At 40.6% G+C, this 72089-nt stretch overlaps 1 protein-coding gene across 3 annotated transcripts in view; it reads left to right on the forward strand.

The window, feature by feature from the left end:
• LOC147437271 (ribonuclease II, chloroplastic/mitochondrial-like) overlaps nucleotides 1-479 on the forward strand; it is an 88924-nt gene extending 88445 nt beyond the window's left edge. For all 3 annotated transcript variants that reach the window (XR_015184839.1, XR_015184838.1, XM_086486847.1), the window contains one exon: nucleotides 1-479. This exon is cut by the window's left edge. The gene's annotated coding sequence lies outside the window, so the exon portion shown is untranslated.
• The last annotated feature ends 71610 nt before the right edge of the window (nucleotides 480-72089 follow it).

Below are 72089 nucleotides of genomic sequence, written 5' to 3' on the forward strand. Positions count from 1 at the left end.
AGACTCCCTTCGGCATCATCCTGTTATTGCCCTTCACAGGGTTGAGCTTGAGGCATGAGGGGATGCTGCAGTCTCATGTTGGCATACTAAAACATGCCTTAGAGGAGAAAGAATATAGGTGTTATGTTATCATTATTGTTATTTTTTTGGGGTGTGCATTTTGACTTTGTGATAGGGTCACTCTAGGTAATGGCCACTTGAGGCTGCACCTTGTTTTTCTACTTCAAGCACATGATTGCTTCCCTATAGATGTATCTCACAATTTTTTCAGGTATGTGTAATTTATTTTCACAGTTTCCAATGACTGGAAAAACCATTTTTTCATGATACATCATATGGCGCTGTCCAAGAACGCATCCTCCTGATGACTGGTATTGCCTTGAATATGGAAAATTCCGTTGCTTATGTACAAATATTCGTTTCTTGTGGCTTGATGACACATGCCCTACCATACTAATGAAGGTATACTTGCTTTGCTATGGGGTCTTTTGCTAACAAATAATCTTTACTTTGGCACCAATACTAAAGGGTAATCTGGAAGACCACTAGGTTGGATCGTGGTTTTGTAGTCAAATATTCATTTCATTTTCATACATAGCATTTCATCATGGAGGTTTAAAGTCTGAGCCAGAGGTCAATCTCTTTCATTTCTCATAAAAGTGAATAAGTGCCAAATTATAAGGTTTCATGGCAAAATCTGGAAGACCAGAGGGTAATGTTCTTGGAAAGTGCATAAATCAATGTTTGTATTTTAGACAAATCACACCTGGATGGATTGAATGCTGAAGTTTACTGGTATAAAGGTTGGGTCAGGGAAACATAAATAAGGATTAACAATGCCCTTTGTTTGTCTTTTGGCCCAAATAGCAGTGCATGAGTTTCAATTATTAAAAGAATTCAAATCATGACTTCCAAAACAATATGCAATTAGATAAAGAGATATCTTCCCATACCAAGCATGAGGCGCTTTCTCTAAACAATACAATGCATTTTCCAACTTACATGCTTTGGAACCGTTGCTTTTCTACAGTTCCCTATGACTAACATGAAACCGATATAATACATTTAAGTATAAATTGGAGAAGTGATGAAAAATTAGGAGGCCTCAATGTATAGGTCTTTTCTTTGTGTAGCTTGAATGTGGAGATAAGAAAGTAAATCCACCGTGCAACTGTACTTCGGCACTATAAAAAATAATGTTTCCAAGTGTATGGTTTGATATGGCATTTAAAATAAATGCAAGAGGATTTATTTTATATGTGAATCCTTTTGTGTGCAATTTGGATTTTGTGCAGCAGGTATTTTCGAGAGTACGCCGCAAATAGGATTTGAGTTTGTTGGAGAGTAGCAAAAATTATCAAAGTCGTGACTTCGTTAGCATAACATCACCATTCGAAAATCTGGCTCCTACTTGATCTGTGTGGCCCTATTTTTTATCACCTTCAGACGGTCCTCTCTTATTTAAGCCCCTTCACTATTTTTGTAGCAACATAGCTTTTTTTTGACATTGCATCAGCAATGTACATTGCTCTCACGCACAGACCAACACCTTTTAATGCTTGGCCTTTCTGATGTGGTACTCTTCAGGCAAGCATGAAGAGTTCTTGGTGGCCTTGCCGGGAGTGTCATCACTTGGAAAGTTTACATGGCAGGGTATGCGATGAAAGTCGTGGGCTGCTATCAGTGGATACGAAGAAGGGAAGGTCTCTATCCACATGCAATCACCTACGCTTGCACCTTCACATGATTGAGAGACTTCACGATGATCTTGTAAGTAGGGAACTGTTTGAAAAACATGTAGGACTGAGAAACCTTCGGGCTGTTGTAAACAGATGCAATGGGAAGGCTTTTCTCCAAATTCAATCACCTATGTTTGCGCCTTGAGGGCTTGTGCTCTAATGCAAGACCATCACACGGGTGAGGGAATTCACAATCAGATGGTGAGGACATCACATGACCGTCACATGGCGGCGGCATGGAAGTTGTGGGTTGTTTTCAGTGGATGTGAAGGGAAGGTCTCTCCCCACATGCGATTGCCTACGTTTGCATGTGGATTGAAAGTTGGCGTTTTTCAAAGGGAAGGTCTCTCCCCACATGCAATTGCCTACGTTTCCATGTGGATTGAAAGTTGGATTTTTTTTAGTGGATGTGAAGGTAAGGTCTCTCTCCACATGCAATTGCCCATTCTTGCACCTTCGCATGGCTGCGAAACTTCACGATGATCTTGCAAGTCGGGGATTGTTTGAAAAATATGTGTTTATTGCATGCTGGGTTGAGGAACCTTTGGATAGTTCTTATGAGATGCAACATAAAGGTCTTTCTCCAAATTCAATCACTTATGTTTGTACCTTGATGTTTGCATGTGGATTGAAAGTTGGCTTTTTTCAAAGGGAAGGTCTCTCCCCACATTCAATTGCCTACGTTTGCATGTGGATTGAAAGTTGGCTTTTTTTTAGTGGATGTGAAGGAAAGGTCTCTCTCCACATGCAATTGCCCATTCTTGCACCGTCGCATGGCTACGAAACTTCACGATGATCTTGCAAGTCGGGGACTGTTTGAAAAATGTGTTTATTGCATGCTAGGTTGAGGAACCTTTGGATAGTTCTTACGAGATGCAACATAAAGGTCTTTCTCCAAATTCAATCACTTATGTTTGTACCTTGATGACTTGCATTCTTACGCAAGACCATCACATGGGTGAGAGAATTCATAATCATTTGGCTAGTCATGGGATATTGCAAAAATATGTGCTACTTGGCAATGCAGTGGTCAATATCTATGCCAAACGTGGTGCTATCATAGAAGCATGAAAATGTCTTCATGGGCATGCTCTTCACTTGGAATGCTTAGTGTGAAGAATGCGCCCATCATTGCTATGGAAGGAAGCTTTAGGTTATTTTAACTACATGCGAATGGAAGGTCTCTTTCCATTTGCATTCAACTATGCTTGTACCTACAAGGTTTTTGATATTCTTTAATGAGGGATTTTTGGAGAAAGATTTTGTGTTTGACAATGTCTTGATCAATTTGTTGGAATACGGGTTGCAGAGAAATGCATACAGCTTGGAGAAGACGAAGGAAGCTCAAGGCACACAACAGAGAGTGTGTTACTTAGTGTACAATGGAAAGATAGATAGCACTAGAATGAATGGGCGTATATACAATGCACGGGGGGAAAACCTTCTAAAGAGAGAAAAAATGTCCCGACGGTCCGAGTGTGTTCAAACACATCACTACCACATGTATATGGTAACAAATCCCCCTTGGAGTGATGCGGTAAACGAGAGCTGGCACGTGAGCAAAGGGAAGTACGATGCCTTGAGGACATGATCAATCCACAAAGGGGAGTAAGCCCAAAGGTTTGTGGAAAGCTTTGAACTTCTCATGAGACAATGCCTTTGTGAAAAGATCTGCAAGGTTGTCCTGTGTTGGCAAATAAGCCAAGCTAATCTCTCCTGCTGAGAGCCTCTCCCTGACATAGTGGTAACGCACCTCAATGTACTTTGAGCGAGCATGAAAAACTGGGTTTCTCGCAACTGCCAATGCGCTCTGCCTGTCAGTGTCGATAGTGTTGGCAGTGTCTTGTGCAACACCCAAATCAGCCATAAGGCGTCTGAGCCATACACACTCAATCGTAGCCGTGAAGACTGTCCTGTACTCAGCCTCACAACTTGAAGTGGCCACAGTTGGTTGCTTCTTGCTCAACCATGATATACATGAACTGCCAAGCATGAAACAAAAACCACTTGTGGACACTCGCGTGTCAAGACAATCAGCCCAATTTGAGTCCGAAAAAGCATGTAAGTCTGACGGCAATGATTCCCCCTTGGGATAAAACAAGTCAAGCTGTAAAGTGCCACTAAGATAGTAGAAAATCCTCTTGAGAGCCTGCCGATGCTTAGACCCTGGGCTATGCATAAATTTGCTGACCTGTGAGACTGCAAATTGAATATCTGGCCTTGTGTTGCATCCATAAATGAGGCAGCCAACAACAATTTGATAAATAGTGATATCAAGCAGGATCACCAGCATCATGTAGACTTAACTTCAAATCTGTTTCGATGGCATTGGCAATAGGTTTGCCATCCTCAAGTCCAAACTTACATAGCAATGTCTCTATGTAACTTTTCTAACACAAGGCAATATCACCATCACACTGCTTAAACTGTGTGCCCAAGTAATGATGCAACAGTCCCAAATCTTTTATCTTGAAAGTAGCATTCAAATCAGCTTAGATTCAGCAAATCATCCACATAAAGAACAACAATGAGAAGTACATCGCTCTCACGCTTTACATACAATGTGCTTTTTGTTGGACTGTTGTTGCGAAGGCCTCGTTTGACCAATTGAGTGTCAGCTTTCTCATACCAAGCGCGAGGAGATTGCTTCAACCCATACAAAGCCTTCTTACATCTGCACGCTTTGTCCTCTTGTCCTTTCTTGACAAAACCGCGAGGCTGCGTTACATAAACTTCCTCAAATATGTCACCATTCAAGAAAGCAGTAACCTTTGATTGATGTACACCCCAACCAAAATGAGCTGCCAATGCACATAGAAAACGAATAATAGTCATACGGAAGTGGGAGCAAAAGTTTCTTCATAATCTATGCCTTTTTGTTGCGCATAACCCTTTGCAACAAGTCGAGCCTTATGGCGATCGATCTCACCATCCGGCTTGCGTTTCAACTTGTAAACAAACCCACTTCGTACCAATGGCCTTTTTTCCAGGAGGCAAATTACATAAAGTCCATGTGTCATTTTCTATAAGTGCATCATATTCTGATTGCATGGAAGCCATTCAATTTTTTGAATTCTGTGCTTCATCAAAAGAGAGGTTCCTCAATATCATGTAAGCTAGACACAGCCAAAGCATAACAATTTGATGCATAAGATGCATGGCGAGAGCCTGAACGAGTTCGACTAGACAAAGGTGCATCCAATTTACTGTCACGCAATGTATGCACCAACCATTTTGGCATACCTCTAGCCTGCTTATTTTCAGTTTTTTTCTCATCAAGCACACCATGTACATCTACATCAGTAATAGGCTGATCTGTAACATTTTCAGAAACCCCCATAAGTTGTACATTTGCGTCATTGGAATTTACATTCGAACTTCCACCACTGAGAAGAGGCAACAAAGTGTCATAAATGTCCTGTGAGCTTACATTACTGTCTCTATTACATGATAGGAAGGGTTGGACAGAATCTTCCACAAACACTATATCCTAGGGAACTAGAATACGCTTTGTTTGAGGATGATACAACCTGTAACCTTTGCTTTCAGCCCTTTAACCAACAAAGATATATTTGATAGCCTTATCATCCAATTTTTTGCGTTGTGTTTGTGGCACCAAAGCATATGCCAAACAGCCAAAAACACACATATGCTCAATAGAAGGCTTTCTATCATACCATGCTTCATATGGAGTAATAGACTGCAAAGCTTTCGTGATGGCCTCAAGCCAAAAAGAATGCGGCAAAGCTTAACTTTTGACCATACATCGTGCCATTTTCGTAAGTGACTTGTTTTCCTCACAAAAACACCATTTTGTTGAGGTGTATAAGGCACTGTAGATTGGTATTTTATCCCACGACTAGCCAGAAATGCATTAAATTCATGAGACATATACTCCCTCCCTTGATCGGAACGGAGGGTGCCCATAATACATTTCGAGACATTTTTAGCTATAGCCAGAAATTGTTTGACACACATAAAAACTTCGGACTTCGTTTTAAGCGAAAAAACCCATGCATGCCTGGAGTAATCATCAATGAAAGTCATGAAGTACAGGTAATTGCCCAAGGACGGAGTTTGCATGGGTCCACAAACATCACTATGCACAAGTTGCAACCTGTATGTGGCCCTAACTGGACCATCCTTTGGAAATTTTGAATGTTGCATCTTACCCAAAATACAACCTTCACAAACATGTTTGACAGGTGCTTCAAGAGGCGGCAAAGAAGCAACCATATCAGATTTCTGCAAATGCAGCAAACCGGAAAAAATTCAGATGACAAAAACGTGCATGCCAAAGTTTTGCACGTGAAATAGCCTTTGAATCCACAACTGCATTTGCAAAATTTTGTGCACAGTTGTCATACAAAGTGAGCTTATACAGCCCATGGCATAATATGCCAGATGCAACAATTTCATCACCAAAACTGAGATCGTGAACTATAGATCTGTCATCCACAAATTTGACTACAAGTCCAAGTCTAGCAAGCGCAGATACAGACAAAAGAACTTTGCATCTGAAATAGCCTTTAAATTCACAACTGTATTTGAAAAATTCTGCCCACAATTGTCATACAAAGTGAGCTTATACATCCCATGACATAATATGCCAGATGCAACAATTTCATCACCAAAAGTGAGATCATGAACTGTACATCTGTCATCCACAAATTTGACTACAAGTCCAAGTCTAGCAGGTGCAGATACAGATACAGGCAAGTGCAGATGCAGATGCAGATGCAAGTGTGAAAGAATTGTCATTTTGCACCAGTAAGCACAATCTTTCCAACTTCCTGAACCGAATAAGAGGCATTGTTGGCACAAGTGACAGAATTCCCATGAGGCACTCGAGAGAGTTGAACAATTCACGATGTGAGGTAATGTGCTTTGTAGTACTACTGTCGAAATACCACACATGTGAATCTACAATAACTAACATGATGCATCATGGACAACAGGATTGTAAGTGCACTATGCACTAAAAGCCCATTCTGCATCAACATTAGCATCACAATCTCCTTTCACGGAAGACACAACAATGGTTGTATTTGTAGTGGAACGAGCATTTGCAGGGGAACCACCCTCTTTCTTCTTAGCGTTTTTGGCCTTTAACTTAGGACACTGCTTGATCAAGTGATCTTTAGCTCCACAATAATGGCAGCACATCTTCTTTTTGTCCTTATCATTAGAATTTCCAGACAAATTGCTGCCAGCAGAAGAATTAGGAACATAAGTTTCGCCACTCGCAGCAAACCCATAAGAAGTGGCTGCATTGCTGTTACCACCCTTTCTTTGAGAAGCAATAAAAGCCTGTTCAATTGCACACTTTCTAGTCCTGTTTTTTCTAGAAAGTGACTCTTACAACAACAATGTGCATAATGCACACAATGCTATCTATGCATGAGCGTGCGCATCCTTTACATCCCAACGAGCTTGTTCTGCCATAGACAAAACAACTCTAATAGCAACAATCCTTGCAGCAAGACTTGCAACATCCTCAACATCGCCCACATCCTCAGAACTAGGACATATATCAATGTACTGCATAATATTCCAGATGCCCTTGACACAAGAATGTGTTGCATCATATAAGCCCACATAGGGTAATTGTCCCTATCCAATATGTCCTCAACAACAAACATCTTGAACACATTTGTGTTGTTGTCAACCATGGTAAATGCTGCACCTGATGTGAAACTGGCCGAAAAGAGTAGAAACGGAGCGGGAACAATACGTTCTATATAGCACCAAACGTAGAAGACTGTAAGGCACCTGTTATGTAGAAAACGGCATTGATAGAAATTCTACACAATATGACGAAATTGCCTGTGCAGACTTGCCTGTAGTGGGTAAAATGAGCCCGAGCCAGAAATCTGACTCAACATGAGCTCTAAGAGCCTGCCCAAAATATTTGTCGACCTGCGATCGCTCTCCAAACCTCACTGAAATCAGAGAAAGTGAGCAGGCGTGTGTTGGAGCAGCTAGTGACTAAGCTCGGGAGGACGCAACCTGCTATGATACCAATTGTTGGAATTAGGGTTGCAGAGAAATGCACACAACTTGGAGAAGAGGAAGGAAGATCAAGGCACACAACAGAGAGTGTGTTATTTAGTGTGCAATGGAAAGATAGATAGCCCTAGAATGAATGGACGTATATACAATGCACGGGGGAAAAAACCTCCTAAAGAGGAAAAAATGCCCCGGTGGTCCTAGTGTGTTCACACACATCATTACTGTTGGGGTATAAAGCCCAATGTGGTCGCCCAGGTAAGTGGGCGGGCCGCCAGGTATGTACACATATTCTTTGTAAAAACCTAATAAGAACTCACTATGCTCTACACATTACAGTAGAGCGAGTTCACCATATCGTCGTGCTCTTCTTCTCGCACTCTCTCTCGCGTCGCACTTCCGCTCGTACTCCTTCAACTGGTATCATAGCTCAGATCGAGGCTCGGGGCAGCATTGCAGGAGGCTAGAGTCACCAACTCAGATTGGAGTGAAATTCGACAGGCGAAGACACGGCCCCGAACCCTGTGGGATTGCCCGAAGGCCTCGGTGTTCTCAGAATTTCATTCTGAGGTCATCTCGGCCACCGTTCGGCTTCGACAAAGGTCTGCGTAGGCCACCTGCAAATTTTGGGTTTTCGGCCTACGATTGCAGGTGCTGAGGATATCGACACTCCTAGAGTGTTGATTTGTGGCTGTCTACACATCGAAGGACGGCTCACAGTTCTTGGAGGCGTGTCACATACGACACGGGCGCACCTACACAGAGACTGTAGGCGACATCCACCAGTTCATCAGGTAGCTTGTGTTTGCTACTTGATATTCCAGATTTCATCCTGACATTGCAGGTACTTCCATATGGGATGTATTGCCAGAGATGATGTATGTCTGTTGAGGGTTTGCTGGCTGTGAGTCACGCAGCAAACAACCGCCGCAGCGGTTACAACATATAGTGGGAAATTTGTGGATGTATGACTTTGTGGGAAGTCTATGTACTGTCAGATTTACTGCAGCCTTTGTTGAGGGTCGAGTGAGGTTTTATTGAGCTGGGGGATTCTCGAATGTTGAGATCCTTTCGGTGATACAGGTCTTGGAGCGATCCCTCGAGTACCCTTAGATAGGCAGCTAGGATGTATTGACTGTGAGTTAGACAGTTGGGATTGCATCTTTGCTTTAGTGTCGTTGAGGCATTGTCGCAGTCTATGCTTACAGGACAGTGACAGGACAGTGAGAAACAGTACAGGTGTAGGACAGGTTTACCCACAACTTACATTGTCAGAGAGACAGTGTTTTTTGAGCTGTTTTTTGGTCTGTTTTTAGTACACCAGAGCCATTTTACAAAGAAGACTCTGCCAAAATTTTTGCAGAATCTGAAGCTTTATTGGTTCATTTGACAGGTTGATATTGGTTCAGAGGTCACTTTACAGGGGAAACTCTGCCGAATTTTTCCTAGGAAAGTAAACCACTGTGAAGCGTAGCTATGGCTGGATCACAGGACACTGCTCTTTACAATATCAAGAAGCTGGATGGAACCAATTTCCCATTGTGGAAGAAGCAGATTTGGCACGTGTTGGTACAAAAGAAGCAGATAAAACCTATAAAGCTCAAGGGGATAAAACCAGAAGATATGGACGAAGATGAATGGAGCGAAATGGATGAATTGGCACTTTCTACCATTATGCTGACTTTGGCAGAAAGCGTTTACTTCAATGTAGCAGATGAGATGTCGGCTTATCAAGCATGGTTAAAGCTGAGTGATCTTTATGAGAAGCAGAGTGCAGCTTCACAGGTATACTGGCTTAAGAAGCTTGTTGACTTGAAGATGAAAGAAGGGACACCTATGTCCAATCATCTAAATGAATTCAACACAATCTACAGTCAGTTGTCAGCTCAAGGTGTGAAGTTTGATGAACCTGTTAGAGCTATGTTCCTGTTGATCACATTGCCGGAAAGTTGGGACACTTTTCGCATAGCTTTGAGTAATTCTGCACCTCCAGATGGTTTGAAAATAGCAGGTGTAGAAGGAAGTCTGCTTACTGAAGAAACCAATAGAAAGACAATGGACAAAGGCAAAGGAACAGCCTTAGTTGTCAGGGGAAGGACCAAAGAAAAGTACAAAGGTGGAAAGAGGAATCAGTCTCGTAGCAAGTCCCGCAGTGCTAAAGGCAAGAGTGACATAGAATGCTACCATTGTGGCAAGAAGGGTCACATGACAAGAGACTGCAGAGAATGGAAAGCAGAAAAAGGCAAAGAGAAAGCTGAAGACCATGGTGAGAAGAACAAGTCCTCAGTGAAGATTCAAGAAATAAATGTGACAAACACTGTTGCAGAGGATGACAGTCTAGTGTCAGGAGACATCTACTTCTTGAAGAATACAATGGACTCGGCTCTTCTTACAACATCTGATGGAAATGCACTGAGTGACTGGATTATAGACTCAGGGGCATCACTTCATGTGTCTCCAAACAAGGAGTGGTTTACCTCTTATGTGACCACTAAAGATCATGTTCGGCTAGGCAATGGGCAGACATGTGAGATCTTAGGTGTTGGAGATGTTCAATTGAAGTTTCAGAATGGCTCTTCTTTCACGCTGAAGAATGTGAGACATGTTCCCGCAATTACAAAGAGCTTGATCAGCACAGGTTTACTTGATGATGCTGGCTACGTCACCACTTTTGGACAGAACATGTGGAAGATATCCAAGGGTTCTATGACAGTAGCACATGGAGTAAAGCCTGGAGGACTTTACATGATTTATGTATCAAATGTCTCTAAAAATGTAATCAATGTAACCGAGCAGCCGAACGTTTCTTTGTGGCATAGCCGGTTAGGAAATATGTCCAAGAAGGGAATGGAAATCTTGTCTCGTTCTGGTTATTTGCCTGGCTTTTCATTTAATGATTTTGAATTCTGTGAACATTGTCTGTATGGTAAGCAAACACAGCAGCCACATAAGCATAGAAGCAGTAGAAGAGATACACAGTTGGCACTTGTTCATAGTGATTTGTGTGGACCTATGCCTAACCTATCTCTAGGGGGAGCTTCTTACTTTATGACATTTATAGATGATTACTCGAGGAAAGTATGGGTTTACTTTCTCAAGCACAAGGATGAAGCGTTTAGTGTTTTCAAAACGTTTGTGACACTTGTGGAGAATCAGAGTGGCAAGAAGCTTAAATGCTTACGCACTGACAATGGTGGAGAGTATGTTTCAAAGGCCTTTCAGGACTTTTGTGAGTCAAAAGGTATAAAACGTGAACTTACTGCTCCTTACAATCCTCCTCAAAATGGTGTTGCTGAGAGGATGAATAGGACCATACAAGAGAAAGTCAGAAGTATGTTGTCTAATGCACAGCTGCCAAATGGGTTTTGGGCTGAAGCTGTATCAACAGCTGTTTATCTTGTAAATAGATCTCCTAGCAAGGTTTTGCAGAAGGATTCAGTGCCAGAGATGGTATGGTCAGGCAAAATGCCCTCATACAAGCATCTCAGAGTCTTTGGCTGTGAGGCTTATACTCACGTTCCAAAGGAATTTAGGAACAAACTTGAGCCAAAGAGTAGAAAGTGCATCTTTCTAGGCTATGGTAATTCTGGTGAGATGGGGTACAGACTTTGGGATCCCGAATCCAGAAAGGTTGTCCGCAGCAATGATGTTCACTTTAATGAATCCAAATATCATTCTAAACCAGAGAGGGTTGAGGAGATTAGAAGAGTTGTCTTCCAAGAAGATGGACCTGCACGTGCAAGACAAAATGTCAGGGCTCAACAGGAGTAAGGACAGGATAGATTGGAACCACAGGTTGTGGCTGAGCCTGAGCCACTTATTGTGCGTAGATCTGGATGTGTCACGCGACCTCCTGATAGGTTTGTTCCATCTATGAACTATGTCATGTTGATTGATTGCAATGAGCCTTCATGTTACAAGGAAGCAGTGCAAATGAAGGACTCCGGGAATTGGCAATTGGCCATGCAGTCAGAGATGACAGCTCTGCATAAAAACCAAACATGGAAGCTAGTTAAATTATCACGGGGCAAAAAGGCTCTACCCTGTAAATGGGTTTACAGGTATACGATCACCGCTCATGATAGTCAGCCAAAGTACAAAGCAAGGCTTGTTGCCAAGGGCTTTAAGCAAGAAAAAGGCATTGACTTTGATGAAGTCTTCTCTCCGGTGGTCAAGATGACTACATTGAGATGCTTTCTTGCATTGGTTGCCATATTAGATTTGGTGTTGCACCAAATGGATGTCAAGACAGCATTCTTGCATGGTGATTTAGATGTGGAAATTTACATGCAGCAGCCAGAAGGGTTTGTTGAGAAAGGCAAGGAAGATTGGGTATGCCAGTTGTTCAAGAGTCTTTATGGCTTAAAACAATCACCGAGGACATGGTACCATAAATTCCACAAGTTTATGCTTTCTCAAGGCTACAAACGTAGTGAGTTCGATCACTGTCTATATACAAAGAAGGCTAAGGATGGCAGTTGGCTGATCCTTATTTTGTATGTGGATGACATGTTGATTGCTGGCAAGCACTTGGAAGAAATTTCAGCTTTGAAGTCAAAGATGGCAAAATCGTTTGACATGAAAGACATGGGTGAGGCAAGTCATATACTTGGTATGCGCATTGAGAGAGATAGATCAAAGAAGTTGATTTGGTTATCTCAAACAGAGTATATTGACAAGGTTTTGCAACGTTTCAATATGGAGAAGGGAAAGGCACTGAGTGTTCCATTGCCACCATTTGTGAAACTTAGCAAACAAGATTGTCCTGTGTCTGAGGAAGAACAGGCTGAAATGGATAAGATTCCATATGCGTCTGCAGTGGGTAGTTTGATGTATGCAATGATTGCTACTCGCCCAGACATTGCATTTGCAGTGGGAGTAGTAAGTCGATACATGTCAAACCCAGGCAAGAAACATTGGGAGGCAGTGAAAGGAATATTGAGATACCTGAAAGCTACAAAGAGTATGCGTATATGCTATGGGAGTCAGGAGCTAAGTGTAAAGGGTTTTACAGACTCAGATTATGCAGGTGACTTAGACAACCGAAGGTCTACGTCAGGGTATGTCTTTACATTGGCTGGTGGAGCAGTATCATGGCGTTCTAGATTACAAGATTGTGTTACTCAGTCTACTACAGAGGCTGAATATGTTGCAGCATCAGAGGCATGCAAAGAATCAATTTGGCTTAATCGACTAGTAAAAGATTTGGGAATCAAAGAAGAGATGCCTGTGTTAGATTGTGATAGTCAAAGTGCTATACAATTGGCTCGAAATCCAGTTTATCACTCAAAGACAAAGCATGTGGATGTGAAGTATCATTTCATCAGGGAAATGCTCGAGGATAAGCAACTTCAGCTTGTCAAAGTTCACACCACAGAAAATCCTGCTGATCTACTTACAAAAGGACTTCCCTCAGAGAGCTTTGCGCATTTTTGCAAGCAGTTAGGTGTAGGGTAGTACATCACTTCTCTACATCTCTTGTATATTAGCTTGTATAGTAGCTTCTCTCACACTTAAAGTACCACATTGGACTTGAAGTGGGAGGTTGTTGGGATATAAAGCCCAATGTGGTCGCCCAGGTAAGTGGGCGGGCCGCCAGGTATGTACACATATTCTTTGTAAAAACCTAATAAGAACTCACTATGCTCTACACATTACAGTAGAGCGAGTTCACCATATCGTCGTGCTCTTCTTCTCGCACTCTCTCTCGCGTCGCACTTCCGCTCGTACTCCTTCAATTACCACATGTATATGGTAACAAATTTGTATGTAAAATCAGGTTCCCTTACAAAATGTACTTAATAGGCATCCTCTTTGAGATGTCGACTCTTGGATGCATTGTATGCCGGATATGCCCAAAATGCTTGTGGCAAGGAATCTCAGCTGTCTTACCACTCATATGCAAAAAGGAGGCCTTCCTCCAAAGGAAATTATCTATGCTTGCACATTAAACTCATGTGGCCTTATGCATGGTCATGGGTTTTTGTAGAAACAAGTTGATGTTGGCAAGGTTTTGGTCAAAATGTACGCAAAATGTGTTGCCCTCACGAAAGTTCTTGATGAATTTCCTACTCAAGAGCACATTGATGATGAGTGTGTATGTGAATGTGGTGCCGTTACAAAAGCACATAATGTGTTGATTACAAAATTAAGATGGCTTTCCCAAGGAAGCTATGGTCTTCATGCAAAAGAAAAGGCTTTCCGCAAAATGAAATCATCTATGCTTGCATCTTGATTGCAAGATATGGGCTTCATGCGAAATAAAAGGATTTCCGCAAAAATGGAATCATCTATGCTTGCATCTTGATTGCATGATATATCAAACAAGGCTTTGCCAAGAAAATTGTAGGTTCTTTTAATCAAACATGACGGAATTGCCTTTCTCCAAATGCAATCACCTATGCTTGCACCTTGCCTAGATTGTTGGTACTTGCAATTTCTTGATTGCATGATTTGCTAAACTTGACTGTGGCAAGGGTGTTATGCACTACTTTCACTAGATGTTGATGCAAGGATATGGCTTTTGAAAATGGATTCACCTTTGATCGATATGTATGTTTCTTGTGGTGCCTTCGTGAAAGCACATAAGGTTCTTGATAGGCATACTTTCTCGGATGTCTCTTGCAGTGTGTTGGTTATAAGTTATGCCTAACATGGTTGTGATAGTGATGCTTACGGCTATATTTACCAAGATGCAAATTCAAGGTTGATATGTATGCCAAATTTGCAACCGTTACAAAAGCACATAAAGTTCTTGATATGCATCCTCTTTGGGGTATGGTCTCTTGTAGTGCATTGATTCCAAATGTGCCCAGCATTGTTGTGGCAAGATAGCTCAAGGCTGTTTTTAATAAAATGTGAATGGCAGGCCTTTTCCATTGCAATCATCTATGCACCTAAAAGGCTTGTGGCCTTATCTAGGACCTTTACATGGGTCACACAATTAATGATGAGCTTGCTACTCAGGGGCTACTAGAGAATCATGTTGTGCTTGCCAATGCTATGCTTGATATCTCTATCAAATGTATACCAGCATAGAGAGTTCTTGATGAGCACTATGCTATTTTCAGCTTTTGCAAGACCTTCACATCAAAGGAGAATTCACAACCCGATTTCTTAGTTAGGGTGTGGAGAAAGATGTTCTTGGCGGTGCTTTGCTTGATATGTTTGTCAAATGTGGTTTCCTCATAATAGCACAAATACATTGTGATTGACATTTTCTCCAAAATGTCGTCTATCAAAATGCATTGGTCGCAACATTTTGCAAATATTGTTGGGGCAACAAAGCTATGGGTTGTTTTAATATATCCTTGCATTGAACACGACAATACACTACTGGAAAGAGGCTAGGAAGCTTGTCACCAACTTCAATGAGAAATGTTTGACTCACTACATTGCATTGCTTGCAAAAATAGACACGTGAGTGTCAAAATAAAAAGGTACGTAAAAGTCTTCCTGTTATTTACTCAATAGTATGAAAAGTGCTATAAAATGAACACACTGAAATTTGCTTGTTGCCATGGAAATGGCACGTTCCCTCATATTATAAAATTTGGGGAGAAGTGTGCAAACTTGAAAGGAAATTTGATGATTTTCTTTTTTTAAAATAAATAAACAAAAAATTAATATTTATATATAAATATTGGAAATGATCCAGAGTATTAATTAACGTAAACTCTAACCTCTGTTGTGCGAGTAAACAAATCAAGTTTGGGACATCACGATTGCAACTCATGAGACATGGTACCCACTCAAAAATAAGGTAACATACTTTTGATGTGAAAACAAAGCTCTCTCTCTCTCTCTCTCTCTCTCTCTCTCTCTCTCTCTCTCTCTCTCCAATTCTCTTATGTAGGAATGTATACTCATGTTGAATGTTGAAATGACATAACCGTTAACTATTGAATAGGTTCTAAAGCAAAGGACACAACTGCTCGTTTCTATTGCATATGGTTTGACATGAATTTAATCACATTTTTATATAAATGACAACATAAGAGAGTGAGATTGGGTCAAAGAAATAATACTATTGAGAATCATTTTCAAATGTGCTCTTTACTTCAACTAATTTGGCTTTTCTTCGATTCAATACAAAAGGAACTCTAGGAGGTGGATATTAAAGACAAAACATTCTACTTAACAATAATTTAGTCACATCTACTTGGATTTTTAAAGAGTTTGACACTAGGAAACAAATTCATATGCTTTGTTCATTGAAGGTCATTCAAGAGAGAAAAAGGTTATGTCGATTAATATTTGATTGACATATATGAAAATTGCAGTGTTCTTCTGCTTTAACGAGCACAAGATATGCCTTGGGATTGTTCATGGTAATTTTTTTGGATTGCATTGATTTATGGATTCGCTCTTGCTAAGAGCATGATTAAGTAAATATGAGTTCTTCTGTGTAACTCTAAAGAGAGAATTGTCTCCAAATGAAAATACATGCACTAGCTTGAAGCAAGGTGTATGTAGACAAGATATTTCACTAACAAATTATAATGCAACTAACGAAGCACTCTAGAAAACATTTTTTACATCATGAAATTCATATTGTATCATTATGATGTGTTGTACTATTTTCCTCTCTCTTGTTTCTACCTTCTTTGCTCTCACTTTGACCCTCTCCCTCTACCTCCACTCCTGCATTTTATCTCATTTCAAAATGCGGCTAACGAAGCACTCTTTTTCACTCAAAATATTCCAATCATATAAAATGAACATAAGTGTAAAGTTTTGGTTCTACGCCAAGGAGTTTGAGCATAGACTTGTAACTTGTGATCTTGGAGTAATGGTGGAAGTTGACTATTGTGGACTTATGTAGCAAGGAAGATACCAAGAGTTGCACAAATGGGCACCAAATTAAAACTAGTTCCTGACTATAAATAAAGGCAACGAATTATAATTAACATCTTTCATTTGAGTTGTGCTTATCAAACCTTTGTTATTGATTTATTTAATTTGAATTCCGGAGGATAAGACAAGTGCATCTTTGAAGAAGACATGACAATGCAAACTCATAATTAGCATCTCTTATTTGAGTTGTGCTTTTCACACCCTTGTTATTGATTTGTTTAATATGAATTCCCGAGGATAAGGCAAGCACATCTTTGAAGAAGAGATGTCAATGCAAAATTTCAAACCCTAAGGAACTTCTTATGTCTTTGCCGACCATTCCAACGTGAGGTTGTTACATACTTGTTTCCTTGCAGCAATAAAGAAGGTGGTTATGTAGGAGGGAGTTCTTAAATGACAGTCAGTACAAACCTTATACCAATAACAAATGTTAGGAAGAGGATTTATGCACAATATCCCATACTATGTGTGATGAAATGGTAGTAGATTTGTAACGAGACATGGGAGTACAACAAATGAATAACAAAAATTTGCAAGTACACAGAGTAGACGCAGGAAATCAGAGATCTGTATTGATATCAATTCACGGGTACAAGAAGAGCGTAGCTCGTATCAACCTCCCGACCACCCCTGAGCTATCTCACTCTCAATCTTGTGCATAGTTCTCAATCGCACTCTCACTCTCACTCTCAATCTCAATCTCCACTTGCATCACATGTTACCACAAAAGGTTTCCCAAGTTCTGGGATTTTCAAAATACAATTTTCAGCCACCCTTGTTTTCAATGTTCCATAAATTTATAAATAAATGTGGCTCTTCCAATAATCATGTGAGTAGTAAGATCTAGAATTCCGTGGAGCCCTTGAAGTTTAGGCCTTGCAATTTCATCTCAAGGGATGCTTACAACATTGTGAGATGAACATGCGATTACCAATCTATTTTTTTATATTTGTGATAGAAAAGAGAGCACACGATTCATTTTACATGGGCAAAGAATACAACAGATATGGAATGATGATAGCTTGAACAATTTTGAATCGAATATGAGGCGGCCATTGTGAACAATAATACAAGAGTATCATTAGAAAATTCAATGCCTTGTAAGCTATTTAGAAAGCATGTATAAGTGAAAATCTTATGGTTGTTAGCAAGATGCTCCAGTAAAGAAAAGAGAGGGTGTGTATCAATGCCAAATTACTACTCAAAAGCCTAGTCCCCATGTCCAATTGTGTGCATTCATAGCAATATAAGATGCTAATGAAGGAGATATCGAAAAACTGCAGAATACAAGAGCTAGACTTCAGCAAGAGCTTAAGGAAGTTAACAAAATTATCCAATCCGGCCCTAACAAGATGCTAATGAAAGAAATGCTGCAAATAGTAGTCATATAACAAGTGGGAGTAAAAGTCTTATCAAAGTCAATTCATTTTTCCTTGAATCTTCTGGCACAAGTCTAGCTTTATAACAATCATGTTTCTATTTGACTTACATCTCGACTTGAAAACTCACTAGAATAAGTGGCCTTTTTGCAAAGAGGAAAATCACATAGAGACAAAGTAAAATCCTGTAGAAATGCAACATCCTAATTCAATCATATTTCTTAATTTTGTGTATCATTCAAAAAAATCAAGTTCCTTCTTATCACTCATACTTGAAACAGCCAAAGCATAACACTTTGATACACACTACAACCTAATTGAGCTACTTGCCATCCCCCAATGAGACTCACACCTGCAAGTAACTCTCTCATTCTTCGCACATCACCCTCCTCCCTACTTGTTGTGTGCATGTCATATGAGGCACCTCGATCTCCCACTACCTTCATGAATTTGCTACCTTCTATAGCAGAGAGAGAGAGAGCGAGAGAGAGAGAGAGAGAGAGAGAGAGAGAGAGAGAGAGAGAGAGAGAGAGAGAGAGAGAGAGAGAGAGAGAGAGAGAGAGAGAGAGAGAGAGGGGTTGCTTTGGGAGATAGAGATGGAAATATTAAGCCAGCCTGTAGGTAACACTTCAAGGGGCTCTTCGAGACATGGACACAAATTTTGATGCTGTTGAACAAGTTGAATGGAGATTTCTAACCTCCCCTTCCCCAAAAGCGTCAACATTAAATATTTGGTATCCTAGTCGATATAAGTGTCAGTATCACTGGTTGATATAAGCCAAGATTTGAAGTAAACAAATTTTGTATTTCATCACTTTGAAATTGTACAACAAAATCTATTGCTCGATTCAATAGAGTGATGGTATAAAACAAATGGTGAGGCACAAAACCATATTTTTATTCATAAACTAGATGTTTGATTACAAAATGGGTTATATTGTCATCCCCAATAACTAACTAACTAACTAACTATATATATATATATATATATATATATATATATATATATATATATATATGCGTAAGGATAGAAAAATTACATATAAGTATCATAGTGACTCCAACGTCAACAACTCATCCCACAATAGCTTGATCTCCCATAGGTCGGGCGCAAATCACAACAATGATTGCGAAAAAGAAAGCATCAATGTAAACTATGATAAAAGTTGAAATCGCTTACCGATCCACCTCGTGTAGAAATCGCTTATTGATCCACCTCGTGTAGAAACTTCTCAATAAGCCAATGTAAACCTTTCTTTGCGTCATATGATCGCATTGACAATTTGTGAGCATTTGAGTGCTTATGCTTGACAAACTCATGCATCTGAGCGCTTATATTTGACAAACTTGCACTAGAAGTATTAAACACAACCACAAGAAGATTTGGAAATATTCTCATGTAGGAAAACGGAGTCTTTTTCTAGAGTTTTTCATACCATGCATTACATCATGAGCTTCTGCTCGAGAGGCACCACATACCTAGCTAGGTACGATTGGGGGCGGCGGTCCCCTCACAGAAACTCATGATGTTGAGGTAAGTCACAATGTGGGAATTATTGTGAGAATTTGTCTAAAACTTCTTGTGAATTAACGAAAAGATTAGAATGTGCAATTGCAAATGTCAGAATCTTAAACAAGTAAAGTTATTCAGTAATACTTACAAAATCCTCATCAAATGTCACTAAGCTGCCGCTTTTTGGGTGATGTGAAGACCTTGCCTCCATTCACAAGAAGATTTAGAAATTTTCTCACGTAGGAAAAGGGAGCCTTTTTCAACGTTTTTCATACAATGCATAACATCATGAGCTTCTGCTCGAGAGGCAACGCATACCTAGCTAGGTACGATTGGGGGCAGGGGACCGCCGACTCGGTACGATTGGGAATAGGGGACCCCTGGCCCCCCCACCGAGCCGACGGTCCCCTGCTCCCAATCGTACCTAGCTAGGTATGTTGTGCCTTCCTCACAGAAGCTCATGATGTTGAGGTAAGTCATAACATGGGAATTATTGTGAGAATCTGTCCAAAACTTCTTGAGATTGGTGCCCTCCTAGCATCTTTGTACTTGCTCCACCAAGCAAGATGGTGCATGCATTCCTGTTGATAAACTTCCAAGCTTCTTTTCTTAATCCATTTTTGTATGCTTCGTGGGTATGTGAGTGCTTATACTTGACAAACTCACCCATATTTTGCATCATATACTTCTTGGATAAGTGTAAATGTGGAAAGGCATGAAAAACTCCCAATGAAGGAGCAAAACGATGCTCCTTCTTTGAACGTCCATTTGCCTCCATTTCTTCATAAAGTCATGCCACAAGATTTGGGTGCAAAGCTCATGCATATGGTGAATAAGAGCTTTCTCACCCTCATCTACCACTACCACACTTGGGTATGGATTTATGATGTAAGCATAACCCTCAGATTGATTCTCTGAGAAAGCGGCGAGGAGTCTAGATGGGTGTCTTAGTGGGGGTCTCCTATGATGTTTGGCAAGGGGTCTTAGCCAAGGTCTCCTATGGTGTCTAATGCAGAGTGGGATCTACAAGAGTGGCGATAGAGTAAGGAGCGTATGATGGATAGGCAAATCATGGAGTGCACAATGAACATGTGTCAATGGCAAGAGATGCCAACGATAAAGGCTCTCTATGGCTGTGAGATGGCCTCTTGACACCACTTCCATAGCATCTATTTTCACCACCGATAGAGTGATGTAGCTACAATGGCTCACTTCGATGCTGACTAGACAAATTAGGTACTCTTGATGCTCTAGGAGAGAGCATCAAACGAGGCATCAAAGTCCACTTGAGGATGAGGTGTGTCCATGTGAATGAGGCGTGCCCATGTGTGTGTACAAATGAAAAAGTGCAAGAGAGAAATAAGCAAAATTTATGAGATGCCTAACATGCATGGTCAACTAGTAAACTTTGAGCAAGCAACCTTGCTCATTACAAAAATAAACAAGATATACTTTCAGCACCAAAAAATCAATCACAAAATCTTTTCAACTTAAAGATTGTGAAAAAAAATGAAAAATAAAGAAGATATCTTTTTATTGCACTAAAATATTTCTAAGCAAGGTTCTCCACCTAGAGGCACATCTATATGATCCACCCAACTAGTGTGTCATCGTGTAACTGCACCCAATGTTTGCTTGCATATTTAGAGGATCTAAGAGCATCTTCAATTTGGACATGATCGCTCACTCATATATTGGGGTATCAACCTCACTTCATGGGTCATTGCATGTAAGCCCATGATTGTGGAGATCATCTCATCAATCTTTGGCTCAAACATCTCGCCCAAGGGGCACTGATTGCCTCATTCAATATCCGCACTTGAAGATGATGCAAGCATAGGTGCCTTACTCTTTGTTTGAGTGAATCACCCTCAAACATGCCTAGTAGATTGTAGAGTTGCTGCATGACATCCATCATTGAAGTCCTAACCAAAAAAGGCAATATATAATACAAAGATGTAGCATACATACATAAGATGGGCATATCAATGAATTTGGTCAACAAAAACTCGATCTATAATAAATGGATAAAATTTGCCATAGTTGTTGAACCTATTGAAGTGCAACACACATTGAATTTGGTGTTCAATCCATTTGTATTTATTGCAAGGACATCATGGCATGATTGAGAGATATGCATATCGATCAAACTGTCCCACACAATTGTCATTGCTCATAATTTTTTCTTAGACATATTATGGCTATCAATAATTAAGAAAACCAAAAGGTAACTCTTAAACTGCACAAACTATGTATGTAGTGTACGATTGGTCACATGAATGTTATGTTTAACTACTTATGTCTTAGAATGAGGGATAATGTGTATTAATGGGATTAAGGGTAAATGCTTAGAACTATGCTTACTATCTGGGATTAGGTTTTAGTGTTTGGGGTTAGGTATAGTATTATGAATTAAGTTTTAGTGTTTATTAAATTCTAAGATTATGTTTATTGTTTTGAATTAGGGTTAGTTTACTAAATCCTTTTTTAAAAAAACATAACTCACAATAGTGAGTGGTATTGTATTAATAAAATTCAAAAAAATTACTGACCCTGCTCACAAACCGAGCCAGGGCACCAAGACAAGCTGACCATATAGACACGACTAGAAACATTGGCTGATCTGGGAGCCACCCGACTTGAGGACCCGATAGGTTGACAAGGAAGCCACCTGACACATAAGTAGAGGCTAAAGGAGCCACCCATCCGAGGAATAAACACAGACCGACTGGGGTTGCCACCAAATCAAACAGGGTAATACCCCACACTAACTGTCCACCAAGCCGGTCGATACCATCGCTACTACTGCAAAAATCAACACAGCTATTCCCCAAAACAAATAACCAGATCGAAGCAAGAGAAAACATCCCATGGAAACATACAACTAGCAACCACCGAGCCAATCAGCAAACTAACCAGATCAACCTTGATCTGCAACAAGATGATCCAAGAGAAGAACCAGAGCTTCCGAGCCATAATCCATCCACCACATGCACCTCCATAGGCTGCCATGAAGTCACCAAGAAAACACCCAAAGCCAGAACCCATCCATCACATACAACTCGCAAAATTTCCTTGCAGTTGCAAATACTCTTCGAAACTCCCATGAGACCGCAGCCACGATCGCAACCACTTCCATCCATTCAATGAGAACCAATATGGGTCGGGCAAGCAGGTTCCCTTCCTACGGAAGGAGGGTAGCCGCCAAGCCCTTTAGACAAAAATATGCAGCTCCTCGATCCCCAAACACTATCGGAGAGAGCATGGGCAGCCAAAACCGCCACTCTAGGAGGTAACCAGTAACAGAGCCTATGGGCCGCTCTGCACCGTCCGACAAAAGCATAGAAACCCTAGATTAACTAGCGAGAGGGGCCCCCAATCCATTGTGCGTCAACTGAGGTTGTCCGCTACATCTCCAGATCTAGGGTTTGTGTAGTCAACACAACGCCAGATCTTTTGTTCTTAATCTTAATCTTTTGTTTACTAAATTTTATTCTATGTTCACCTTAAATCACACAACTCTAAACCTAAACTACTAACTTAAAATGCTAGACCCCAAACCTTCTTCTTGTTCTTTTTTTTTTTTTTGGGGGGGGGGGGGGGGGGGGGGGGGGGCGGCGCGGAGGAGGGGAGTGTTAATGTTGTTGGGGAGCTCCTCTATTATTAGCCTTGGATCCTTTAGTAATTCCTTTTGGTTTTCTAGATGCCTCATTCTAAGCATGGTGCTTGTGTATGTTTGATGGCTGCTAATATAACTTTGTTGGAAATAGGGTTGCACGAAAACACACACAACTTGGAGAAGACGCAGAAAGCTCAAGGCACACAACAAAAAGTAGTATTAATTAGTGTGCAATGAAAATATTAGATAGCCCTAGAGTGATGGGCGTATATATAATGCACGGGAAAAAAAACTCTGAGGGAAAAAATGCCCATCCTAAGTGTGTTCACACACATCACTACCATATGTATATGGCAACAAATCCCCCTTGAGAGTGATGCAATGAACAAGAGCTGGCACATAGAAGTGCCATGCCCTAAGGACAGGATCAGTTCACAAAGGGGAGTATGCCCAAAGCTTTGTGAAAAGATTTGAACTTCTCACAAGGAAATACCTTTGTGAAAAGATCTGCACGGTTGTCCTGTGTTGACACATAAGACAAGCTGATCTCTCGTGTTGAGAATCTCCCTACCATAGTGGTAATTGCACCTCAATGTGCTTTGTGCGAGCATGAAAAAATGGGTTCCTCGCAATTGCCAAGGCACGCTGACTGTCAACTGCCAAGGCACTCTGACTCTCAGTGTAGATGATGTTGGCAGTGTCCTTCTAACACCCAAATCAGCCATAAGGCATGTGAGCCATACACACTTGATTGTAGCTGTGAAGATTTCTCTGTATAGTTGCTTCTTGCTCAACCATGATATGCATGAATTTCCGAGCATGAAACAAAAATCACTTGTGGATACTCGCGTGTCAAAGCAACCAACCCAATCTGAGTATAAAAAAGCATGTAAATCTGGCGGCAATGATCCCCCTTGGGATAAAACAGCCCAAGATGTAAAGTTCCATTCAAGTAGTAAAGATCTGCTTGAGAATCTGCCAATGTTAGACCCTAGGCATAAATTTACTGACCTGTGAGACTGCAAACTCAATATCTCGCCTTGTGCTGCATGCATAAATAAGGCATCGCACAATAGTTTGGTAAAGATTAACATCAACAGGATCACCAACATCATGAAGACTCAATTTTGAACTTGTTTCCATGGGAGTGGCAATATGTCTGCAACCCTCAAGTCCAAACTTACAGAGCAATGTCTCTATGTAACTTGTCTGACACAAGGCAATACCACCACCACATTGCTTAAATTATATGCCCAAGTAATGATTCAACAACTCCAAATGTTTCATCTTGAAAGTAGCATTCAAATCAGCTTTAAATTAAGCAATATCTGCCTCGATTGGACCAGTGATCAACAAATCATCCACATATAGAACAACGATGAGAAGTACATTGCCCTCACACTTTACATACAAAGTGCTTTCTATTGGACTGTTACAAAAGCCTTGTTTGACCAAATGAGTGTCAGATTTATCATACCAAGCACGAGGAGATTGCTTCAACCTATACAAAGATATCTTACATTTGCACAATTTATCCTCTTGTCCTTTCTTGATAAAACCACGAGGTTGTGTTACATAAACTTCCTCAAATATGTCACCATTCAAGAAAGCAGAAACAATGTCTAACTAATGTCCATCCCCACCAAAATGATCTGTCAATACACATAGAAAACACACAGTAGTCATACGACAAGTGGGAGTAAAAGTCTCTCCATAATCTATGCCTTTCTGACGTACAAATCCTTTGCAACAGGTCGAGCCTTATGGCGATCAATCTCACCATTCGGCTTGCATTTTAACTTGTAAACCCACTTTGTACTAATAGCCTTTTTGCCAGGAGGCAAATCACATAAAGTCCATGTTTCATTTTTTATAAGTGCATCATATTCTCATTGCATGGCAGTCATCCAGAATTCTGTGCTTCATCAAAAGATAGAGGTTTCTTTATCACTTGCAAACGGGTGTGGCTCCTCTTGATCTTGTACCCCGCCAAACTTTTGATGATAGGCTAGAAGCCCTATCTCTTGCATTTTACAAGCTTTACCCCAAGCTTGCTTATCCTACCCTAGCATGCCACCACTAAGTCTCACATGCTACTAGTCCTGTGGCAATACTACTCATTCTCAGCTGGTGTGAATTCCATGGTAACCCATACCATGATTGATAATCTTTTAATAAATTTATACCTGCTCCTAGCCCCGAAAGTGCTTTTAGCATCAACAACCCACACTACTACATCTCTTGACACCTCCTTTAGCATCAATGACCCTCGCTTACATTGCTTAATGGCCCGACCTTTGCAGCCCAAATCTTCATCAATTGTAACCTTCAAACCAATGCAGGCCTCATATCTCATAGCCACCACCAAGCAACCTTGCAATCATGAAGCTAGTCTCCTCAAAGCCTTGTGCACCATGTGCCGTTTATATGGCCTTCAACACCTTCAGCTTCCTTATCCCAGTGCCATCATCTCTTTCTTCTCTCTGTAAGTTGTCGCACCCAACTCTGCTAAAACTCTTTGTAAGTGCATGTTATTTCAGTAGTAAATGTTGCGAGGGCTTCATCAGTATACCATGGCATCTCCAGACAGCCATGCCTATGCCCCTTTGCCATACGTAGTCCTCTAGTGCCAATCTTCTTTGCCCCATTCCATTATCTAGTTTGACAGTGTTGCAACCATTGCCACTAATGTCTTTGTCACAGCCTTGATACATTTTTTCCCTTCCCTACTACCTTGGTTCTACACCCACCCATCAAATCCAATGCAAATCCCAATTCTAGTCCTTTTCAATTCTATCAAGGGTACAAGTTTTAAATAAGCTCAATCTTGTCAACATTCAATGAGCCCTTTTCCCTCTACACTCTTGGGAAGAGTCAAAAATGTACTTGTCCTAATTCCTGTCTAAGCTCAAACTCCAACATTTTATAAAAAAAAATCCATGAAAACTCAACTCAAGTTAACTCTCTTAACCGGAGCTACCACCCTAGCCCTATATAAGCACTACAGAAAGAGATTGTAACTTGCCCTGATGAGACCCTTTTGAGGTCGAAACGCGTTGGCCATACCTAATACAATCTCTCTTTCTGAGTTGTAGTTGCCTTGAAAAGTCTCGCACGCTTGGTTTATGATTGTTGACAATATCCAAAGCATAGCAATCTGATGCATAACATGCATGTCAAGAACATGAATGAGTATGACTAGACAAAGGTGCATCCAATTTGCAAAGTATGCACCAACCATTTTGGAATACCTCTAGCGTGCTCATTCTCAACCCTTTCCTCATCAAGTACATCATCTATATCTGCGTCAAAAATTGGTTGATCTGTAACATTTTCAAAAACCCCATAGGTTGTACATTTGCCTCATTCAAATTTACATTCGAACTTCCACCATTAAAAAGAGGCAACAAACTATCATAAATGTCCTATGAGCTTAGATTACTGTCTCTAGTACATGACAACAAAGGTTGAACAAAATCTTCCACAAACACCACATCCCGTGAAACCAAGATAGACTTTGTTTGTAGTTGGTACAACCTGTAGCCTTTGCTTTCAGCGCTTTATTTAACAAAAATGCACCTGATAGCCTTATCATCCAATTTTTTGCACGACATTTGTGGCATCAAAGCATAAGTCAAACACTTAAAAATGTACATGTGATCAATAGATGGATTTCTATCATGCCACGCTTCATATGGAGTCATAGACTGCAAAGCTTCTGTAGGACACTAAGTACATAAGTGGCACACATGATAGTCTCAAGCCAAAACAAATGCGATGAAGCTTGACTTTTGACCATACATTGTGCCATTTTTGTAAGCGACCTGTGTTTCCTCTCAGGAACACCATTTTGCTGAGGTGTATATGGCACTATACATTGGTGTTTTATCCCACGACTAGCCAGAAATACATGAAGTTCATGAGACAAATACTCCCCCCCTCGATCGGAACGAAGGGTGCCCATAGTATATTTAGAGACATTTTCAACCATAGCTAGAAAGAGCACATAAACACTTTAGACTTAGCTTTAAGCGGATATACCCATGCATGCTTGGAGTAATCATCAATGAAAATCACGAAGTAAAGGTACTTGCCCAAGGATAGAGTTTGCATGGTCCCACAAACATCACTATGCACAAGCTACAACCTGCATGTAGTCCTAACTAAACCATCCTTTGGAAACTTCAAACAATGCATCATACCCAAAAAAGAGCCTTCACAGACATGCTTTACAGGTGCTTCAACGGAGGCAAAGAAGCAACCATATCAGATTTTTGCAAACTCAGCAAATTGAAAAAATTCAGATGCCCAAAACATGCATGCCAAAGTTTTTTATCTGAAATAGCCTTACCATCCACAACCGCATTTGCAAAATTTTGCCCACTGTGCGCATATGTCGCACGTGTCAATGCAAGGAACTTGCCGATACACTGTGTGCGAGCCACAAATGGCTCCAAGCACACAACAAGCCTAAACTAGTAAGCTCAAAGATGGCGATGGTGTGTCACTCACTACTCTACGCTTGATGTTGTGGAGGATTCCTCGCCGCGAAGAAGAGGGAGAAGCCGCTACGCCGCGCTCAACCGCCTCACCGCCGTCGTGCCGCCGCAATGCTTGATCGCACACTCCCTCTCTCTCTCTCTCTCTCTCTCATGCATACACACACACACACACACACACACACACACACACACACACACACACACACACACACACACACACACACACACACACACACACACACACACACACACACACACACACAAGGAGATGAAGACGAAGAAGATGGAGATGGAGAAAGAACACTCTTCAATTGCACAAATGAGAGAATGAGTGAATTTTAGGTTTAGTTGACTTTTATATGAGCTCTCCCCATTCACACTTGGGCGCCCATGCTTAGCCAACTAATCCCTTGAATGTTCCAATTGAAGGGGATCGGGGAGCACCACAGACGGAGAGTGAGAGAGAGAGAGAAGGAGACACACGACACATGATGTGGGTGGGGAGACTCAAAGAGTGAGCAGTCCCCTATACACTTATGCTATGTATAAGGTATACAAGTCAGTGGGCGCCCAGACTCTGGGCGGCCGGGCAAGGCACAGACGCCTATACCCCAACAACCTCCCACTTAAAGGCGACTGTGCCTTTAAGCAAGGGAACCTAGTTTAAAGACTACAAAAGGTGAGAGAAAACCGCTCTCAACCGATGCCCACTGGCTGGCTGTGATCGTGTGCATCCGGCTCTACTGATAGACAAACATCCCGCTGCGGAAGCCACACAGAGCTAGCTCCAAGCTCTGCAAATAGTCTATAAGAGCTCATGCACTCCTGCAAGTATCGGTCCAATACCTGCAAACCTCCCCTATGCTGTATGCTGAGATCAGTCATCGAACAACTAATCAACCTTGCTGCAAATGCTCCCACTGCAGCTGCTATGTCGGGCCTAGAGATCAGCATCTCGTACATAAGGACACCGAACGTTGATGCAACCCTGGCAACCTCTGCCACCTCCAACTCAGAACTCAACTCATGTCAATCCTGTCCCCTATCATAGAGACCATGGCACTCTGACTCCGAGCTTTGGAGTGACTCCTCGTGCCCACCACATATCACATGTGTACCAAGAGTATCCATCTGTCCTGAATCTGCATCAAGCTCTCGCATAAGCATATCAAGAAATGACTCCACAATAGCCGACATCTCATCATCCATGTGAGTCATCTCTGTCATCACCTCTGATGACTCATCCTGTTGTGACTCACTAGAGCTGTCCCGCTCTACCTGTGCATCCGTAGACGCAACTTGCACAACAAGGTCACTGCTCTGCACTCCATGCAAAGCACCCTGCAACCCACAAGCAAAAGAGACTCGCCTGCTCTCTCGCTCTCTACCTAGCTGCATGATCACAGAGACAACACCGTCTCTCGCGTGATCCACATGCAATGGGTAACCTGTACCACTCCTGGCACCTCTCGCAATCACTAGCGAACCCAAATGCATCACAAAATCTCGCTCTCGTAGAGAAATCTGACATCCACAATCTCTAAGCTGACCAATCGAGATCAAACTCACTGTCAAATCTGGTACATAGCGCACATGTCGTAACAAGTAAGATGCACCACTCGGTAATGACAGTCTCACATCTCCTGCACGTGCTATCGCATGCACCGATCCATCGGTCAAACGTACACTGCCAAGCATCCCGCTAGAATAGCTACAAAACCATTCTCGATGCGGCGTGACATGAAACATAGCATCTGCGTCTAGCAACCACTGCGAAGGGAGTGCACTATCCACATGTATAGCATCTCGTGTATAGCTCGAGGTAAAAGTGACATCCCCGTCACTAGTATACTCCGACACTACATGTGCCTCAACTGTCAAAGCAACTGAGTCCATGGCATCACTACATACATCTCTGAGACTGCCATGTCTCCTACGATGTTGCATACGACGAAAACAGTGCTGTCTAACGTGTCCAGAATGACCACAATACCAACATGTCACCTGGCGGCGTGCTCGTGAATGTACATGTCTCACACGAGTCCGTGATGACTCAGATCTATCATACATATCATGTAATCTGCGCCAAAGTGCTCTCGAAGTAGTCTCATACATAACAAGAGCATATACAGATTCCGCAAGGTGCAAAGAGAGTGTAGATAGTGCCGTCTCCTCTAGCTCCTGCCACTGATCGTCAGACATGTTTGAAGGTCTACCTGCATCACCACTCAATGGTCGATGCAACCCTCGCTGTGTCAATGCATCAAGCATACACTCTCTCCATGCCGCAAAGTCTGACCCATCAAACATGCGCATCTGTGAGAGGTCACAATCTGATCGATCACCTGTCTCTGCCATGAGCACAATGTAGCAAACTAGAAAGCAAAACCACCTCACAACCAACACCTGGAAACTGTCTACAAATATGGCCAGAAACACAATGTAAAATGTGTGAGACACACTTCAAAATAGAGCTCCCGCAATGTCAACCAAATCAGCCCTAAACTGGCTCGAATCGCATCAACAAAAGTCTGCAAATATGGCTCAAAACTTGATGCAAAGTTGCACCAATAACCGTGCAAAACCTTGCACAAAATCACAAGTCAATATGACTCAATCGCGCATAAATATCTGACAAAATTTTGGCAGAGTCTCCTTTGTAACTGGAGCAAAATCTCAACAGTAAACCTCAAAGAGACAATAATATATGCCACGATGGCCAATCCGGGAATAAACTCGACCGGAATCACCTCACAAAGTCATACATATGAGCATACCCGCTCTTGCCGGAGTACCACTCAAATAATCTCAGCCATAAACAAATACACAAATCCATATATGGCATACATAAACCGCCAAGACCATGGCAACATAGCTCACTCTCGCATGAGTGGCTCTCTGGACAAATGCATATCCAAAAACCTGTGTACACCTATGAATTTGCTGGTTGCTGCAGAAAATACTCCGTGTGTGTGAGATATACCAAAAATAGTGTTTTTGGGACCCGAAAGTGCACAAATAAACCCGCTGCTGTACCTGCTGTAATTCAAAGCATAATTTTAGAAAATAGAAATCATCATCGCGTTCGGAGCGTGCCAAAACCCTGACCTAGACTCCTGGATCATGTAGATCTGACTCTGTATGACGGAGCTACGCAAAAAACTGCATTTTAGAGCCCGAAAATGGCAAAAACGAGCTGCACACAGTCTTGAAACTGCTCCTACTCGACTCTGCGTGATGCAATGTCCTCTCAATGCAAGTTCCAACACAAGAGCTCTGCCACAACAGCATCCAAGCACTCGAATGTCAAGCTCTCCTCCGCCGAGCACTTCTCTAACGAGCTCCACTGAGCTCAAAAGCTCCTCTCACCAAGGAAGCCGCAACTGCCTCCTCGACCAAGCTTGACCACACCAAGCTCCTAAGCTCCAAAGACAATGCTCCTCAAGCTAAAATCGCTCTCCGTGGAACTCCGCGATTGAACTCCACCGTCGAGAGCGAGCGAGCTATCGCCTCGAAGCTCTCAAAGCCGTTGTGCTCTCCGCGGTCACCATAGCTCTGATACCAATTGAAGGGGATCGGAGAGCATCACAGACGGAGAGTGAGAGAGAGAGAGAAGGAGACACACGACACACGATGTGGGTGGGGAGACTCAAAGAGTGAGCAGCCCCCTATACACTTATGCTATGTATAAGCTATACAAGTCAGTGGGTGCCCAGACTCTAGGCGGCCGGGCAAGGCACAGACGCCTATACCCCAACACCAGTTAGAGTGCACCTCTCATCGGCGATCACTCTTACCCTTTTCCTATTGGACCGACAAGCCCGTACCTGACTCTACCAAATAAATAGTATAGCGTCCGTCGTAGGTGATAGGAATATGCGTGAGGGTTAACATGCCCCCTTTCCTGATGTAGATTCCGTCCTCGAAATCTATTGAGTTGAAGTGCGTTCATTGAGGTGGAAGAGAATTTGAGATGAATGTCCTTAGCCTTCTTCAGTCACTGCAAAATCAAACAACATTGGCATAGTAATTGCATTCTCATATACAATTAAAAAGCATATGCAGTTTTAGACAGAAAAATTGATTGGTAACAGAATTTTAAACCATTTGTCAGCAATAAACATTAAATTGTAATATAATCAAACGCATAAACAGTTGTAAACGTAAAAAATCAATCAAGTCTGGGGTCGCTAATTTAACGATCGAAAGGCACTAAAGATCAACTATTAATACCATGGGTAAGCCTATTAATTTGCTCTGGTCAATTAAGTTGTTTAATGGCAAGAGCCAAGTATTTCATGTCCGAGGGCTGACTAGAGGCTATACCTAGAAGACCTTGTAGTTAAGCTACGATAAAAGGAATTGCTCATGAAATCATCGCGTGACTTATTTCCTTTTCTTTGAGCCCCCAAAGTCTTTTCACAGTGATTCAATTTTGATGTGTGTACTTATTTTGTATGCCTTGGGTTTTTTGCTTTTCAAGGAAAAGCGCCCACACTGGGAATGTCTAGGGCTCTAGTACCATAGGCGATAGATGTGAGTGGAGTACCAAATCAAGCTGCGATTTCTCTTACAGCTTAAGATTTTACGTCGTGGCACTTTGATTTTTTGTTTGTTCGTTTCCAGAATTTTAATTTTTTAACTTTGGGGGGTCATATAACACTGTTACCCTCCCCAGGCTCATCACATGAGTAAACTCCCTTTATAATACTTAAGCTAAAGTCAATAGGGACTAAGCCCACTAGAAAGCCCTAGTACATTTCACACAATGCTGCCTAAATCGGATTAAGAACCTAAGTAACCATTGATTATTAGGAAGACATTCCCCATGGTATTACGAGAAGATCTCCAACACCTAGCTTGGTCAAACTAGCTTAGTCGGACTGCTTGACTTTGAAACCTAGACAAGTGATTATGACAAAAAATTACATTGAATTTAATGTTTGGTACTAAGAAAACGTGTTGAATATTATGCTACCAATCACAATTAAAGCAGACAAACATGGATGCAAAAAGATAAGGGGCAATGCTAATGGACAAGAAACACCTGTTTATGTTGATGGTCGCGCTTGATTTGAATCGTGAATGAGAGAAAGATCCCATGAAGGTCCAAATCCTAACAATAGCAACACATTCCTGTACACACTAAGAAACAAAAAGAACATCTCTAGGAGGCACATCAGTGGGAAAAGGTACCAACACTTATTGAACACAATTAAAAGAACATAAGGAACCCTAACCTAATTATTTGCACTCCCCCTAGAGAGTCAGGGGAATATGATATTGTAGAGATTGGGGGGAAACCCTAAGGCTAAACCCCTATCCTCGTTGTCGAGATAAACAAAGTCATCATCCATGAGACCATATGTGCGATCCGTGTAGTTATGTAAATCTTGTTTTTCATCATAGGTACCCATGTTTACTAAGAAGGTCACTAAACGCCTATAGTCATCTTGGTCAAAAGGGTAGGCTTGTGCAATGGGAGAAATGCTCTCTACTAAGTATGGATCAGTCGTGGTCAAGAGACGTATCAGCCATTCTAACTCCTTAAAATTCCTCTCACATGCTAGCGTACCTACTAAATCCCATTCACATGAAAGCACCGGAAAGACCATGTGAAACATTTGTGAAAAGTAACGAGGGTACCTCTCACCTAAGGCAAGAGTGGATGACTCTAGCGTACTAGCCATATCTGTACATGCAAACAGATGATGGTTAGAGTGCAAATATTACAAGGGTCATATAGATGAGTTCTTGTGCATAATGTGTTTTTATAATTTTGTGTTATGGCTCTTGCTCTTTTACTTTTTTATCTTGTTTTTGTGAGTATAAGGCTTTATATATACATTCCCTAAGATTGGAGATTGAGAGGTCAGGGAGGAAGGTTGAGAGGGAAGCAAGTGAATGATGGATGTCAGCAAACATTCCCCCCTTCCTTGGGTAGATCATACCTTTTGGAATGATGTCGTCACCTTTTGAAACCAATTGTTCCAAGTTGTTATGGGTGAAGGCTTTAACCAATAGTTTTCGACCGCCCTATGCGTTTCATCTAGTTGCAAGGGTGGTAAGGTACTCTCCCATGATTTTATTTGCAACATTGTTGTAGGTGGTGAACTTACAACAGGAGGTGCAAACTCTTTCTTGCTTGTATGGATATGTACAATGGTAGGTAGAGGTTGTGTCGAAGCTTCTATTTCCGTATAGGAACTACATGAAGAGCAAGAAGCTTCATTTGATTTCCCTGTTCTTGAGCTAGGTGGAACAAATCGTTCTTTCTTTGGTACCCAAACTAGCTCTGGAGCAGGTGTGTAGCATTTCATGATTTTTCCTTTCCGCGATCTTCACTTTGTTTTGGAGCCACAAGATTGAGCTCACATGGACCCGATGACAAGTAGGAGCACAATTTACGTTTTGGCACCCAGATTTGATCATTTCCTTGATAGTAGCCTTGGGCTTCCAATAGTCCTTTAAGAATCCAACGCCACGTTTCTTTGCATTTCTTGGGGCGAATTGGGATGTCTCTTACCAGGCTCCTGTCTTTTAGCACTCGCTATGGTCGCTAAAGAAGCTTTAGGGACCCACTTGTATGCTTTCTTTGTTATATTGGGATGGGTCTTGTGTGTCTCAAGCTTTATTTCAACTACATCATTTGAAGCTCTAGAGAGTTGAGCTATGGGGACATATGGTTCAACCTCTTGGACATGCAATGTTTTGGGTTTTATTTCCTTAAGAGGCAATATCTTAGGGACTATGGTTTGAGTGGTAGGGCTAAGAGTTGGTTTCTGTGTTGTGACACCCCCTGTCCCCCAATCAATAGTGCATTTTGTGGCTATCATCCACGTGCGTCCTAGATTTATATTACCCTCCATAGTTCCAACAGGCATGACCAAAAAGTCTTGAGCTACAACCCCATTGTCATAACTGACAGAAGTGTGCCAGATTCCAAAAAGTGAAGTTTTTTTCTTGTTGACACCCTTGACTTGGATAATACTTTCAGATAGAGGTGGCTTCCCTAACTGACACCACACCCCATATGATAACAGATTATATTTAGCACCCGTGTCCAATAAGGCGTTATATAGCACTTTTTCATAGGTGCTGTTTAGCTCAATAGGGTATTGTAGAGGTGTGTCAGAGTCCAACCAATCCTCCTTGGTTTCAACGTGGAATGCATGTGTGACTCCAAGGTTAGCCTCTCATTTTCGTCTTATGCGTTGTTGTCGCTCCTTAGCCTCAGCTTGAGCTTGTATCTTCTTCAATTCTATTTGTGCCTTGGCTGCCTTTTTGGTATGGATGGAATGTAGCTCCTCTTGGCTTAAAGGATCATCGTATCTTTTAAATTTGCTCCCATTGAGGAATCCAATGGTTTCAACTCCATCAAGAGTATCAACACGAATGGTTCCTTGTGGGGTGATCTCACATACTCTACATGGTCCTTTTCCCACATATTTCAACTTTTTCTTTTTGTTACGCACTCCATACATAAGGACTTTATCACCAAGTGCATTTCATACAGCTAATTGCCTCTCTTCATCTAGCCTTTCAAGGATATATAATCGCTCAACTAAGGGGTTACCATCCCAACCTTCTTGATAAGCTACTCGAAGACTAGGAACGACAAACCCCCATGGCATGACCGACAAGCCCGATACCTGACTCTACCAAATAAATAATACAGCGTCCGTCGTAGGTGATAACAATATGCGTGAGGGTTAACACCCACACTTGTCATAGAAAGTGAGCTTATACAACCCATGACATAAATTGCCTGATGAAACAATCTCATCACCAAAACTGAGATCATGAACTGTACATTTGTTATTACAAATTTCATAGCAAGACCAAGTCTAGCAAGTGCAGATACGAACAAATGATTATTCTTGATCCTAGGTACATACAATGCTTCAACAAGTGTGAAAGAACTGCCATTTGTAGCAGTCATGACAATCTTTCTAACTCCCTTGACCAAATAAGAGGCATTATTGGCACAAGTGACTGACTTTCCATGAGGGACATCCTCAAGAGAGGTAAACAAATGACGATGAGAGATAATGTGCTTTGCAACACCACTGTCAAAGTACCACACATGAGCATCTACAACCAATGACATACATGCATCATGGACAAAAGGATCATAAGTGCACTTTGCACTAAAAGCCAATTCTAGATCAACATCAATATCACAATCTCCTCTCCCAGAAGACTAAAAAATAGGTTCACTTGTAGTGGAACCAACCTCTTTCTTCTTAGCCTCTTTTGCCTTTAACTTAGGACATTGCTTGATCATGTGATCATTAGATTTATAATAACCGCAATGTATCTTCTTTTTGCCCTTTTCACCAGAATTCCTAGACGAGGTGTTGCCAACAGAAGCATTGGAAACATGTGATTTACCACTCGCAAAAGAACCATGAGAACCGGTTACATTGTTGTTACCACCTTTTCTTTGAGCAGCAATAAAGGCTTGTTCAATTGCACTCTATTTAGCATTATTTTTTTGGAAAGTGACTCTTGCAACAACAATGTGCATAATGTATCAAACTTGACACCTTCAGGATTTCCTTGGGTCATAAGTCTCCAAGTACTAGCAAAAGTTTGGTAAGAATATGACAACACATCAATAACTGTCTGCAGAAGGGAACTGTACTTTGCTTGCAAAAATAAGTTGCTCATTTTATATCCTTGATACCAGCAAGGAAAGTGTCTATTTCATCTTCCTCATGCATACCCTTTGACTCCAGCTCTTTATGCAGCAAAGCAATTTTAGTCTCACTGCGACTTGCATAAAAACTAGCCATAATATCCTAAGCCTATTTTACAGATTTTTGCTGAACAAATGTGAGGAGTAATAGTGCGCTTCATAGACAAAGTAACCAATGCATGAGCCTGCACAAATCTTACATCCAATCAGTTTGCTCAACCGTAGGCAAAACAACTATAGCAGCAGTAACCTTGCCACCACCAAAACCTGCAACATCCTCAACATCGCCTATATCCTCAGAACCAGATGTACATCAATGCCGTGCACAACATTCCAAATGCCCTTTGACAGAAGGACATGTTGCATCATGTAAGCCCACATAGGGTAATTGTCTCCATCCAATTTATTCTCATAAGCAAACATCTTAAACACATCTGTGTTGTTGTCATCCATGGCGAATGCCTGCACTTGATGTGAAAACTACCCAAAAAGGGGAGAAATAAAGCGGAACCAGCATGTGCTATATAGCACAGGCCGTAGAAGACTATAAGGACCTATTTTGCTAAAAATAGCACTGACAAAAATTTTGCACAAAATGACAAAATTGCCTGTGTAGTACTACCTGTAGTGGAAACGGAGGTGGAAATGAGCTTGAACCAAAGTAAGCCCAAATCTCAAATTATTTGTTGACCTGGTGACGCTCATCAAAGCTCGCAGAAATCAAAGAAAGTGAGTACCTGTGTATTGGAGTTGTTGGCGACTAAGCTCAAGAGGACACAACCTACTCTGATACCAATTTTTTAAAATAATGCACACAGCTTGGAGAAAAAAAGAAAACTCAAGGAACACAACAAAGAGTAGTACTACTTGGTGTGCAATGAAAAGACTACATAACCCTAGAGTGATGGACATATATACAATGCACGAGGGAAAAAACCTCTTAGTGAGAAAAAAAAATACACGGACGATCCTAAATGTGTTGACACACATCACTACCATATGTATCTGGTAACAAACTTAACTCTCTCTAATTGGAGAGAATATTGAAAAAAGAAAAAAAGCTAGCCTAAATTTACTCTAAATAATAAAGCTCTGAAACATTACAACTTGAAAAGTAAACTAAACCTTATTTTAACAAATACTTAACTTCTCGGTTAAGTTTAACTAAATAAAAACATCAAACTTAAAACTTAATCATGCAAACAGGAATGCTCGTGCTCCTTCGAAGAAAAGGTTGTGGGAAATGAAATGCCTTGTGGCAATGGAAAGTCAAAAGACTTTCTACTCTCTATATACTCTGTATATAAGAAGTAGCCTTTCCTGTCATGTCATAGAAATATGTTCACTTTTAGAATTCTAAAATAATTAGATTCATTCTTTCTTAGCATTTTATTCTCTTGCTAGAGTTTCCACTATGTACTTCTATATGGAATTAGAATTGTTAAATCTTAAGTACTCCAAAAAATTGTGAAAGTCTTAAACAAGTTCGCACCAACTTGCTTCCATGGGTGAATCACAGTTGGCATCTCAATAGTGTTACCCGCGGACATTATAACTTGGCATTTTCACTTGAGCGAGCTGTCATAGTTGTGTGTGTGTGTGTGTGTGTGTGTGTGAGAGAGAGAGAGAGAGAGAGAGAGAGAGAGAGAGAAAGAGAGAGAGAGCATATGAAAGGGAGCACATTGTAGACCACGAGGCTAATGACTAGTTGTGGCTTATTGTCAATGAAATGCAATATATTTTAAGCTAAAGGAAATAAAGATGGGCCCCTCTAGATTTTGTACAAATACAAATAAAATTGTTCACAGTGTTATTGCATAATTTTGGCACATTAGGTAGTTACTACAATGCCTAGCAAAACTTCCAAAGAGAAGAGAACAATCTTGTGGATTGATATCTTCTACTTGATGTAAAGGAGCCTTGCAAAGTTGTTCGTGTTTCGACGCAACGTGTTATGTCATAGTATCGTCTTTACAACTTTTAACTATTAGAGGATAAAGGAGGAACTTTTATAACATGCCTTGTTAGAAGCATCTCATGGAATGCTTTTTTGAAACTTTGTGTCTACTTGAAAAACTTGGTTAGTGTTTGTTGGCATTTCACCAACAAATTTTTGTTTGTTAGTGCAAACACTGCAGGTTTCATGTTTGGCATGCTTATACTTGAAGTAAAAAATTGTTCCATTTTTGTTTTCCCTTGTAATCTAGGTCCTCCTCAAGACAAGCCCATCAATCTACACTTGTTGAAAACAAGTCTTTGAAACAAATCCATCCAAATCCAAATTACAGTGCACATGCAAACCTTGTCTAATCATCTAGACATTCATATAAGCATATTACTTGAAGCATTTAGATTGTGCAACAGGAAAGAAGAACCAAGGATTGTTCATTCTTAGGACTAACTCCCACGGGGTATTAGTAGAAGTGAGAGTGGAAGGATTTGCATTATTGAATCTCGGACATGCATCACAAGACTTGAGCGCACATATATAATGAGAAAGTAAACTCAACCTATAGAAGGGGTACTTGTGTGTCTTTTGTTGCTTTGGGGACCACCACCCCCTCTCCCACCCACCCGCTCCGTGGGGGCACTTGTGTGTCTTTTGTTGCTTTTTTTTTTTTTGAAGGGGGGCGGCGCCGGGGGTTGTTCAATCTTAAAATTATAATAATAATGTTAAGTTTTCCCACAGTGGCAACATACACTTGTAGCATATTTGGAAGAAACATGAAGACCTCTCTTTCCCATTGATCCCACTACCCATATAGGCATTTAGTACCCCATGGGACTTATAACATTTTGTGGATTGCCAATAGAGAAATGATCATGGGAGGTGTATATATGTAGGTTCAATTTGGGAACCATTTCTTTAGCAAGAATCTCAAGAGATGCTCTCATTTCTTTCAAGTGAAAAGCGAACTGAGATGACACATGGACAAGCTACATTGATCTTTGTCTCAATGTAGGTTTGTTTTTCATAATTGCCTCCACCAAAAGTAAAAGTTTCTTCTTCAAGGAAAACTGAATTTTTAATGCCTTTTGGTGGCCATAAAGTTAGTAATTGAAAACATATGCATGGTTTAAGAATCCACGAAAGTCTTTGAGCTCATATTGGTAACCCTTATAATTTCACGAACTAGTGAAATCAACCACTTCGTGATTGTTGGTATGTAGAACGACTCTAAAGTGACCCAGTGTTCGGGAAAAGTGTGCCTTAGCTTAGCCTTGAACCGGTTGCAAAATCAAAGTAGCCGGTTGAGGGGAGGGCAAGAAGGAAAAAAATTTGCTTAAAACACATGGAAAATAGTACAATTTTGCAACAATACTGGCTAGTATTGTAGAATTTCAGGTTCAGATTTGTCTTGCTCATACATAGGATATGACAATATCCAAGGTTGTCAAAAAATTAAAGCATGTGAGATTTTTTTGATTGGGAGTGAGCATGTAGTTGTGCTAGTAGTAGACTAGGCTCACTTAAAACTTGCATTTCAATGTGTGTTGGACGTGATGTCCGGTTGGGTAAGTTTAGACTTTTAAAATCATAGAAAATGTCCAAAATGATGGTTTGGACAAGCTATATACAAAGGGGCTAGATGAAATGACAAGATGGCAAGACTTTCTTGAAGTATGTTTGCATTATTTCTCTTGAAAATGTAAGCGGACTTCAGAAATGGCTTGTCCTCTTGCTATTTATGTTAACAAGAGTGCATATGACTTGTCCAAACTATCAATAGGCAAGCGAAAAATCTATATGTAAAGTGGCAAGCACATATGGCAAGTGTGCAAGCCGTTCCTGAAGTCGTTTGCGGCTTAAATAAAAAAAGCAAGACTTTAGAAACGTAAACACACTTCGAGAACGGCTTGCACCCTTACCATATGTTCTTACCACTTTGCATACACCGCTTCCACTTGTTTATGGATTGTTTGGACAAGTCATAAATGGCAAGAGGGCAAGCTTATTCTAAACTCCATTTACGGTTTTCACTTAAAAACACAAACAGACTTTAGAAATAGCTTTCCCTCTTGTTGTTTGTGCTTGCCTTTGTGTTTTTCACTTAAAAATGTAAACAAACTTTATAAATGCTTACCCTCTTGCTATTTGTGCTTGTCTCTTTGCATATGGCTTACCCAAACCATCAATAGTGACAAGAATAAGCCGTGTGCAAAGGGACAAGTAGAAATGGAAAGTGCACAAGCCGTTTTTGAATCCCCTTTACATTTTTAAGAGAAAAAATACAAACAGACTTAAAAATGGTTTGTGCACTTACCATTATTGCTTTTGGCTTTGAATATGGATTGAATGATGGTTTGCGCAAGCCATAACACAAACAAAAGATGACAAGCCATTTCTAAAGTTTGTTATTTACTTCAAACAGAATACCCTCTTCATGTCTGTGTTTGCTGTTTCACATATGGTTTGTCCAAACCATCAATAGGTACAAGGGTAAGTCATGTGCAAAGTATTAAGTAGAAATGGCAAGTGCACAAGCTTCGTTTGTGTTTTTTATAAGATTGAGTTTAGGCTTAGGGTTGCATAGGAATTTTCAAGTTAAGTACAAATATGAAATTAAATTTATGTTTACGCCACAAGCATTATGAGTAGCGATGATGTTGTGGGACCATTCAATTGAGATGCCTATCGCTCGGCTAGGGTTGCACAATAGAATATTTGTGAATATAGCAAGTTCAATCCATCAACTATTTCTAATTATATTTCATTGATAGGTGTGAACGACACTAGTAAATTGTTTTTCTCACTTGTTAGACTTACCTTGTACTAAAAATAGTCAATTCTCAATTATTTAGGACTCAAAAGATGAACATCATATAGCAATCCTACAACCTACAAGACGTGTTTGTATATGATCCACTCAATTGGAAAAACATAGCTATTGATGAAGTTTCATAAATCTTGGAGCGTGACAGTGTAGAGCATCACCGCAACCAAGAGATGCATGAGCTAAAAATTGATGAAACGATTGCAACAACCATGGACTCAAAACGGTTTGTTTATGATGGTATGAAATATGGGGCTGACACATCAATGTATGAAAGAGCTAGAGTTTCTAAATTGAAGACACTACTGGTTCTTTTCAACATGCAATAAAAGTTTAGCTGGAGTAACACGAGTGTCATATAACTTTTTTGGTGATTGTTTATATGTTAACTGCAATTATGTAATGATAATTTTTCACAAGTGCGTTGATGCTTCTCTATAGGAAGAACACACATATTGCCAGCTAGTAATGTGATGCCATCTTTGAGAGATGATGCAAGAAAGGTCTTACAAAATTTAGGAATGGACCAAAATTCCCATCATGCTTGCCCTGATGATTGCATTGTGTTTAGAGAGGAGTATGTCGGCATGGATACATATCCTAAGTGTGAAGCAGACAAATATCAAAAAGATATTCTCAAGAACAAAAAGTGTTGTAGAAGATGCTTAGATATTTTTCTCTTTTACCTCGCATCAAACACTTCTTCTAATGCAAATCAATGGCTACTCTAGCATTATGGCAAGAATGAATCTTCAAGTTGTGTATGAAGCATTTCTATGGATAGTGCAACTTGGAAGTGCATCAATGATATGTGGTTGGATTTTGCACAAAATCCAAGGAGTTTACACCTCAACTTGACTATGGGTGGCGCAAACCCATTCGAACAATGACATCTTAGAGTGTATGGGCAGTTGTTATCCAACTACAATATTTCACCATGGCTAGCAACTAAGAAAGGACATTCATCCTTAAGCTTGATTGTGCTAAGCTGGTACAAAGTGAAGAATATCAATGTATATCTTCACCCCCTACTTGAAGAGTTACAACACTAATGGACAAGCACAGAAGTCATGGAGATGTGCTAACATGCAGGTCAATGCAATGCATACGTTATTAGAGGTATTCTAATGTTGATGATGCATGACTATCCTAGTTTTGGGGAATGCTTAGGTAAGCATGAAATCCACGATAACCATGTTAGTTTACAAGATGTGAAGTAATTTTTGTTGTGTGAAAGACTTTATCACATGCGGTCCAAAGCTTGTCACACATCAATCCACAACATTGAAGAAACAAATTTATGAAGGTCATTGAGCACATTTTCCAAACAATGATGAGGTACAAGAGCGTGTCTTGGGAAGGGAGCCAGCAAGGATGTTCGCTCAAGAATGGTTAGATAAAAAGGAGATGTATGAAGGGTATCTTCCACTAGAGATAAAGAGATTCTCAATATGGTATGAATTGCCTTATTGGACAAGATTGAGAATCAATCACTTTCTCATTCTGATACTCATCAAGAATCTGGGCAGTTTATTATGGAACCATCTCATTAAAAAGAAAGATACCCTTACCGCTAGGGTTGACCTGAGAGATATTGGCCATATAGAGCAACATTGGTTGCAAACCACAAATGAAAGTTCAATAAAGTTACCAAAAGTGCCTTGGATTTTCATAGGAAAATAAGAAGGCAAGGTGAAAGAGATCATACAGATTGTGGAATTGCCCATATGCATAATGTATTCACCAAGGATGGTGTTCATGAAGGAAGGGAAGCTCATTGGCATGAAGTCACATGGTTGGGATAAAATGTGCCAGGTATGCTTCAAGTTATTGACCCTAAACCATAGTAAAGTGCATGATTCACGAATGTAAGGCTTGTAACTATTTTGCAATTTATTTTTCCGATGGCTATTGAGGGTTCTTTGTCCTTCAATATCCGTGCAACAATTAAAAATCTTGCTACATTGGTTCATTGGATTTTCCAAAAGGAAATCGACATTGACTCATAACTTCCACAAAGCTATCTTTAAACACATTTTTCCACCATCATGCTTACTATTCAAGTGCATCTCCTTGTGCACATAGTTGATGAGGTGGAAATAGCAAGCATCATGTCTTCTAGATGGATGTTTTTCTTGGAGTGATTCATAAAAATTCTTAAGGGATATGTCAAAGGGCATGCCCAGAAGAAAGAATGGCAGATGGTTGGCCAATTTTAGAGTCATTAGTGTACATTGGCGAGTGGTTCTTTGGGATGGACCGTGCAGAGCACAGTGCCAGGGAAAGAGCCACACAACAAGTCTTTCATGTGATAAAAGAGGAGTGGGAGTATTCATATGGTTATATCCCCAATGTAAATCTCTAATCTCTAATGTCTCGTGTGGTGTTTTTTGACATTGATTCTTATTTCTACATTTTTTCATAGTACATGGAAACATGGTATAAAGGTCTCTACTTCAGGGTAGACCGGATTAACACAAAGTGATGCACGTTTATTGCAAAATCATGGCAAAATTCTACCAATCTAGCCGATGATGATCCTTTGATGAAGATTTGTTTGTAGCAAAACATGTGTATTTCAAAATGCTGTAGGAAATTTTGAGGATGGATATTTACAACAAATTCAAGGTGGAATCGTCTAATGTGCAATGGTTCAAGATAAACATGGAGGGAGATGTTGCTTCCATGCGTAGAGGGGAGTTTGGTTTTCTTGAGCTAGATTCAAGAGAAAGATGGACCAATCTCCGAGAAACATTCGTACTACTGGAGCATTGCGAACAAGTAGGTCATATCTTTTCACAACCTATTGAATACATACATGTATGTGATGGCTTTTAAAACCTTTTATATTTTTGGGAAAAAAACTAACAACATTTAACAACCATCTAAAGTAGATGGAGTTTTGTGGTCATTTGCAAAAGTTATCCTCAAATTACTAAAACCTGGCATGAGCCACTGTAGTGGCCCAAGCCACTTTTATGGCTCATTGAGACAAGACTAGTGATATGCTCATGTGCACTTGCGTAGTGTGTGGGTCATCAACCCCAAACTTTGTTATTGGCTTGTAAGCAATAAAATATCCAAGTAACAGTACCCGAATGCTAATAGAACTTTTGGTCTCGAGGTGATTGTCTTAATGATCCAATAATTGAACACATATGCCAAATTATGTTGATTTCCACCCAAAGTCGAGTTATTTGACTGATGTTCTACTTTGCTATGACCAAAAGCTAAGATTAGTGTGTGCACAAAAATAATTGATTTCTAGGATTATTCACATGCTCCAAAATATTCACATAAAAGCAATGAAAATAAGCATAGGTACACTATGCAAAGAGATCTTTGGGAGGGAATTTATACACTCTCTAAACTAGCATGGAATTATGAGAATTTGTAAAGAGCACCACACACACATACATGCACACGCGCGCGCGCGCACACACACACACACACACACACACACACACACACACAAGTGCTTTATTAAAGAGTATATACATGCTAAAAGAGAAATGTGAGAATGCTCATTTAATAGAGCTTATTAGAAATACTTGATGAGAAGATTGGGAGAAGATGCTTAAGTGACCACACGTGAAAAACCTCTATACACACAAAAAAAAAATCACTAATCAAGTACCCTTAGCAAAGTGTCTTCATTAGAGAGAGAACACACTCACTAATTATTCACTTAATTAGTTTCACACAATGAGGGTAGTGGATCAATGGAGTAGCCATGAACATATCCCTTCTAATCGTGCGTTACTTAAGGAATTTATTAGTTTAGGGAGAGATAATCCTACCTAATTGGAGATTAGTAAACAAAGAGGAATTCATCCTCTTCAAGCTCCCAGCTGTAGGGATTAGGGAGGATTAGTGAGTGTAGCATTCATGGTGTTTTTGTGTGCGTGTGTGTAATCAAAGAGAGTAGAGATACACAATGTAGACTCTAAAATAAAACTTGATTATACATGAGAGATTACAAGCCTCTTATAGGCATCATAGAGGGTGACATCATGGGTACATCATGGGATGAAACCTCACCATGTACATCATCATATTAAGTATAAAGTATCCACATGCCATCACATGGCCTATCACATGACTCATGCCAAATTGGCATCCTAGTAGGCGAAAGAAGGTACACGCAAGCAAGGAACAAAATTAGAACAAAACCCACAAATCACAACAAAGAGTTTCCTTGAGGGTGCTACCCACAACCTCTACATGGGGATCTAATCTGCACACCTATTAGCTCATTGTCATCAATGATCACAACAACGATCAACTTGACATTTAAGAAAAAATTCTATCAAAGATATGTGCAATAATTGATTTTCCTCATATTGCCTTATAAATGTACAACATACAACAAAATGAGATGCATGTTAAGAGACATACATTGAATATATACTACCCCCCCTTGGCCTCAAAGTCTACATTACATTGGAGGAGGACCAACTCCAAGTCAATGAAGATGTTGAAGTTGATGGTCCTTCCCAACAACTATTTTGAAGATGTTTTCCCAATCGTCTTCAAATAGGGCAATACTCAAGGTCCACAATGTCATCCTCAATGTGCTCTCTAACAACAGTCTCCATATGCTTTCTGCTTGCATGGAAAATATGAATTTTCATAAAAGCCATGCAACTTTGGTTGTCACAAGGAAACATTGTTGTTGTTTCATTGAAACACCCAAATATACAAGAATCCTCCTAAACCAAATTGCTTCACAAGTTGCAAAACAAGCATCTTCAAACTTTTCTTTCATTCAATAAAGCACAAATATTGGTTGCTTTGTACTCATCCAAGAAAATACTCTAGAATTAAGTGAGAAACAATAGCCAGAAAGAAACTTCTCAAAATCACAATCTCCATCCCAATACAAGTCATTCTATGCATATACAATGTCAATACAAGGCTTATAAAAAATGCAATGACCCAAAGTACCCTTAGCCTACCTTAAAATAAATATACTTAACTTCCAACAAGATAATCAAGCTTGCTTGGAGAGCAAGTCTAACACTCCAACTACAAAACAAATAGCTAGTCTAGTTTTACACAAGAAAATGAACGTCCTAACAAGCTTCATGTCCTTTTGGATGTCCCTTAAGGGTAAAGAATGTCATGGAAATTTTAGCATTTACCTTCCAATTGTAGAAATAGAGGTGTCCCAAAGTGAATGAGTCCTTGCATCCACATCTGCTCATCCCCCAACACACATCGATCACATATTAGATCATATTTCTCACCAACATCGATCACATAATAGATCATATTCTCACCAATAAAATATCCAAGGTAGAGACTGTGAATAACAACCATTATTTAATTCACACTTTCATAACATACCTCCAAGTTTCTAAGAAAATGTATTTAGTTGTACTACCTCACTCGCAATATGTACAAGCTAATGATACTGCTTGAATCAACAATATACACCATACTGCAACAATTGAGATTCTATATGTAATGATTTGCTATCTAATCAATGCTTCACACAAAAATGAGTGTTGTCTAAGTGATAGTTTACACTAAAGAATGAACAATAGAGAAATGTAAAAGTAAAAACAAATGTTGCCTTGATCTGAACTCACGACAATCGTGCTACTTCTATCGGTAGTCTACACAAGAATAATCATACACGACCTCACTCAACGGTTTGTGTGCTATCTAATGTGTGGGCTTGTGTTAGGAAAATATGAGTGATGGATATTGGCGAGCAAGAATTGAAGGTTTAATCTATTGAGCTTCCTCAATTGATGGTTTATAGATTGTAATTAAATACCTATGATAATGTTGCCAAGCATGTGTGTCAGTCACATCACGATCCAAAATTCTTTCAAGGATCAAGACTTATATGTCATCTTTTAGAAGAGGAGGATTATCAGCCATATGTGCAAATGAAAGATAGGCATAGTGGAGTCATGTGGAAAGAATAATGAATGCACTAATGAGGATGTTATTCTAACTTATTTGAATTGATCTTAAAAGGGCCATAAAAAATCAAGTAAAAGCATGGGATGTTTTTTAATGTTCTTGACTAGTTTTTCATTCTAAGCCATACATACTAGTCTTTCCCATAAATCATTGGTTTAAGTTTCTTGTTGACATGTCTTGTGTGCTGTACTTGATGCCTTGAATAGATTGAGTCACTTCAAAAAGGATTTGGGTATAGTTTTAGCCTATTCTATCAGCCATTGGAACTTTACCACCAAAATAAACAATAGGTGTAGCAACTTTTTTCCATAAAAATTTTCAAAAGGTGCTTTTCCAATGGTAAAACAAATTGCAATAAGGGTAAGTGCTCATCTTAATTTTGTGGGTGTTCATTTGTGTAACATCTAAGCCCAATTGTGTAACATCCTTAGGGGTCTAATATTGTGCTATTAGTGCCTCTAGTTTGTCCATACTTTGTGGATGGATAGCAAAACTAAAACCCATTTTACATCTTAAGTTAGAAAATAAAGCTATCCAAAAGTGATTACAAACACCTGAATCTCTCCATATTACAGACTGATAGATTATTGAATGAAGGATGTCTACTAAGTGCATCTACAACAACATTTTTACAACCAGGTTGGTATTGGATCCAAAAAGGTTGAAAACATTGAATAAAAAGGAACCCATTTGATGAATCTCTTTGAGAAGATGGGTTGCGTCAAGAGGTGTTGTATACTCTATTGAACAATTTTAATAAAAATTTAGAACTTAAAGGTAATGTTTTCACATACTAGGAGCCTCAACAACAATAAGAAACTCCTTGTCAAAAATTAGTACACTTTTGTTCATTTTGGTTCAATTTATGACTCAAAAGCGATCAAATGATCATCTTATATTAAAACATAATCTATTCTTGACCCACTAGCATAAGTAACAACTAAAAAGGGATCAAATGATCATCTTATATTGAAACGTCATCTATTTGTGACCCACTAGCATAAGTAACAACAATCAAGAAATTGAACGACATGTGCATGTGTGAGGATGCGTTTAAGTTTGTCAAAAACCTTTTTTTTAATTTTCACCCTAATGAAAAGTAGCTATCTTTTTTTAAATAATCTAAAGTGGAAGAGAAACCAGTGAGAAATTTCTTGCAAATTAATGATAAAAACTAGCAAGATCAAGCTTTATAAACACTTCAAGGAAGAGACCAATACTAATAGTAGAACCCTCTTGAGATCAACTTTTATGCCATTAGCAAAAGATATGTGACCAACGATTTCAATTTCATTTTTGAAAAACGAAAACTTTTCACAAGAGTCAAGGGTTGCAAACAAATGATTCTCATGAAATTTGTTAGAAAGAAAATGAAAATTCTTTTTATGTTCTTCATGCGACTTACTAAAACCAAAATACTATCAAAGAAGATTGTCAAATAATCTTGGCATTAATGAATATTCTATTTCATCATACGATTGAACATAGCAAGTGTATTTGTAAAACTTAAAGGCATGAGATAAAATTCATAGTGACCACTTTGAGTGCAATATGCAATTACAAATGCCAATTGTGTGCATTCTTATTGGATGGTGACCAATCTTACTAAGAACAGTGGCTATGTTGAGCTTATCAAGAAAATCATCAATATGAGAAATGGAATACCAATTTTTGATAGTTACCTTGTTTAAATTATGATAGTTTATGCACATCCTATAGGCCTTATTTTCCTTTTATTCTAATAAAGGAGGTTCCAAAAGGAGACTAGAGGGTTGTATCAAGCCTTTGTCAAGTATTTTAGGGACTTGTATCTAAATCTCTTTTTGTTGAATGGGAATTTTTCTATAAGATGCCTTATGAGGATGTTGACTACCAAGAATAAGGTCAATCCTTTGTTTTTTTTTGTTGCAAACCTCATAGTAGTGAGTGAATATATTAATCTAATAAAAAAAGTTACAAGAGGAGATTGCTCCTGAATCGAGTCAGTGCATCTAGATAGACCATAAACAAACCCAAACACAGCATCAGATACCTTCCATAACTCAATGAACCCAAAGTTCTAGATCATCCAAATGAAAACAATATATTTAAAATACATCGGTTGATTAGGGTGCCACCCTCAAAGGCAAAAGAGGTACCGTTGTAGAAGGGACGGGGCCTAAAGTCCCCATCACCCACGTTGAGATCCAAGATGCCACCACATCAGAGTAGCTGCCACCTGCCACCAAGTTTCTGAGAGGGCTCAACAACAAAACAAGAGCAAAGACGAATCACTTGCCACCAAACAACCGCACACCAAAGGAGATCACCAACATTGAACCACAGCTTGAGGTCCCATACCAAATCTAGGGTGTTATGGGTGATCAACACACCTGCAACACCCGCGATAACATCAACCATGCAGGCCACAAGGAGAGGGGTCGCTGCCACTGACCCCCCCCCCTCAACACAGCCAACATCAAGTCAAATACCACATCAAATAGAGTCACCGCCAGCACCAGACGTCATTTTAGCCCACAAGGGGCCATGGAGGAACATCCTCCACTAGGGCCAAAAAGAAGAGGGGCGGACGTATACGAAATCACAGCCTCCAAGCCATGACTACCGGGCCTTGCCTCCCCAAGGACACTCAGCCTCACAAAGACAACCATCATTGAGCACTGTGCCTTCATCAGCATCCTCTGTAGAGCCTTTGACCTATCGTCGCAGGCTGACTATAGCACCCTGTCGTTCACACCTGCAGGCTGTGAAGAAGCTACAAAAAATCCTACCAATTTAGGTCAGTTCTATAACATGCCTTATGAGGATGTTGGCTACCAAGAATAAGGTCAATCCTATGGTCCTAAGTCTAAGAGGAGCAAGATGTGGAGGGTAGTCCAAAGCAAAATAATACTTATATTGCAAAATATATGAGTGATATGGCGGTTGGTGCGGAGAAGACTGCTCAACTTCATGAATATAAATGTAGTATCCTTTCCTATAATTGTGTAATGCATGATGAATGGAAATATTTCAACTAATTTATCATTAGATAAATTGACTAGTTTCTCATGCTTTTGCAGAGTCATTATGTGTGTGAAGTAGCCGATTTCAGGGTTGTTTTGAAAATAAAAAGGCATAGCTAGAATGATCTCTATGAAATGCAAAGGTGGAATAAGAAAATTGCGTGCTTTTTTGTATTCCCCTATTTGAAGGTCTATATTTCTTACTTCTTATATTTCATTATATTTTGTGCCTTGGAAAATAGCTTTAACTTTAAATAAAAATGAAGTACTCAATTTTATTTTACTAACAAGCCATTGAGAAATAAAATAATGAGAACTTCCATCTTCATGCAAAACCAGTAATCTCATGGTTATTAATTAATATCATACCAAGCATACCACAATAAAGAGTTCTAGTAGTGCCTTCAGTGTTGATGTTGATTTCATTTCAATGTTGATGTTGATTTCATTTAGGAGAGATTCTTTAGTCCAATGTTAAAGCTGATCCACATCTAAACTTGCATGCATGTAGTTTATTGAAACGGTAAGATTTCTGGTGTTGATAGAAAGCTTCTTCATGGTAGGTTTGAAAGGACAATTGGGAGCTATGTTTCCATGCCGCTGGCACGTAAAAAACAAATGGGACAAGTGTCTTGTGATGTGATTGTGTACTATTGAGTCTAAGTTGAGGATTTGGATTTACAATGATAGGGGTAGGCACATTACTTGCATGAGATTTTTACATTATTTGCATGAGATCAGAGGATAAGTGAGTGTATGTAGCACATTGGATTTTCATGTTTTTATATATATATTGAAATGCCAAGGATTATTGTTGGAATAGGTGGGTTGGGTAGACGAATTTGGAGCTATAAAGGCATGTACTTGTTTTTAAAGAGATTAAATCTTCTTTCTAGTGTCAATTGCCTCATATAAAGATGAAAGTTTGAGCATATTCAACTTAGCCTAAATACCTTCTTGAAGTTTTTCTTTGTATTTTTGTTGAAGTGTGTCATCAAAAACTTCTTCAAGCATTCATATATTCAACAAAGTTTGCCAAAATCTTTCTGCATACTGACAAATAGTGTTACAAGGAATCCAAGCAAAATTACTCCAAGCACATGATCAACCTTGAGATGAAACTACGAAGGCAAAAATGACTCCTGAATTTGAGCTCGAAATTTATTCCAAATGTGTGGAGCTTTGATGATTTTTCACAAAAAACTCCACCGTAAAGAATCTCTTGTAGTCATATGATTGGTTGCCCATTTAATCTTGTCACACTTGAAAAATCTGTCACCAAAGAAATAGTGATCAAATTGACTAAGCCAAACAAGAACGGTCTCACCCTTTTCTTACCATCATATGTTTTGAATGTAAAAGAGAGATGGTTGATCTTCGATTCTTTGATAGTCTGCTGATACTCAAAGTTTGTACATAGCATCTTTGTAAGTCTTCAATAATCATGATCATGATTTCAAGTAGGTTTCTTGCCAAGAGCAGTCTCCAAAACCTAACATTGATTTGTCTTAGCCCACCAGTTTCTCTTTCACTAACTCTACAAGATATTGAGCAGGTGGATTTAGAAGTGGTGATTGTAAATTTTGCCTTACAAATTTAGGCTGATATCACCTAACGAGTTACTATTTGAAGCTTCCACGGTGTAGTGTTGAAAGTGGTGAAAAGTGTGTAGTTTAAAACTATGTAGCAAAGGTAAAAGGAAAGGCTTTTTTAAAAGAACCAAAGCTTTTACTTGGCAATAGTAAGCAAAAAAAAAAAGGTGGATAGCCAATTGTTAAAACACTTAGCTGTTTATCTTGATGTGGTGGGTTCAAGAAACCTTTGTTGCAAGACTTTAGGGAGGGCTCTTATGTGCATAGTACCAACGGTAGCCAATGGAGCCTTTTGAGTGTCAATGGAGTGCAAAGGTTTATGCCTTGGTTGTAAGGCTTAGGTAGACTTGCAAGGGTGCCGCGGGTGCTTGGTCGGATGGGGAGACACCTGCACGCGAGAGGGGGGGGGCGGGGGGAGTGGGTTCTGTTGTTGCCAATGCTTCACTTTTTGCTACATCTTTGCTTTGATACCACTATTGCATGTGAAAAACATAGAATTGCTATGCACATAAAGGAGACAAAGAAGATTATCTACACATATTGGATCTAGTCTACCCCTATGTATTGGTGAGCTCGTCCCTCATACATGTATTTACTCTTCATAGTTAACTCAAAAAGTAATCTTAAACGAGAGAGGCACATTTCACTCCATTTCAAAAGTAAATTAATATATATAAAATAGAGTTTTTATAGTCTAAGAGGTCTTTCCTATAAATTAAGAGATCTACTCATCTACCAATACATATCACTCTCATATTTCTCACCAATTAAAAGTCTTTAAGGAGGATTAAAAATAAAAACAATGATTTAATTCACATCTATACATACCTAGCAAAATCCAATGGAATTTTGAGCACTAGTTGTAGTTCAGAGATTACTATTTGTATGTGTAGACATCCATTTACCCATGTAGTCTCATGGGTTGTTGGACCATTGGTCATGGAACTATTTGCCCCACTTTGTGCTTTGTGTGGTGGGGGCCTGCCTCCCTCTCTAGGGATACTACATCGTGCTTGTTAATGAAAACAAGATCCTATGCATGTCGAGGACTAGTGCTTAATCTATAGGAACCTTTATTGATCCATGTGCTTGAGCATCTTGGTTGTGTGTATGTATGTATGTCTAACGCCCTTTATTTGTGTGAACTTTTATCAAGTATTTTCTTCAGTTTCAAAGTGTGTATGTCATTTTTTAATTTTTTCTTTGTGAATGCAGATGATGGAAAAATATGAGACACACTCTATCAAGCACATTGCAAGCTCATCATTGAGACCATACACCACCTATATTAGCTACCTAAAGCCACCCTTTATCATTGTTTTGACCCCCGTGTCCCAATTCCTTTGAGGAACACACCAGATAGTTAGTGAAGCTATCTTAATCTAAAGTGCAATACCATTTTACACCCACACAGTTCTCGAGACAGTTCTCTATGACCCTCATGACCAACAATGTAATGAACGGGGCAGTCTAACAAGTCCTTGGCCAAATATGAATGTCCTTTGAATTTTTGAGATTCTAATGGATCAAAAAGATGCCTAACAAAGTTCAAAGTATGGAGCTTGTGCATAAACTATATTAGGCATACAAGGGTAGAAACCTAGAAAAATTGAGTTCTCAAAAGCGTGTATGAATTGGTGGTGCACCTAAAATGGGTTGTATTGCTATTGGCCCAACAACACCCTCCCTTGTTGTGGCTTTTGATCAAAGCTACTTCAGTATTACTTCTAGCATTTATTAATGATTGCAACCGATGGTGATGATTTTGTTCTGATAATCTTGTAAAAGAGGTAGACATTGCTCTCTTCTCATTGGCTAAGACGTATATTCCATCACATTGGGCATCACTAATCGATAAGGAAGATATCCAAAAGTTCAAAAGGTTTGGACTTTATATTTGGAAATTCAAGACCATAGGCTACCTCATGAAGAAAAACCTTTTGGGTATTGCACCAAGAAGAGAAGAAGATCCTTAAGAAGAAGAAGAAGGAAACTAGGGTATTGTCCTTTACTACTATTACATATGGTGAAGAAGAAGAGGCCTTCCCCAAATACTATTAGTGATCTCTCTTTGAGTGAAGGTGCACGAAAAATTTCCATCAATGCACAAAACCATGTTGAGATGTCAAAGCTCAACATGTACGACTCTTGGATAACTACCATCGACAATCATCATCTTTCATGCACCTTGGTGGATACGCATATCTTCGCCAGTGATACTACAACTGTACTACACCGAGCTGGTCTACCTACTAGAGTGATGGCACACATATCTACTCACCTCACTCACCAACAATTTACACTAGACAACTACTACTTCCCTTTTATGTTGTATTTTCCCTTATGTTTTGTAGACCTCTTATCTTGAGTTAATGAAGAAGAAGAAGAAGTACAGTCTTTTGCCTCCATCTTTGTGCATGTGTGTGTGCTTGCAAGAGCTCAAGATCTCTCCTTCTTTATCTCTTGACATGGTATCAGAGCTTGGTTTGTGTTTAAGGATCTTGGAGCAGCAAGTAGGAGCAGCTTAGGATGCAGCATCAGTATTCTCGAGAGACATTCTCAAATGATCTCCAATTAAGGTGATTCCCTTTGGAGATTTTTCCTTTTAGGGTTCTATGGAGTCCTTTGGACTGAGATTGTGCAGCCAAATTTCCATTTTGGGCACGTTTCAACACTCTTTTTGGATTTGGAGTGCGTTTGCATGTAGAAATGCTAAGGTTTGGGTGGTGCAAAAAGCTTCAGTTCGTCGGCTACAATGTGCACAAATATTGTTTATCACAGTGAGACATGTGTATCTATGTAGATCATGGTTACAATTGGTACTTGACTATTTTTAAAAGGCTGCTCAGAGACTTGATGAAGGGTTGGAAACATGTCATCCAACAATGATGGGCTTAACCAAATTGTCAGTGAAAAGTTGTACAAGAACAAATTCCATGCTTGGAATTTTAGAATGACCAATTTTCTTATGGGCAAAGGTTATTGGGACTACATTGATGGAGAGCATGAGACATCACCACCATTACTAGAGGAAGATGAAAATGCTACACAAATAAAGACCTTTTAAGATTAGAACCAGGTCTTGTACTGACTTTTTGTGAGTATGCAGGATAATACGATTGGGCATATATAAGATGCTCATACCCCTAAGGAGGCTTGGGACACTTTATTGTCGTTGGATGTGACCAACACGAAGGCAAGGAAGCTGTAGTTGAAGACTGAGCTGAATATTATGCAAAAGAAAAATTTGTCCATCAATGACTATTCACTGAAGATAAAGAAATATGTGAGTCACTTGCATCAATTGGTGTTATAGTCAATGATGATGATAAAGTAGAAGTCTATCTGTGAGGTTTGGGTCCAAAATACAAACAATTCAAAACTGGCATCCATTTTTGAGAGAACATTCCCTCATTCACATATTTGGTGTCCTTATTGATTGTAAAAGAGAAAGAACTTGAGGAAGCATCCTCTACACATGGTGGAAACAATTTTGGATAGGTCCTTTTTAACAACATAGGAAGAGGAAGAGGATGTGTTATAGATCGTAGATGAGGCCGAGGAAGATGCAATCACCAAGCAGAATAGCAAAAAAAAATCAAGGTCTGAACATGGTGGTCGATGAAACATTCAAGGTAGGGGGAGTCCAAGAGATCGTGGAAATGCATAGTGCAATAATGTAGGTCAACATGGAAAATGTACTATGTTGGGGTTGTGGAAGACATGGTCACTTTGGATGTGACTATCTATACAAGAGGCAACAAAACAATTATGCAACCACTAACATGAACTTAAATGAGCCTAAGAGGCTATTTGTGGTGCAACACATGTTTGCAAATGTGGCAAAATCCATTGATAATGTCTGGTATGTGGATTCTGGTGCATCGAATCAAATGACAGTCATGGCGAGTGGCTCAATGAAATGCAAACTTTACAAACTCTTGGTTATGTAGAAACTGGGAATGATACTGCACATCCCATTATGCATGCAGGAAATATGCCATTGTCTATATTAACAGATGGTAAAGTGAAGTACCTGTCTGATGTATTACATGTACCCAACATTACAAAGAACCTGGTTTTTGTTGGGCAAATGGTTGAGTGGGGTTTGCAGGTCAGGTTTCAACTCTGATGGTCTCTTTGTTGAAGAGCATAAGAAAAATGGAAGGCTGGTTGCGCAAGGAAGGAAAGTAAGGTTTACTTTGGATGTGAATGTGCCTGAGGTGAATGTTGCCATGTTTGCATGAGGTGTAGGTGTTGTTCTAGATATTGAGATATGGCAGAAATGTATTGGTCATGTAAATTTGTAGAGGCTTAAAATGATGCAAACTAGAGAGATGGTTACATGTTTACCTACATATAGAGTTGCTGAAATGCAAAAGTTTTTGAAGCTTGTCAATTTCGAAAGCAAGGAAAAGCATCCTTTCCTCATTATAAGAATGTAAGAAGGAATGCATTGGATTTAGTGCTTACAGATGTATAGGGTCCGACAAAGCATGCATCTATGGGTGGATGTAGATACTATGTGAGTTTCATTGATGACCATACAAGGAAGGTATGGGTCTATTTCATGAAGCAAAAAAGAGAGGTGTTTATGCACTTTCAAAAATTCAAAGTTATGGTTGAAAAGCAAATTGGGAAACATGTAAAGTGTATGAGGTCAGATAGAGGGGGATAACACTTCTCCAATGAATTCAATGGTTTTCTAAAAAAGCATGGAAAACAAAGGTAGTTTTCATGTCGGTACACTCCACAACAAAATGGTGTTGCTGAGTGGAAGAACATGCACATTGTAAAGGTTGCTGGAGCGTTGATGAATGAGAAGAGCATGCCTCATTGTTATTGGGTTGAGGCTATTGCTATAGGTGTTTACATTATGAATAGGACCCCTACTACTGCTGCAATACATGCATATCATTCATTGTATGTGCAAAAGAATGCGACAGGAATTGTGGTGGTATGCATTTATGTGGATGACTTGACTGTTGGTGGTGATAATGTGGCTGAAGTAGAGGGTGTACAAGCTCTACTTATGTAGGAGTTTGAGATGAAAGACTTGGGAGACTTGTGGTATTTCTTGGGCATTGAAATTATTCACACATAGAAGAGGGTGTATGGCTGTCACAAAGGCCAGTGACGCTTTGGACATGTTGAAAAAGTATGGTATAGCTGATTGTAAGACAATTGCAATGCCCTTAAATCAAAATTTGAAGATGGGAAATTATGTAGGTCAAGTGCTTGAGAATGCTACAATGTACAAAAATATTGTGGGCAGCTTGATCTACTTGACTATCTCACGTCCAAATTTGAGCTACACAACTGGATTGGTAAGCCAGTTTATGCAGTCTCCCAAGAAACCACACTTGGATACGGTGCACTTTGCACTATGTGAGTGCTCATTGGGATTATGCACTCTTTTATGGGGTTGATGTGGAGTTGTAGCTCCATGGTTACACATATGAAAATTGGGTTGTAGTACATACGATCGCATGTCTATCACATGATGCAGTAAGAAGAAACCTATGGTTTCTCTTTTGAGTACAAAGTACATGGGTGCTGTTGTGGCGGCATGTAAGGTAGCATGGTTGGGATTGGATAGGTACAGAGGCCGGTTGTCATCTATTGTGACAACCTCCTACAATTGGCATGAAACTCAGTGTTTCATGCCAGAACAAAGCACATTGAGGTGCACTACTACTTCATCAGACAGAGGGCCTTGGCAGGTGACATCGACCTTGAGTACTATGGCAACATATGAGAAAGTTGCATATATCTTCACGACTACCCTTGGAGCGGAGAAGCTCCAACGATTTCAAGAAATGCTTGGCATACAAGAGATGGTGTTGACATTGAGGGGGAGTGTTGATATGTCAAGCTCAACGTGTATGAATCCTAGATGACTACCACTGACAGACATCATCACTAGTATGCCTTGGTGGATTCATATATCTTTGCCAGTGATACTACATCGAGCTGTTCGACCTACTAGAGTGATGGCACACTTATCTACTCACCTCACTCACTAAAGGTTTACACTAGACCATTGTATTAGTTCCTTTTTATGTTGTATTTTCCCTTATGTTTTGTAGACCTCTTATCTTGATTTAGTGAAGAAGAAGAACTACAGTCTTTTGCCTCCATCTTTGTATGTGTGTGTGCTTGACAAACCAAGCCAAAGACGAGTAAGCTTTAGGGATCATCATCACATCCTTGAAAAGATTTCATTAATTCACTACTATAACTTAAAGAGAGGAATCAAAGGAAAGATCAATAATCAAGGGGAGGAGCATTATTTGTTGCATCTTTTAAAGCATGCTTGACTTGAAAATGAGATTTAGCCAAGGATTGTTTCATATCTAAGGCTTGTACCATTTGTGGGAAATAAGAAAGATGAGGAGCATTATTACTTGCATTTTTTAAAGCATGCTTGAAATGTGGCAAAAAAGGAAATTTAGCCAAGGATTATTTCATATCTAGTACCATTTGTGGGAAGAACAACCATCCTCCTTCCAAAAACTAGTACCGATAAGAGTTCAAAGTCTAAGACATCGATTCATGTAGCAGAAGGAGACCAAGAAGAAGAAGAAGTTGACAGAAACAATCATATTTTTTTGTAGCTACAAGAATGATGAGAATTTTTAGCCTTCTTTAACTCTCGTAGTGTAGTCTTATTGGAGATTACTTGAAATGGCATGATCTCACTCTTGTGTACATTGTTTGAGGAGAGGTGTTTTGAAGTTTGCCTCTTGGATTAAATATTTATTTTTTCTTGGATTGAGGATGCTATCTCTCTTGCTTCTAGATTAAATGTGCTCTGTCATTGTATCACTTGTCAAAGAACACACCCTAAGGGTAGGATTTTTTGGTTATGCATGATTTGGCCTATGGTTTGTGCTTCTTGGTGTGTACCCCAAGTTGTAAACATGGAGCCTAGTTGGAAAGGAGTCATGTGTCTAGTCCTATGTGTATATGAATCCATACTCAGCCATATGAACTCTAGGGGCTGATTTTAAGGTGAGTTTGAATGCACTTTCCCTTGTATTACACTTTTGCAATACCTTCTGTAGCCCTATTTAAAGGTGCAATCATGTACTAATATTGGTAGTTCAATAATCAATCTTACTTTGTGTTTATTCTCTCTCTTGGTGCATGCTTTGATTAAGTGTGTAATTAGTGCTAATCTCTATTATGATTAAATAATAAATCCATCTTGCTCTACCCACCATACCATCAACCTCTGTCAAAGACATGTTATGTTGTCTCAAGGCCCATTGTCATAATGTCATCTTGTTGTCAATCACAAAGAGTTCTAGGGAACAAATAGAACTCCTTGTTTGTCATAATAACTAATATCTAATTCTTCTAAATGATTTTCTCATGTTGAACTGATCATTTAATATGGAGAAGTACCAGGGGAGAAAAAGCTAGAATATTGGTTAAGCTGGCAGACCGGTCGCGGTAGGGATTCAAAAGAGGAAAAATAGGGATCCAAAGGGGGGGCCGTCTGCAAAAGAGCAATGTGCAAACAACGGGCTAGGTAATATTGAATGCTTATGTGAAGACCAAAAAGTCTTCACATATCCCTAGATAGGAGGGGGAAAGCCCTTTTAGTAGGGGATGAGAGAGAGAGAGAGAGAGAGAGAGAGAGAGAGAGAGAGAGAGAGAGAGAGAGAGAGAGAGAGAGAGAGAGAGAGAGACACACACACACACTCTAGCAAGCTCCCCTTACACAAAGGGATTAGGGAACACATGTCATCTCCCTAGCCAAGTTTCCCCCAAGATGCATTCAAATCCTGTTGGATGGCCATAGAGGTGTGTGCACGTATGTCGCATGTGTCAATGCAAGGAACTTGCCGATACACTATGTGCGAGCCACAAATGGCTCCAAGCACACAACAAGCCTAAACTAGTAAGCTCAAAGATGGCGTTGGTGTGTCACTCACCGCTCTACGCTTCCTGTCATGGAGGATTCCTCGCCGCGAAGAAGAAGGAGACGCCGCTACGCCGCGCTCAACCGCTTCACCGCCGCCGTGCCGTCGTTGCAATGCTCGATCGCGCACACACACACACACTCTCTCTCTCTCTCTCACGCATACACACACACACACACAAGGAGATGAAGAAGAAGAAGATGGAGATGGAGCAAGAGCACTCTTCAATTGCACAAATGAGAGAATGAGTGAATTTTAGGTTTAGTTGACCTTTATATGAGCTCACCCCATTCACACTTGGGCGCCCATTCTTAGCCAACTAATCCCTTGAATGTTCTAGTTAGAGTGCGCCTCTCATCGGCGATCACTCTTACTCTTTCCCTATTGGACCGACAAGCCCGGTACCTGACTCTAAATAAATAATACGACGTCCGTTATAGGTGATAGGAATGTGCGTGAGGGTAAACATCCGTTGTAGGTGATAGGAATGTATGTGAGGGTTAACATGCCCCCCTTCGTGATGTAGATTCCGTCCTCAGAAGCTATTGAGTTGAAGCTCGTTCGTCGAGGTGGAAGAGCATCTGAGATGAATGTCCTTAGCCTCCTTCAGTCAGTGCAAAATCAAACAACATTGGCACAGTATTGCATTCTCATAAGCAATTAAAAAGCGGATGCAGTTGTAGGCAGATAATTTGATTGGTAACAGAATTTTAAACCTTTTGTCAACAATAAACATTAAATTGCAATATAATCAAACGCATAAACAGCTGTAAAGGTAAAAAATTAAACAAGTCTGGGGTCGCTAATTTAACGGTCGAAAGGCACTAAAGATCGACTATTAATACCATGGGTAAGCTTCTTAATTTTCTCTGGTCAATTAAGTTGTTTAATCGCAAGAGCCAAGTATTTCATGTTCGAGGGCTGACTAGAGGCTATACCTAGAAGACCTTGTAGTTAAGCTACGATAAAAGGAATTGCTCATGAAATCATCGCCTGACTTATTTCCTTTTCTTTGACCCCCCAAAGTCTTTTCACAGTGATTCAATTTTGATGTGTGTGCTTATTTTGTATGCCTTGGGTTTTTTGCTTTTCAAGGAAAAGTGCCCACATTGGGAACCTCTAGGGCTCTAGTACCATAGGCGATACATGTGAGTGAAGCACCAAATCAAGCTGATATTTCTCTTCTAGCTTAAGATTTTACATTGTGGCACTTTGAATTTTTGTTTGTTTATTTTCAGTATTTTAATTTTGTAACTTTGGGGGGTCATATAACACTGTTACCCTCCCCAGGCTCATCAAACTAATAAACTCCCTTTATAATACTTAAGCTAAAGGTCAATAGGGACTAAGCCCACTAGAAAGCCCTAGTACATTTCACACAATGCTACTTGAATCGGATTAAGAACGTAAGTAACCATTAATTATTAGGAAGGCATTCCCCATGGTATTAAGAGAAGATCTCTAACACTTAACTTGGTCAAACTAGCTTAGTCGAACTGTTTGATTTTTAAACCTAGACACGTGATTATGACAAAAAATTACATTGAATTTGATACTAAGCAAATGCGTTGAATATTATGCTACCAATCACAATTAAAGCAGACAAACATGGATGCAAAAAGATAAGGGGCAATGCTAATGGACAAGAAACACCTGTTTGTGTTGATGATCGCGCTTGGTTTGAAGAGTGAATGAGAGAAAGACTCCATGAAGGTCCAAATCCTAACCACAACAACACGTTCCTGTACACACGAGGAAACACAAAGAATACCTCTAGGAGGCACATCAGTGTGAAAAAAGGACTTTGCTAATCACTAAACTCTAAAACAGAAACACTCCTATTGTACTAATCCTACCTACCCTCCATCACTCTAGTGATAAGGATCAAAGGTGTTTTATGACATAGGTTTCCGTTTCAGTGTACCGGATGCGAATGTGTAGGTCTGAGTCAATGTTTTGACTTTTATTGTGCATACTCGTTTGCTAATTGCTCTTGCTCTTTATTATTTTTGTTTTTTGTGAGTATAAGGCTTTATATATACATTCCCTAAGATTGAGAGATTGAGAGATCAGGGAGGAAGGTTGAGAGGGAAGCAAGTGAATGATGGATGTCAGCAAACACTCCCCCCTTCCTCGGGTAGATCATACCTTTTGGAATGATGTCATCACCTTTTGAAACCAATTGTGCCAGTTGGTAATAGGTGAGGATTTTTGCCAGTAGTTTTCTATTACCTTAGTTGCAAGGGTGGTAAGGCACTCTCCCATGATTTTATTTGCAACATTGTTGTAGGTGGTGAACTTACAACGGGAGGTGAAAACTCTTTCTTGCTTGTATGGATATGTACAATGGTAGGTGGAGGTTGTGTTGAAGCTTCTATTTCTGTATAGGAACTACACGAAGAACAAGAAGCTTCATTTGATTCCAATGTCCCTGAGCTAGGTAGAACAAATCGTTCTTTCTTTGGTACCCAAACTAGCTCTGGAGCAGGTGTGTAGCATTCCGTGATCTTTTCCTTTCCACGATCGTCAATTCATTTTGGAAATACAGGATTGGGCGCACATGGGTCAGGTGACAGGTAAGAACGCAATCTATGTTTTGGCACCCAGATTTGATCATTTCCTTGATAGAAGTCCTTGGGCTTCCAATAGTCGTTTAGGAATCCAACGCCACGTCTTCTTACATTTCTTGGAGAGAGTGGTACATTTCTTAGAAGGCTTCTGTTTTTTAGTACTAGCCATGGTCGCTAAAGAAGCTTTAGGGACCCACTTGTATGTTTTCTTTGTTACATTAGGATGAGTCTTGTCAGTAGCTATATGCATTGCTTGTAGAATATTTAAGGGTACGGGCATTTCATCCCCCTTAGGAGTTACCCAGGGCGTCCCCCTGTTTCCCCAAGTGTCTATGGTTGCTGCTAGGTGGACCCAATCCACATTGTCCGACTCAGTCATCCCAGGTAGTACATCCATATAAGGAGAATCTTCCCCAACATTAGTGTCCGCTTTACACGTGTAACAATACTGCAATGGGGCCGAGTGAATTGTGGTGTCAGATCTATGATCAATTATAAACCTGTTTCCTAGAGGATATGCTCGACCAGTAACAAGATCCACTCGAATGACAAAATCTTGGAACTGCAAGTAGACATGGTTTTTAAACCAATCATGCACCATTTTTGCTTCCCTCATGAAAGGACATCCTAACATCATTTTCGATGCCATAGTGTTTTTGGAGAAATCCATAACAATGAAGGTAATCCTTATTTTATGTCCAAAGACCTTGATCTTGAGATCTTCTAGCATCCCAATAGGTTTAACAATAGACCCATTGGCCATCTTCACTACTATGGTTGTGGTCGCAAGGTGAGGTCTTCCCATAGTTTCCCATCAATTTTTAGTCACAATGCTAACCCCATTGCCACCATCAAGGATTCCCTTCATAGTTAATCCCTTAGTAGTGATTGGTATGGTTGCATTAGATTCATCACCCTCAAAGTATTGTCTCAACTTGTTAACATGTATTTCTATAACAAGGTTCTCATCTAGGTTGGGTTCTGGATCTAGTGTTCCTCCTCTATTGGCATCTCCCCAGCTCCATCCATCTATGCAAATTGTGGTAGCCCAAACTTCAGTTCTCCATTGAGGAAGGCTCGAAGAGCTGAGACTAGCTCAGGGTCTTTATATAGTTTGGACATGATGGTGGTTCTAACTTCTGAAGACATGAAATCCATCAATTTGGCAATGTTTAACGGCACCTTTTGGACTTCAGTCCCTTGACGTGGGGAAGATGGGATCTCCATTTCTTCGATAGGATCAGGTAGTCCCTTTGTAAACATTCTTTCCATCAAGAAGTGAGTACGCCCACTTTCCCATGACTTTAAGTCACTTTCTTCTAGGATGACACTAGATATGGCTAAGGGTCTATGGACTTGGTGAGGTTGATGTTGCGTAGGGAAAACGGCGTTTGTAATCTAGATCTGCCTCGGTGCTGGTTCTAGATCCATTTGGGTATCTTCTACCAAACTCCTTAATTGCTTGACTCTCTCAATCTCCTCTGTAGGATTTGGATAAGTTCCTATCTTCTTCTTCGATCCCTGCCATTGTGGCTCATGAAGATCTTCCTTGTTGGTTTCTATCTTAGTGGTTGTTTTGGTCTCCATGGTTTCTCCTGAATCAGAATCGTCTTCAGCGCCATTCATATATATGGGGTCGTCACCAGTCGCTATGTTGGTCTTTGAACTGGGGTCTGACTTCGATGTTGTTTGCGATCTCTTCCTTTGTGTTTTCTTCTTTTTCTGAGATTGGGCAATTGGTGCTGTGTCTCTTTTCTCAAGAATATAATTTTGTTTTTGGAGCATCGATCGTGTGAGTACGTTTGCTGGTACCACAAGTGTACTTTGTGATGGCTCCTCAATAACTTCAATCAAGTTTAATGGTGTGATCTTCGGTGCAATTGGATTATTTGGACATTGGACAATCAAATGATCTATGCCACATTGATTACACATGAGTATCGGCATTGTAGACGTGCTCGCTTGATTGGTTTGCATTAGTGTGGCGTTCTTTTGTAGCCTAATAGGACACTCGGCTACACGATGTGGGCCTCCACACTGATAGCATTGAGGAGGTGGTCTTTTAGCAGTGTAATTGATATTTTGGCCTCTTGCCGCAAGAGCAGCTACTTGATATACAGGTTTGACTTGTCCCCAATAGTCCTCCATGTAGTATTAAGGACTTTCTTCAAGCACATCCATCCCATAGGCAATATTAGGATCTATATCTTCCGCACAGCCTTCCAAACAAGAAATAGATGACTCACAACCCACTTGATTCACATAAGTGATTTTCGGATGTGGTGGTTGCGGTCCTAGCACTGGAGGTGGTAAGGGTGTTGTTTGAACAACATTTTGGGCCCTAGGGACCATGTGTTGTGATGTTTGTTCAAGAGGTGGGGCCAGCATCAATGTAGGCACTCGAGGTGTGTCTGTCTATGCTAAGGTTGGTCTATTGGCCATTGCATGCTTAAACACTATGCAATCCTTAGCTTGATGACCATACCTCCCATTGAATTTTACTCTAAAAGTAGAGCATTCACTGGTACTATGCGGTCCATAGCATACTGAGCACCATTGTTGCTCCCTTCTTGGATACATATGATTGTTTTGCGGAGCACGATTATCTCTAAGACTCTCTTGAATAGCCTTGGTGAGATCTGCTAAAGTCATCTCAGATATCTTTGGCTCCTTAGCAATAGGCTTTAGGGTCATTGGCCGATGCCCTGATGCTTGCGAGCTAATAAATTTAGGCTCATTAAACACTCTTTCTCCTTGATTCATTAAATTATCCTCCAATTGGATCGCATTGGTGGTGACTGCTTCCCAAGTGGTGATACCTCTAATGACTAAGCCATTGTAGATATCCTCATGTCGTAACCTCCTAATGAATCTATCAAGCAATTGGTTATTGTTGAAGCGCTCATTTGGATTACAATGAGAATTCAAATGCTTCAAGCGACTAATAAAGTCTCTCACCGACTCTCCTTCCTCTTGTTGGGCTTTCTGGAGCTGAGAGGATACACCCCAAAGTACTCTATCTCGTATGTATTCTTTTAAGAACAGTCTCCTAAGAGTAGGGTAAATCATTGTTTCTTCCACCCTTAGGGTTCTATACCAATCCCTTGCCTTCCCACTTAAGGTTAGGCTTAAAGCATTACTCTTATGCAGGTCATTGTGTTCTCCTAGAGAATCGCATATTTGTTCAAACACTTTGATATGCTTTCTCACATCCCCGTCTCCACTAAATGTTTGTGTGTTCTTGGCTATTTGTACTGCCTTACTTCTAGGCTCTCTATCAGGCGTGTTATGCATATTCTCAGCAATAGATTGACCAATAGCTTGAGCGAATGTTGCCAAGTCACCTGAGCAGGCACCGTGGGTGAAGGCGCTCCAGAGACTATATGTGGAGTAGGTATTGGCATTGGGCGTGGCGCATAGGAAGCCCTTGGGTTCCATGTTGGGTACGATGTTGTGCCATGTGGTGGCCCAAAGTTCATATGTGTGGCCCTAGGCATAGCAGACGTCGGATGTGACATGCTAATGCTAGCCGGTATAGTCCCATGGAAATAAGAACTCGGGTGTTGTGGTTGTGGAGCATAGGTAGTTGAAACAATGGGAGGGGTAGGGACTACATGAGTGCGATGACCCATAGGTGCATACGATTGGTACACACTTGTAGGTACTGTTGTGCAGGCATTGAGCTACCATGTAGCGGTGCTTTACTAACAAATGAGGTCCATGGCGTGTTTCTTGGCATGCCCATCATTGGGGTAGGCATGGTAGCCGTGGTGTCATCAAGGGAAAGATGAGCTAGACTTGGAAAGGTGAAGCTATCACTTGTGGGCTCAGATTGCACTGAGACACCTGGTGAAACAACATATGGAGGATCCATCGGACTTACCGAGGGAGTCTCCATTTGCGATAAGGTCGGTTGTTTAGCCTTTCCTGTATCCAAGAATATCATGAGACCCGTTGAAGGTATGTTGATCCCCTTGTTCTCTCTCTGAAACTCAATGACCCTATGGATGACCTCACAAACTCTTTGTTGTTGATCCTCCACACTAGTAGCGCCCATTGTGGATTGTAGGACATCTAACCAACCCACGTGATAGGTGTGACCTGTGTATAGGTCGGTCAGAGTTTTCGTTTGTAGTTCGTACTCCCAGTTCTCATTTAAAAACACTCCATCTAGGATTGAGGTGCTAGGGGTGTTCTTTGAGCTTGATGCAATGTTGCTTTCTAGGGGTTGGCCCTTAGTGGTTGCTAAGTCAGGATCACTCGATTGCTCTCTTAGCAAGGATATTGACATAGGGGCTTTTGCTTTTAACTCTCTTCATTGCTCCGCGTTGCGTAAGCTCTTGACTTCCTTTTCCCTCGCTGCAAGGATATACCGCTGAACCTCTTGCACTTCGGCAAGGCTTCTACCATCGGGTAATATGACCTCGGAGGGAAATAACTCTGAAGAGTCAAGAGGTGCAGTGAATGAAGTATTCACATGCAAATTCTCTAACTGTATAGGGTCTACGTTGGTCACGAAAGGAGAATTTACTTCCCCACCCCCCTCATTTACATCATTAGCTCCATGTTCGGAGCGAGTGGCTCTACTAAAGGTTTCCTTCAGGCGGCTAAGCACGCTCGGCCCGGACCGCGGGCCCATGGCATGCATTTCTTCGCTCGAGCTATCAGGATTAGGCATTGGGAAACCCTCCATGACGTCGTAGTCGGAGGAAGAGTCACTAGCCGCTATGTTCAGGTCTTGGTTTGTACTACCTTGGGTCCCCGCCGAGGGCTCGGAACCTAAAGTAGGTGGATATTGAGAACTCGCGTAAGTCAAAATTCTCTCTAGTTGCTCCGTCTCTAGCACACGACCAGAGCGCAGATCCATGTGCCTTTGGCACCCTACAAGCGTCGGCGAATAACCTCGAAGGTTAACCGCTTACCTTTTTTAAGCGACCGTTTTCACTCGTGTTTTTTACGTTTTTAATGTTTTTTAATGTTTGATTTTTATGATGAAAGTGTGTCATAGCTCGAAACAAGCGTATCACTTAGAGGGTCGCTGTGTGCTTTACAGCACAATTTTCGGGCATCTGAAGTTCTGTTGGTCCTCAAAAAATCGATTTTTAGCTACGTGTGAAGCTAAAATTTGTAATTTTAAAAGGCGACTGAGGCCTTGGCCTGAGCGTGAGCTTGGGCTTGGGTCTGGGAGATATTCCCAATCTCGGTTCTACCTTTAAATTTTTTTTTTAAAAAAATTATTATTTTTTAAAATTAAAAAAAATAGGATAAGGTCGCAGCGGCCTACGCGAGAGCACACACACACACACACTCTATCTACCTACTTCTAACTAATACACCTACTATTACACACTAACACACTCTATTAGCTCTCACAGATCTACTTCCTACTTACTGTACATTACATTACACAGAAAACTAACAACCTTAATACACAGAAAATAAACACAGTACCTTTGAAAACTCCATTAACAAAGAAAACTAACAACCTTAATACATAGAGAATAAACACAGTACCTTTGAAAACTCCATTAACAAAAAAAATACACAGTATAACACAAAATCCTTCTTCTCAACACACACACTCTCCTTCCTTATCTTTCCTACAATTGAAATTGCACCACAAAAGAAGCACAGAGTGCCATTCAAGCTTAGTGTATGGCATTCCCCGGCAGCGATGCCAAAAATGTGCGCGTATGTCGCACATGTCAATGCAAGGAACTTGCCGATACACTGTTGCGAGCCACAAATGGCTCCAAGCACACAACGAGCCTAAACTAGTAAGCTCAAAGATGGCGTTGATGTGTCACTCATCGCTCTACGCTTCCTAGCATGGAGGATTCCTCGCCGCGAAGAAGAAGGAGACGCCGCTACGCCGTGCTCAACTGCTTCACCGCCGCCGTGCCGTCATCGCAATGCTCGATCGCGCGCACTCTCTCTCTCTCTCTCTCTCTCTCTCTCTCACGCATACACAAGGAGATGAAGAAGAAGAAGATGGAGATGGAGCAAGAGCACTCTTCAATTGCACAAATGAGAGAATGAGTGAATTTTAGGTTTAGTTGACTTTTATATGAGCTCATCCCATTCACACTTGGGTGCCCATGCTTAGCCAACTAATCCCTTGAATGTTCCAGTTAGAGTGCGCCTCTCATCGGCGATCGCTCTTACTCTTTCCCTATTGGACCGACAAGCCCGGTACCTGACTGTTAACCCTCAGGGCTCACGCACATTCATGTCACCTACGACGTACATTGTATTATTTACTTGTAGAGTTAGGTACCGGGCTTGTCGGTCCAATAAGAAAAGGGTAAGAGTGATCGCGATGAGAGGCCCACTCTAACTAGAACATTCAAGGGATTAGTTGGCTAAGCATGGGCGCCCAAGTGTGAATGGGGCAAGCTCATATAAAAGTTAACTAGACCTAAAATTCACTCATTCTCTCATTTGTGCAATAGAAGAGTGCTCTTGCTCCATCTCCATCTTCTTCTTCTTCAAGGGATTGTGTGTGTATGCGAGAGAGAGAGAGAGAGAGAGAGAGAGAGAGAGAGAGAGAATTGCGACGACGGCACGGCGGCGGCGAAGCGGTTGAGCGCGGCGAAGCGGCGGCTCCTTCTTCTTCGCGGCGAGGAATCCTCCACGAAGCAAGCGTAGAGCGGTGAGTGACACACCATCGCCTTCTTTGAGCTTACTAGTTTAGGCTTGTTGTGTGCTTGGAGCCATTTGTGGCTCGCACACGGTGTATCTGTACGTTCCTTGCATTGACACGTGCGACATAAGCGCACATTTTTGGCACCGCTGTCGGGGAATGCCATACATTAAGCTCGAGTAGCACTTTGTGCTTCTCCGTGGTGTAATTTCAATTGTAGGAAAGGTAAGGAAGGAGGGTGTGTGTGTTGAGAAGAGGGATTTGGTGTTATACTGTGTGTTTTTTTTGTTAATGGAGTTTTCAAAGGTACTGTGTTTATTCTCTGTGTATTAAGGTTGTTAGTTTTCTTTGTTAATGGAGTTTTCAAAGGTACTGTGTTTATTCTCTGTGTACTAAGGTTGTTAGTTTTCTGTGTAAAGTAAGTAGGAAGTAGATCTGTGAGAGTTAATAGAGTGTGTTAGTGTTTAACAATAGGTGTATTAGTTAGAAGTAGGTAGATAGAGTGTGTGTGTGCTCTCGCGCAGGCCGCAGCGACCTTATCCTTTAAAAAATTATAAAAAAATAAAAAAAATATTTTTTTTAAAAAAAATTATAAAAAAATTTAAAGGTAGGATCGGGATCGGGAATATCTCTTGCACCCAAGCCCAGACCCAATCCCAAGCTCACGCTCAGGCCTAGGCCTCAGTCGCCTCTAAAAAAAACGAATTTTAGCTTCACACGTAGCTAAAAATCGATTTTTTGAGGACCAGCGGAACGTCAGATGCCCGAAAATTGTGCTGTAAAGCACACAACGACCCTCTAAGTGATACGCTCATTTCGAGTTATCACAAACTTTAATCAAAAAATTCAAACGTTAGAAAACATTCAAAACGTAAAAAACACGAGTGAAAACGGACGCTTAAAAAAGGTAAGCGGTTAACCTTCGAGGTTATTCATCGACGTTTGTAGGGTGCCAAAGGCACATGCACGACTTACGCGAGTCCTCAATATCCACCTACTTTATGTTATGGACCCTCGGTGGGGACCCAAGGTAGTACAAACCAAGACCTGAACATAGCGGCTAGTGACTCTTCCTCTGACTACGACGTCATGGAGGGTTTCCCAATGCCTAATCTTGATAGCTCGAGCCAAGAAATGCATGCCATGGGCCCGCAGTCCGGGCCGAGTATGCTTAGCCGCCTGAAGGAAACCTTTAGTAGAGGCACTCGCTCCGAACATGGAGCTAATGATGTAAATGAGGGGGGTGGGGAAGTAAATTCTCCATTCGTGACCAACGTAGACCCTATACAGTTAGAGAATTTGCATGTGAATACTTCATTCACTGCACCTCTTGACTCTTCAGAGTTATTTCCCTCCGAGGTCATATTACCCGATGGTAGAAGCCTTGCCGAAGTGCAAGAGGTTCAGCGGTATATCCTTGCAGCGAGGGAAAAGGAAGTCAAGAGCTTACGCAACGCGGAGCAATGAAGAGAGTTAAAAGCAAAAGCCCCTATGTCAATATCCTTGCTAAGAGAGCAATCGAGTGATCCTGACTTAGCAACCACTAAGGGCCAACCCCTAGAAAGCAACATTGCATCAAGCTCAAAGAACACCCCTAGCACCTCAATCCTAGATGGAGTGTTCTTAAATGAGAACTGGGAGTACGAACTACAAACGAAAACTCTGACCGACCTATACACAGGTCACACCTATCACGTGGGTTGGTTAGATGTCCTACAATCCACAATGGGCGCTACTAGTGTGGAGGATCAACAACAAAGAGTTTGTGAGGTCATCCATAGGGTCATTGAGTTTGAGAGAGAGAACAAGGGGATCAGCATACCTTCAACGGGTCTCATGATATTCTTGGATACAGGAAAGGCTAAACAATCGACCTTATCGCAAATGGAGACTCCCTCGGTAAGTCCAATGGATCCTCCATATGTTGTTTCGCCAGGTGTCTCAGTGCAATTTGAGCCCACAAGTGATAGCTTCACCTTTCCAAGTCTAGCTCATCTTTCCCTTGATGACACCACGGCTACCATGCCTACCCCAATGATGGGCATGCCGAGAAACACGCCATGGACCTCATTTGTTAGTAAAGCACCGCTACATGGTAGCTCAATGCCTGCAACAGTACCTACAAGTGTGTACCAATCGTATGCACCTATGGGTCATCGCACTCATGTAGTCCCTACCCCTCCCATTGTTTCAACTACCTATGATCCACAACCACAACACCCGAGTTCTTATTTCCATGGGACTATACCGGCTAGCATTAGCATGTCACATCCGACGTCTGCTATGCCTAGGGCCACACATATGAACTATGGGCTACCACATGGCACAACATCGTACCCAACGTGGAACCCAAGGGCTTCCTATGCGCCACGCCCAATGCCAATACCTACTCCACATGTAGTCTCTGGAGCGGCTTCACCCACGGTGCCTGCTCATTTAGGTGACTTGGCAACATTTGCTCAAGCTATCGGTCGATCTATTGCTGAGAATATGCGTTACGCGCCTGATAGAGAGCTTAGAAGTAAGGCAATACAAATAGCCAAGATCACACAAAAATTTAGTGGAGACGGGGATGTGAGAAAGCATATCGAAGTGTTTGAACAAATATGCGATTCTCTAGGAGAACACAATGACCTACATAAGAGCAATGCTTTAAGCCTAACCTTAAGTGGAAAGGCTGGGGATTGGTATAGAACCCTAAGGGTGAAAGAAAAAACAATTTACCCTACTCTTAGGAGATTGTTCTTAAAAGAATACATACGAGAGGGAGTGCTTTGGGGTGTAGCCGCTCAGCTCCAGAAAGCCCAACGAGAGGAAGGAGAGTCGGTGAGAGACTTTATAAGTCGCTTGAAGCATTTGAATTCGTGTTGTAATCCAAATGAGCGCTTCAACAATAACCAATTTCTTGATAGATTCATTAGGGGATTATGACATGAGGATATCTACAATGGCCTAGTCATTAGAGGTATCACCACTTGGGAAGCAATCACCACCAATGCGATCCAATTGGAGGATAATTTAATGGTTCAAGGAGAAAGAGTGTCTGTTGAGTCTAAATCTATTAGCTCGCAAGCATCACGGCATCAGCCAATGACCCTAAAGCCTATTACTAAGGAGCCAAAGATATCTGAGATGACTTTAGCAGATCTCACCAAGGCTATTCAAGAGAGTCTTAGAGACAATCGTGCTCTGCAAAACAATCATATGTATCCAAGAAGGGAGCAGCAATGGTGCTCAATATGCTATGGACCGTATAGTACCAGTGAATGCCCTACTTTTAGAGTAAAATTCAATGGGAATTGCAATGCATGTGGGAGG

The sequence above is a fragment of the Adiantum capillus-veneris genome, chromosome 17, assembly GCF_014529385.1.
Source record: "Adiantum capillus-veneris isolate H3 chromosome 17, ASM1452938v2, whole genome shotgun sequence".
Lineage (NCBI taxonomy): Eukaryota > Viridiplantae > Streptophyta > Polypodiopsida > Polypodiales > Pteridaceae > Adiantum > Adiantum capillus-veneris.